Raw genomic sequence first — 72,089 nt, forward strand, 5'->3', positions numbered from 1 at the left:
GCCCACCATAACGGCACTAATTGAGGACTGTTACAGATAGTAAGTGGGAAAGAATAGAACAGAATTGGGAACATAGTGCATTATTGCTACTGTACCCTACATTCAAAAAGTTGAATGAAAAGATTTTGAATGTTCTTGCCAAAAGAAATGATACATGGTTAAGATCATAGTTATGTTTACCTTTATGTAAACATTATACAAGGTGCATACTTATCAAAATATCACTTGGTGCCCATAAATATGTACCATTTATATTTTTATAAATTAGTTAACTTTTCAAAATTTAAATTAGAAAAGAATTGTTTAAGAAAGAAAGGGACAATAATTGAGATGGAAAATAATGCATGTGATATTGGACAGCAGTTATAATCAGGTCTATCTACAAGTTTTGATAATGCATTCGGAGATTTTAATTTGCACATATTCAGGAATACAATTAATGTCCATTCTCTATGTTTCCAAACTGAAAAAAAGAAAATCAAAAAAACAGGACCAAACCAAAAGTAAATAGAAGACAGTGCTAATAGATTTATTTTCTGAATGGTTAGAAAATTGAGTTGATTGTTTATTTTTTCTTTACTTTTGAAATGTTACATTTCCCTGTATTAATAAAACTGTCTTTGTTTCATACAGTTCAATAGGAACAGAAAATAGTATTATCAGAGTATTATGACTGATAGAAGGGTCAATGTACTAACATCACAGGAAAAGAGGGTTAAATTTAAAAAGTACAAATAGAAGAAGCGATAATTAGAACAGGAGCACATAAGGATGGATAATAAGTAGATTTATTGAACTCAGCCTCATCAGTCATTATGAGTTTCATTATTTTTGTTTTAACAATCACCCGAAAAGAAAAAGAATGAGGGGTGGCCAGAACACAGAGGAGAAAAATAAAATTCCCAGGATATTCAAGGTTCAAAATAAAAGGCACTCTTAAACACCGTTGAATTGCACATTGATGATATTTGCAAAAATATAAAATCTCTCTCTAGACTAAAAAGACTAGACTAGCAAAAGAGGAAATATAATATCTAGGTACATTTATGTGATGTATATGTACACAAGGATACATATACATATAGCAAAATATAGAACTGTATAAATCAATACTGAAGGTATTAATCATGTTATAGAACATATCTACAATAAGCTATATGAAGCTATTAAAATCAGTTGCATCATTTTGCATACATGAATATGGAAATATTTTATATTTCAGTGAAAAACCAGAGAATCCATAATGAATTCCCTATGGAAATGAAGGTATGCATTTGAATAAAACAATCTCCAGGAATGCACACCAAATACCACCAGTGGCAAATCCTGAAAAGTAGGATCAATGTGGCTTTCACTTCCAAAGGTCTATATTTCTGTATTATTTAATGTGATGCTAAAACACTATGCATTGCTTTGGATAGAAAAGTTGATTTTTTAAACTACAAAATAAGAGGTTAAAGACAAACAACCCTGCAAATTCAATGTAGGGACATCAGAATCATTCAAAGTAGCATCTACAAATTATAACAAAGTTTATAAATGTATAGAAAACAACTGTTTTCTGATTTAAAAAAAAAGAAAGAAAGAAAGAAAGAAAAATCCTCAGGGTTGCTTCCCAGAGCCTGTTCTCAGCAAGGGATTCATCACCAAGACTAAACCTCACCTTCCTGAGCAGCCTATTGCTGGCTTCTTGTAAATGTGTCTTTCATTTCAGGGAGCAGATGAAAAGCAAATGAAAAAGAGAGGAGAGAGAGGGACCTGGACAAGGAGAGGAAAGAAAGGGAGAATAGAGGCAAGAAGACATAACACAAAGGTGAAAAGGGAGGCAGCTGAACCAGCTTTCCTCAGGAACATTACCTGCCTCTTCCCTGCCTGCTCCCTGTGTAAAACCCCTACTGTCTTCTGCCTTGGAAATATCCTACTGTGGTGATAAAGTTCCTGGAATCTGTCTACTGCCCAGGTTCAGTCAAACATTTAGATATGCACATATGCAATAAAAGGACTCCTTACCTTTTTTATTTAGCTGATTAACTCTCATTGCAAAAATTCTAACCCACGTGTCAATTCCTCAAAGGCAACTTCCCCTCTTGGCCAGTTCATATTTTCATATCTTGTGCATGTATGAATATCTAGTGATGAATCCCAATGATGATACACCAATATGAATAATATTTTAAAAATATGTATAATATTTAAAAATAAATAAGTACAATAACAAAAAAAGTCTTCTCCCTCTCTACCCAGTCTGAATTAGGTATTCCTCCTCTTCGCTCTTGCACCATATTGGCAAACTTTCTATATTGCCTGTTACATAGTATAATTTACAGTGAGGGTTCTCCTTGTCTGCCTTGCTAAATCCATGATTCTTGATAGCAGGGACTGTATCTTATTCACAAATCCTGGCTCACAGTAAGTGTTGTCATTTCGAGAGAAAGATATGTGGTTAGATGAGTACAAGCATGCATGTATCTATAAATGTATGAATGATTGATGATAGTTTCTTGGTAAAGAACGTTTGTACTATTTTCTGATCCTATTGAAAAGTGATGCCAGTAAAATTATTAAGCAATAATTAGATTGTTCAAGTCTAGAAATTATCATAAACCAATGGCAGGTCTGAGAAAATTCATGGTAGAACCGATTTCCAGGCACTTTGGTAGTCCTTGTGGAAACATAATATGGTCTAAATCCAGAAATTGTCCTGCAAATCAAGGCAGAATCTAGGTATATGGAGCAATGAAAACTCTAACTTCCCCTTTGGAAAGACAGCATGAGTGTATGCTTAGTGAGTGCTTTTGAACTGAAGAATAAAAATGGAGATGAGAAAAAGTTTTAATGTTTTGGCATAGGTACCAGACATTATCTATATAAATAAATAACGATCATTCTAGTAAGCTATTAACTTTAATTGCATCATCCCCACTTACCTGGCTAAGGGAAAAAGAAAGATACCAGAAATCAATATTTCTGCCATAACAGGATCTTTTAAGAAATATTTTCTTCTCATGCTGTATGTTTAGTGCTTCTCACAACTGTTCCAGCTCTAACAAGGACCTCACAGCAGCATTTGGTGACCACCTGATGGCTGATGAGCTAATTTCACAATCTGTTTATCATGGGAATTCTACTTTTGAATCCTCATGGTCTCAGAGAAAAAAAAAAAAAAAACCTGAAAATTTCATTAGAAATGTAAATAGAAGGCAAGGGAAACTGCAATAAAATATGATAGGAAGATATTTTCAAAGAAAATTAACATCTTATGTTTGTCTATTAATAAATTAACTATGGTATAGACCAATATCAGTAAAAAGGTAATAAGCATTACTCATTAAACAGACATCATTTAAAATTCTGTTGAAGACATATTTGTAGAATTTTTTGGCATGGGATTTCCAGTTGTTCCAGCACTATTAGTTGAAGAGATGATCCTTTTTCCCTGAACAGTCATGGCACTTTTTTTAAGAATCAATTAACATAATGCATAGATTTATTTATGGAATCCCATTCTATTCCACTGGTCTATTTGTCTATCCTGATATTAGTAATGAAGCAGGAGACAGAAATGGAAATGAGAGAATGAGGGTCCCACACTCCAGATTAAACTAGGCTAAAACTTGTGTTTGGGTTTTGGCTGCTTGACTGGATGGCCCCACTCAAAACTTGGATGCCATACATCTCTGTTGTTGCTCCAGGCTTCCTCAAATACCTATCATTAGTCAACTTCAAAGAGTTGTTTTGAACCCAAGCAATTCTTTTGTTTTCAGGAACAAGTACAGGACAAACTCAGGTTACCAAACACATTAAACCAACCCATCATGGGAATAAGAAATTAACATTGTACATCTTCAATTGAGTCAGAAAAAGAGAACAATCAAAAGAGACTTTCCAATGAAAGTTCAGTTCCTCATGAAAACACTATGAAAACCCTTAGACAGAAAGTACCGATGGTAACCTCTTTTAGATCCCTCCCATGCTGGGGGAGGTTGCCTCACTTGCTTCTAGTAAATCTACTGAACTCTCACCCTCTGACCTCTGGTACTTCATTCTTCAGGTGTGTGAAACAGAACCCTTTGGCACTCACACCCCCTGTGTTACATCACCACACTGTTTAAACTACAGTAGCTGTGTAGCAAATTTTGAAATTAGGAACTATGGTTTCTCCAACTTTGTTTTTTGTTTTGTTTTATGTGAAGTAAATATTATTCATGATGAAATGACTTCAAAAGGGTAACATAAAATGAAAATTAGAACTCTTCTCCTGAGAAGTCCCATGTAATCACTGTTATTTTCTTTAAAGCCTTTTCTATACTTACACTCTTTTTATTTTTATTTTTTCTTAATAGTTTATTTTTAGAAGTTTCAATTTACTGAAAAACTCAGCAGATAGTATAGAGAGTTCACACACATGCTCACCCACACAATACAATTTTTTTTGCTACTAATATCTTACATTAGTATAGTACATTTGCTACAATTAATGAACTGATATTAACACATTATTGCCAATTAGATTCCATGACTTATTCAGGTTTCCTTAATTTTACCTAATGTCTGTTTTGTTGTTATGTCTACTTAGATTTCTCTTATCTGTGATAGTTTCCCAGACTTTCCTTGTTTATCCTAACTTTTACAGCTTTGAAGAAACATGTCTGACATATTATAAGTTTTCCTTTTATTGGAATTTATTCGATAGTTTTCCGAGAGACTATTAGAAGCATATGAATATGAGAGAGGAAGACCACAGGTAAAGAGGAATTAATTTTAATAATTAATTGGTGATTAATAATTAATTTGATCCGCTGATTAAGTCAATCATCTGTGTCAGTGTGAATTTATGAATATTCATTTTATAACTTGGTTCTTCCTGGAACTAATAAGTAACTAAAACAAAGTCATAGTTATAGAATTAATTTAAAATGGATTACAGACCTAAATATTATTTCAAAACTAGGGAAAGCATAGTTTCTCCTCACTATTAAATGTGATTTTAATATTGATTTTTTTACATGTTCTTTACCAAATATAGGACATTCCCCTCTATCTCTAGTTTGCTGAGAAGTTTTTTCATGAGTGGGTGATAGATTTTGCCACAAAATACACAATGTCTTTTCCTGCATCGATTGATGTAATCATCTGACTTTGCTTCTTCAGCCTGTTGTGATGGATTTTCATTGACCGATTTTAAAACTCTCAGCCAGACTTGCATGGCTACAGTAAATATAACAGTTTACATATACCATGATTATAATTTTCAATACATTATTGTGTGTGATTGGGCAATATTTTGTTAAAACTTATTGCATTTGTGTTCAGAAGAGACATTGGCCTTTTTTTCCATTTCTTGTAGTGTTTACATAAATGCTTTGACATAAGGATAATACAGGCTTCATAAAATGAATTAAAAAGTTTCTACTCTAGCTTCTGTTTCTTAGAAGAAATTTTAGAAAACTGGTATTATTATTTTTTCCATAATATTTGGTAGAAATCACCGATGAAACCCATTGGACCAACTGTATTTCTTTGAAAAATTATTATTTATAGAATCACTTTATTGTTTGTAGGTCAACTCATAGTATTTATTTCTTTCAAATGATTTTTTATAATTTTTACCTTTCAAGGAATTGATCCATTTCATCTAAGGAATTAAATATGTAATTTTAAAGGTGTTCATAATATTTCTTTATAATCCTTCAAGTAATTCCATGGGATCATAAGTAATACTCTTTTATTTATGATACTGGTAATTTGTGTTTTCTCCCTCTCTTTCATTTTCTTTTGTTATTATTAAAGATTCATTAATTTTCTTGATCTTTCAAAATAAGTTAGCTTATTTTGCTGTTGTTTGAGTTTATTGATATTCTGTTTTTCAACTTTGTTGATTCCTACAATATTTATTATTTATTTTCTTCTGTTCTAGTTTTACTTTGCTTATCTTTTTTTCAGATTCCTAAATTGGAATGTACCCTTCTCCCTACAGTTTACTATCATACTGAGAGAACTTCAGTAGATAACTGCAGACTGGAGATCACATATTCTCTCTAAAGAGAAATAGGAAAGCCCAAGACAGGAGAGGAAAATAACATAAGGACATTAGAGAAATTGGGTTTTGATAGAGTCATGGAAAGAAGTCATGAACTTGAAGATTCCCAAACTGAAATGCAAAGAGAAAAAGAATAAAAAAGAAGTTAGAAAAAAAAGGCTAAAAGTTGGGAGACAGTATGAAGTAGTATAAGTTATACCAGAGAGAGAAGAAAAAGAGAACAAAGTCTAGGAAATACTTGAAGAAAAAAATGACTGAGAACTATCTGAATGTAATGGAAGCATCAAAACACAGTTCCAGTCATTCTAGAGAACACCAAGTATGTTAAGTAAATAATAACAACAACAACAAAAAAAAACCCTACAGGTAGACACAAAACATACAAACTGCAAACATCCAATGAAAGAAAGTCTTAAAAGAAAACAGAGTGAGAAGTAGAAATATTTATAAAGGAACAGGATAAGAATTGCTCTGAGCTTCTTTTTAGAAACATGCACGCAAGGAAAGAATAGATTGAAATATTTAATTAATTAGAACAAAAAAATTTCATCAATCTAGAATTTTATATCCAATGAAATTATCCTTCAAAAGTGTAGATAAAATAATTTCCACAAACAAAAATTAGAGGAACTCCACCACCAGCAAAAGCTACCCTGAAATAAATGTTAGAAGGACTTCTTCAGGCAGAAAGAAAACGATATTGATCAAAAACCTGGATCTACACAAAGAAATGGGGAGCTTTGGAAATGGAATAAAGGTAAAATTAAAGTCTTCCTCATTCTTTATTGATTTCAAATATAACATGTTAAAGACATGGACATAAGAATGAATAATAATAATTTCACAGGGGACAGAAGAGAGGAACTGAGACTATTCTAAGAAAACTGTCATATGAAATATGAAATGGTTTAGAACTGTTTTAAAATGGACATTAGTTAAAAATGTGTATTGCTAATTTCAGAGCAACAACAAAAATGTTTTAAATTGTAAATGATAAGAGAGGAGATCATTGGAATGCATAATATAAAGAAAATATTCATTTGCAACTTTTAGTTTGAATAAAATGCAATTTAAAATGTCAAGTAGAGATAATAATAATGATGATTATATAGTCATCAGAACATTTACATTGTAGCTAAAATATTGTTCCAGAAAAATTAATATCTCTTAAACTTTTCAAATACCCAATTAAGAATAAATAAAATATTATAATTACTTTCAAGCTTTACTATTTAGGTAATGAACAATACAATACACCCTAGCAAAGTGTCAGAAAGTAATACATAAAAATAAATACTAATGAAGCTGGGCATGGTGGCCCAGGCTTCCAATTCCAGCAATTTGGGAGGCTGAGGCAACAGGATTGCAAGTTCAAGGTCTGCCTTGGCAAATTAAAAAGACCCTGTCTCAAAATAAAAAATAAAAAAAGAGCTGGGATTGTAGCTCAGTAGTAGACCATACCTGAGGTCAACCCCCAGCACTAAAAAATAAATTAATTAATTATTAATTAATACTAACCAGTGAACCACTAGATTTATATAAAAAGCAACAAATAAATCCAAGATAATTTCTTTGAGGAAAATGTGATGATAAAAAAAATAAGGAAAACACAATTTCACAAACAGTTTAGTTGAAAGTGAAAAAAATCATTGGCACAGAATAAATTTCAAAAAGACTCTATACTTTTAAACCAATATGAAATGCAAAATAAATCTGTTCAGTTTCAAGAAACTGACTTGAAACTCAAAACTGACTCCAGAAATTTTGTTTTAATTTAGCCAGACCCATTATTTTAGAATAAAAGAACATGAACAAATCAGTAAATCCAGTGTCTCTGCAATGTCAAACATTCCTGAAATGTGAGATCACCCACACAAGTCAGAACAGAGTCCACAGTTTGGGAGAAAAGTAGATATCTGAAAGACAGGTAGCAATGTATGGTGCAATTTAATTAATGTATGTATCTATTTAATTTTGCAGTGATGAGGAATCAAACCCATGAACTTGCACATGCTAGCTAAGTGCTCTGCCATTGAAATATGTCTCCAGCCTACAACTGTATTTCTGTTTTCCTCCAAAATTCAGATTCCTGATTTTCAAACTCTACAGCTGGATGATTAGTAACTTCTATACCCTCTATTTCTATTGCTGCATTATCAACCTAGAATGCTGTTTTCATAGGCATTTACATCTTCTCTGTACAACCTTTACGATTAAAACTTGTTCATATGCATACCACAGGTTTGAAGACCATTCAAACATGTGTTACAAGAGATTTGAAGACCATTCAAACATGTGTTACAAGGAAAAAAAATTAACTGTACAGGAATTTCTCAGATTATTGCTTTTTAAGATCCCTTTTAAAATATGCTTCATTTGTCTTGTCATGTTTTTAAAGAATCTCAGAGATTATTGTCACACTTCCCTGGTTTCCCAAGTTAACAAGGCTTAGATCTTAGTAAAATTTCTTAAAACAAATTCCACCATATATAGAGAGTAATACTTTTGTGTTTAAAAAAAATGGAGGTCCTATATATACATAGAAATTGTTGGGCTGGGGAGATAGCTCAGCTGGTAGAGTGCTTGCCTCACAAGCACAAGGCCCTGAGTTCAATCCCTAGTACCGCCAAAAAAAAAAAAAAAAAAAATAGTTTCCATAGCTGCAAAAGGAAATAGTCAACAGTTATTGCTTCTAAAGGGCTAGAAAAGAAGAAGCTAAATATTCTTTGAACATCTTGAGATTTTTTTCCCATTTGTGTTATTAAATTATCAATAGATGTGTTAGTCAACATTTTGTCATTTCACTGACAAATTCAATCTAAGAGAGGAAAGAACTGTTTTGGGTGTGTCAGGGGTTTCAGTCTAAGGTCAGTGGCTCCATTGCTTTGGACCTGAGGTCCACAGCATCATGGCAGGGAGGGTAGAGTGGATCAAAGCTGCTCACTTCAGGAAAGTTGGGAAACAGAAAGAGAGGAGTGTGCTAGGGACAAGGTAGTCTCCAAGAGCATGACCCCAAAGACCCACTCCCTTCAGTTAGGTCCCACTTTATACCATTTGCCACTGCTTTCCAGTAGTCTACTAACCTAGGAATCTACCAGTAGATTTGCCCATCCATGATTTTAGAGTTTTCATGATCTGATCCCTTTCCAAAATCACACCGCTGAACATTAATGCATGGGGGAAGAACCAAGCCTTCAACATATGCACCTCTGGGGAACAGACTGGATTGAAACCACAGCAACAAACACATAGAAATATTTTAAAGTAACATATTTCCATCTTAGTTTGGCAATCTGAGCAGAAGAGCACACACAAGCCACTTTTAGGACAGAAATTTCAGACATCATTTTTCAGTTCAATATATATGAAATGCCTTTGGAAATTCTCTATACTATGTCAGTTCTATCAATGATTATCCATTGTTGCTTCAATTTGTTTCAGTGACAGAAAGCTTACTCCTTTATCATGATAATTATTTCTTCAAAGTTAATATAGGTACACCATGTTTTTTTCATTTGTCACAATTTATTTACTTGTTTGTTTGTTTTTAGACATACGTAAATCATTTTAAGGCATCGATTCCTATTGTACTTTTATATTTGTTTAATAATTTTGGATTAGCAAGATTTTTGAAACTTTATATTTTCTGTATGTCTGCTAGGTTTTTAAAAAATTAACCCCAAAAAGTTCTCAGTCACTTTTGAACTTATTAATCTTTAGGAAAATTTTAGCCTAATATTTTACAAACAGGAAATAAATAATAGCAATTACTTTAACATTAATCAGGGTAGAATTTTAATTTCAGCTAACCATGTACCTAATTAGAAATATGATCAAGCTTTGAATGTCCACGATTAGGGTATGTGGGACTAGATTTTTGTATTCATTTAGGCTTGTTTTCTGAGCAGCATGCCAGGCCTTAGCAGGTCTGGCATCAGGACAGAATTCCAGATTTATGGGAGTTCTAGTGTCTATCCTGATACCGACCTTAAATGACTCGTGTTACAATTTCCCATTTTGATCAGTTAGGTCAAAAGAATGTTGTTCTTTTATGTCACAACCTTATTATAAATGACATACTTCTCATATTGATTATGAAATTTAAAAGCTACATAAACTTGTGACTCCCTCTTCATTCACTAGAACAATGACACACCATGCTTATTTAACATACTAATGGCTACTACCTGCCCATTGATATGAAGTTTAAAGGTGTGTAACTTATAGACATTCTTTTGGCTGGGAATATAGATTCTCCTTGAAGGAATTTCTCAGTTGTGATTCATTCCATGGTTGTTTCTTCATTATTCATTAATTTAATCTTACTGTGTATAAAACTTCTAATATTCCTTGATTCAGGCCATGGGGATTCCAAGTCAGAATTCCCAGGATGAAAGGACTGAGGACTATTAGGTAACCAAGAATCAAGTGGTCACTGAGAGCTGGTGTTAGTGCTGCAGAGGTGTAATTTACTCTAGTAATGTCCAAATAATAAGCACAAGATATTACAAGGAAAGGATTTTTTAAACTCTACAGGTATATTTGAAGATACTGCTTTTTAATCACCTTCATTTTTCTGTTCAGGTGAGTGGGTAAGATACAATTGAAGTTGGTAGTTTGTTGACATGCCAAAATTAAAAGGGTTTGTCTCTTTTCAAATTCAGCCAGCATTTGTTGATCGCTTCTTAAGTGCTAAGTTACAACTTTCATTTCAGGCTCCACGGGCTGTTCCATAGGTGTACAGTGCCCCTGATCCAAGGAAATATTTTTTTTCGTGTCTGGATTATAGCATATTATAAGAGGGATTAAAAAGATTTGGATAGTTGCTTACTAAGCCTTTCCTTCCTCTAGACAGTTCCTTCAAGTGTTTGAAAGCTCATTAAGTTTAGAGCTGGGTTTTTTGTTTGTTTGTTTTCCCTTTCCATTGACCATACTGTTGGGTCAGATGAGTTGGTCACACATGTTTGTTCAAGGGATTTCATGGAGCACGTTAGCCTTTACTCCAGGTTTCACATGGTGTTGTCCATAAAACTTCAGGAAAAACTAAGGGTGACTACTACAGAGAAATCCAGGTCCCATGCTTGCTGGATGAGCAGGTATAGGAGTAGGGAAGGAGGGAAGAAAGGCAATATTCTATCAGCCTCATCACATTTAGCAGCACCACTTTTGGAAATAAAAATATAAAATGGTATGAATCTCATTTGATATAAATACACTTTTAGGTTTGTTAATTATGTGCCAGTGCTTCAGAAGCTTCATTTTTCAGTGTAGAGAAAGTTATTTGAAGTTCACAGATCAGGAGATACAAAATAATTATAAAAATACCTGTGCTTTTACAGAGGTTGGTTTGCAGACAGCATTCGACCTTGTCTGGTGGGTCTCAGAATCTTGCTAGACCAGATTACATATTTTAAAGCAAAAAATAACGCAACACGTAAATTTATTACAGTCTTTTCAGAGTGATTATTTTCTTTGTGCATATATTTCAGATACTGACAAATATTTGTTTATTTCATACTTCTTCTAACATTTCTGCAAAGGTATGAACAAAATCTTTGTGTATTAGTGGGTAGAGATCATCAACTTCATAGTGACAGAAAATTCATCTGAAAGGAATCTTTTTATAAGGACTTCTAAAAATATACAAAAATACTTGTCAGATAAAATTTCTAAGAACATATTATATAATGATTAAGTTTGGAGAGGAGAGGAAAATAAGGAGAGGATTTTTTAAAATAACACTAAAAAAACCACTATTTTCCAAGAGACTGATTCAAATGGAGAGATTTCATGAACACTAATTAATATAAGTACTCTAGAGGTAGTTTCAAGAAGGATCAAAAAAAAAAAAAAAGGAATACAGAGTTGGAAAATATCATGTTATTTATTTCAGTAATTTCTGACTTTTTATTGAAAAGTAAGTGAACAATAGTAAAGGTAAGACGCTTCTAAGGAACTAGAGAAAGACGAAAGTTTGTATATACCTTTATAAGCATTTTGATTATTTCGAATTATCCAGGATTAGTAGTTGGATACTGAACATTTTCTGCACTTTCTGACTGTTTCATTTTGAAATAGGGAAAGCTATTTTTGCATGGAGAAATCCTTAATGATATGAATAAATTATAAGAGAAATATACACTGGGAAAATTACATGTATCGATAGGAGGAAATGAAAGATAAACCCATGATTAAGGATAGAGAAAGTAATGAAAATGGTTTGTTGATGATGACTGGATACTACTCACTCATTGTGAACACATCCATAGCTCTGCTGCTGCTGCTGTTTCTAGCTCCCACCTCATTTGATGAGATTCAGAGCATTATTGGAAGAAAGTAAAGTAGCTTTGAGCTTCAGTGAAAGGTGCCTTAGTGTATGAGATCTGGGAATTTCTCTGAACTGACTAAATTTAAAGATGAATGGAAAAAATAGAAATGAAGTTTACTGTGGAGCAATTTGAAACATAATGGAGTCCATTTTTCTAAAGAAAAATTAAGGACATAACAATTTAGTAAAAGAAATACTTAGTAAAGAATAGAAAGGATCTCACTTGAACACAGAGATGCCTGGAGGATACAACAGCATCAGCTTGTGGAAGTGCAGCTACTGCTCACATCCCAACCTCTCCAGGACAGTGAGCAGAGAGTGGACCCCAAGGCAGCCTCCTCAGCAGAGTGGGTTTCTACAGACCTCCACGCTTGTCAAGTCTATCCTACTGCTGCCTATTGTTCTGTGGCATATGTATGATGCCAGCTAAAATCTCCCTGATTGATCTTTTCAATAAAAAAATCATTTTTTGAAAAGAAACTCATCTGTATTTTAAAAGTCAATTTGGGGTTCAGATTATCCTTTGGATGAATCTCCCTTACATTTACTGCATTCAATTTCTTGACTTAGGACATAAAGACAAGCAGATTGTAGGCGATTAATTCATCCTGCCAGAGACTTAAAACAGCCTTTTGGTTGAGATTGTACTTTGCCATTCTGTGGACAGTATCAAAACATAGAGGAAAACGTTATGTGCCAAGATTATTATTTCTATGTGATATTATCAGATCAATCATCCATTCATCCATGTGCCTGTCAACATTTATTGAACACATGTTATGGGCTGTAATTTGTGAATAAGATGTTGTCTCTGTCCTTAGAGATGTGGCAGGACCAACAGACAGGACAGGCAAATGTAATCATGAAGTATCAAAGACCTTATGATGGATACTTGCACAAAGTGGCCTGAGAGTGTGATGGAATAGGCATAACCAAGCTGTGAAGAGAGAGGATGCTGTCATTGAAAAGATGATGCCTGAATTTAACTTATAGATGAGAAACAATCTGCAAAACCAAAGCATGCCAGGCACAGTGGCACACACCTGTGAATCCTAGCTACTCAGAAGATGAGGCAGGAGGATCGTAAGTTCAAGACCAGTCTCAGCAATATAGAAAAGCCCTAAGAAACTTAGCGAGACCTGTCTCAAAATTTAAAAAAATAAAAATAAATAAAGAAGAGGCTAGAGATGTGGCTCAGTGGTTAAGTTCCCCTGGGTTCAATTCTCAGTACTTAAAAAAAAAAAAAGCCTGCACAGTTCAGTTCAGTTTCAACAACCAAATAAGCAACAAAAACCGGGTTATTCAAGTACTTGAAGCAAATCTGAGAATATATTGTCATGATAGGAAAGAATCAAGACGTGAAACCTGAAAACTAGTCAGAGGAAAGATAGTGTGCCTGAGGAGTGTGAACTTCTGTGAAAGAATAAGTCGGAAAGAGATCCGGCAGGATTGTAACTGATCAGGTGACTCAGAGAGACTGCCTTCTCCCTTTTTCATCCCTCTAGTGTTTATTCTGCTCCTACTGACTCTTCTTTAAAATATTTTTTGTCATTTTCCTCCTTTATCTTCACTGTTAATCACCTCCATCCTTTATGTAAATATTTTGTTTTTTAACAGATACATAAAAATTATACATATTGAGTACCATGTAATGTTTCAATGCATATGCATACTTTGTGTCATGTTTAAATTAGGTTTGACATGTCTGTCTCCTCAAACATTTGTCATGTGTTTATGGTAAAAACAGTCAAAATCCTTGATTTCTGTGTTTTGAAACGTTCATGTCATTGTTGTCTATAGCCACCTTCCTGTGCATAGCACAGTAGGACTTCTGGCTCTTTCCCTCTGCAGTACTCTTCTGACTTTTGATAATCACCCTTCCATTCTCACTAGCTGTAAAAGCAACATCTTTAGATTCCAAGTATGAGGGAGATCATTCAGTTATTGTCATTCTATGCCTGGTTTATTTCACTTGACATAATGACTTTCAGTTCTATACATATTACTGCAAATGATGGGATTTTATACAAAAGATACCTGAATGGTAGTCCATGATTTTTATGATTCACATTTTCTTTATCCATTAATCAGTTGATGGGGACTTACCACCTCCAACTTAATCCATCAAGAAATGTGTAAATCAACATATGTATCTCCAGAAAAGATACTACTAAAATATAATGATCATCTCAGGTAGACTCCTCCCTGAGAACTTTTGCTTTACTACTAGTTTTAATTTTTGAAGAGAGAATAGTGTTCCCCTTAATATGCCTCATTTAATTTTCTCAGTGTCTGTGCTGTATTTCTTCATTTAACACACTATGTAATTTGAATTTCACTTCTGTATTTTGAAAAATCCATGTTTATATTAACAAGTTAATTCATTGTGAACATCATCTAAAATGCAAAATTAAGGCTTTTAGGAAATTGAAGTCATGTATTATCACTTTTTGCTAGATCAATCCTTCTTAAAAGTTAGGCATTTGTTCTTTAAGATGTTTCTTATGTATATATAACACCGATACATGCTATTGATTTTATTTTGCAAAATTTGTTTTTTATTTTAACTCTCAGTTTGGTTATATGATCTATAACCAAAGTTTTTAATAGAAGCACAATATTCATTGCAAACATGTATTCTAATTTGATTTTAAAACTCTTATCTATTTGTTTTGTTTCTTTACAATTATTTGTTATTACTAGTGAAATAACAGTGCAATTAATATGTGAACATATGTATCAGCCTTGTGCTCGTAAGCTGTGGCATTTCCTTTTGATTATGATATATCCTCCACAAGTTTAACCTTTGTTTAGTGTTAGGAACATTAGAGATCTTTGCTATGACTTAATTTAAATATTTTAAATTCTATAAATTTAATTCCCACTCCCACTTATTACCCATAAGAAATTCATATGGACTCTTTCATACTCACTGAATTTAATCTCTGAAAATCTGTTAGAAAAAACAAAATTTTTAAAAGTTGTATTTTCTTAATGATTGGTAGATTTCAACATATTTAAATGAATTTAGTTGTTCTTGTATTTTTATAATTATGGGTCACTTGTGCCTTTTTTATTTTTCCATATGTAACTGGAATTCCCCAATTTGTAGTTAATACATTTACATATATTCTGCATGAGTCACTCATACTCCTACTTGATGAAAATATTTCTTATTTTTCTCTAATTGAATTATATTTATTGATATTAAATTAACAAATTCTGAATTGTATGAAGTAATTAAAAGTAGAAGGATGCAGTAACATCAGGCATTTTCCATTACTCACAAAATATATCGACAATTTCTTTTTACTGTTATCTCTGTTTTTTTTTTCAAAGAATGCTTTTTAAAGCATGATGATATAAATTATACAGAATATTGCTACTGCCCTAAAGTTCACCTGTACACCTACTTGTCCCTCCCTCTGTCTGAACCCTGGCAATTGCTGGTCTTTTACTGTTATCATAGTTGTTTTCTTTTCCAGAATGTCATAAAATTGGAGCACAAAGTCATCACTTTTTTAAAATTGTTTTTTTTCTTTCACTTAGTCATTTAAAAGAGTCTTTATGTTTAATCCTGGCTTGATAGCTCACTTCTTTTTGTTGCAGAATAACTTTCCATTGGATGTACCACAGTTTACCTATTCATGCACTGAAGGACACATTGGTCACTTCCAAGTTATGACAATTTTGAAAATGCTGCTATAAACACTTGTGTGCTGATTCAGTTCAATTGGATGCACTATTGCTCTACCCTATGGTAAGAGTATATTTAGTTTTTTAGTAGCCAAATTGTCTTTCAAGGTGGCTGTAGTTTTTTTGTATTTCCCACAAGCAATGAATTCCTGTTACTGTATGTCCTCACCGGTATTTGGTGGTGTTCTAGATTTTGGCCATTCTAACAGATGAGTACTAGTAGTGTGTCATTGTTTTAATTTGCATTTCTCTGATACTATTTGATGCAAAACATCTTCTGGTTAGCATATTGCCATCTTTATATCTGTTCAATTTTGATGTGCCTGTTAAGGTCTTTGACCCTTTTTAAATTGAGTTGTTTGAAGAATATTTATTTCATCATCATCTATGATTGTGATGATATTAATTATACATTTTGCTTTTCAGAATATGTGTCTTTTAAAACACATACATAAAATGGTTGAAATGTAAAAATAACTGGAGTTTTTTGCAAATCACACCTGTTGCCTTTCACCTCAATGGTTGTTCCATTCTCTCTCATTCAGTCCTGCTCTTTTTTTAATCCCAGCTATTTTCCATAAAAATTTCCACCCTCTGTCCTTGTGTCAGGGCCTCCTGGAATCACCCTGGTTACAGTACCCTGCTCCATGTCCATAACCCTCAGGATGGGCAGTCCTGTATGGCCTACCTGCCCTCAGTCATTTTTATTAATTTTTTTTAATTGTAGACACACAATACCTTTATTTTATTTATTTTTATGTGGTGCTGAGGATCGAACCCAGAGCCTCAGATGTGCTAGGCAAGTACTTTACAACTGAGCTACAACCCCAGCCCAAGTTATTTCTTGACTCTAATATACTAATGGTCTCCCACCAGCTCATGCTGCTCTCCTGCTGAGGAAATGTCACAGGAAGGAGAGATGACATGACATCACCAGCAGTGTGGGGTCTGGAGTAGAGCCAGGTAGGGCTGTACAAGGGAAAGCCCAGGGATTCAGTTTAGGTGTGGAATAGGGGTTCATGATTCTCCAATTCTTAGGAATTAGAGTCTTTAATGCTAGCATGGAACCAGATGGAGTCTTTTCTTTAAGCAGAATGAGTACAAAAAATTATTTGAGTTCCCTTGCAGTGTTTCAAGCTGTGTAATACCGTACCCACTTTGGGGCATCTCCGCGGAGCACGCCCATGTTGGAACGCTTCGTCTTCCAGCAGCAACATTCCGTTCTCATGGATGGTAAATCTAAAGTCAAATGCAAGAATTGACCTGGGCATTGCCTTTTGAATATGTGGATTTCTGATAAGTTGTTAAAAAATCAGTGTGCTCACTATTTCTAGACAACTCGGCTTTTAATCAGCTTATGATACCTAAGCATTCTATTACACACAAAAGTACCTGGAAAATACCGTTTTGTGTATAGCCCTTTACATATTTTACTTCCTCGTTATTATGATTTGTTACCAAGTGTTTCCTTATCTTTTCATCTTCAGTGGTGTCATAGAAAACAGTAGCTATCACTTGTTCATTTTGCTGGGAAAAAAGGGAAAGTAAAGTTCCCTTTCTACTTTTAAAAGGGAAAGTAACTTAGAATATCTCAGAAAGAAATCTTATAAGCAAATGTTGCAGGAAAAAAACAAATCAATACTTTAGATGGAACCTTAGGAAACTGATATTTGACTATATATATATATATTAAAATCACAATTTCATACAGTTCAAACTAATAGTATATGTAATCTCAGGGATCAATGATGGTTGCTTATGCTTTTTTCAATATTCTAGAGTTAATTTTTAAATGATTTTATTTTATTGTATATGGCGATTATTTTTTAAATTGAAGCACATTAATTTTTTAATGATATTCTACATATAGGGTTGAGAGTTTTTTCTACCCAGATATGTTATCAATAATGTAATTTCCCATGTGAGGGATTTAGATTATTTTGTATATTTTAGTTTTATTAATAATTATATAATATTTGCCCAAAAGCACATGATACTAAATTAACCTTGAGAACAAATTTTTGTACTAGAATATATTTTTTTTCTGAAAAATACTCTTTAGTTTGATAATAAGAGAAAAGTACATTTACCAAATCATTAGATTTCTCTAAAAAAATGTTAACCTGTATTGTCATTTTTATTAGTTCATTTCAGTTATATATAATATTGGGGTTCATTTTGACATGATTATATAAGTATGGAATACAAACTGCTCCATTTCAGTCCCCAGGGCTTCCTCTTTGCCTCCGGCCTTGTTCCTCCTGCTCCCCTTTCTTCACTGGTCTTCCTTCTATTTATTGCATGTCTGCTTTACCGATATACATAAAGATGGAATTCACGATGGTATGTTCATATACATACATAGCACAATTTGGTAAAGTTCATTCCACTCTTCCTCTCCTTTCCTGTCCCTCCTGCTTCCCCATCAATCCCCTTTCTTTGTTTCACTAATTCCTTCTATTTTCATGGGATTCCTACCCCCCAACATTTTTGGAATGTGAAAGTGTCAAGATCTTTCCTCTATAAAATATGTAAGCAGGTCTACCCTTAGAAAGAGCTTTTCTCCTACAATTTTCTCATACAATTATCTTAAAAATTGTATATTTTACTCTTATCTGTTTTTCTAAAAAAATTATTGAAATATTCAAATCCATTTTAGTTACTCTTTTAAGGTAAGTCGTTTTTTTTCCCTCCAAGTTTGGTAAGTTGGATCAACACCACTTATTGACAAATCATCCTTACCAGACCTGTTTGATGTGGTCCATTGATAGGATTCTCCTTCAATCAGACCCTTACTAATATTTATTTCAGATTGTTCTGTTTCTTTAGGCTTCAGAGTATTTTCTATTATTTCCTCTGGATAGATCATCTTTGCTTCTTTCCCTTTCTTGTTCAATCCCACAATCCTTCAGATGTTACTACAAACTCTTCCAAATCAGATGCCACTGTTATGAGGTTTAAAAGTTCTCCTAACCCTGGGTTCTTTTCTCCACAGAACTTATTTCCATTAAACATACCCAGTTACTTGATTGCTTACTTAATGTCTAGCTTCACAACTAGACAAAACACAACGTAAACACAGGGTCTGGTTTATTTCAGAATGTGATGCAGAGCCTGGTATATGCCCTGGAATGTATAGTTTTTCACAGAATAGCTACTTTCTTTGGTCGTTTCAGATAACATAAAGGAAACCAATGAATAAAACAAATTATTCTCCGGTGTCTGAATTTATATTCTTGGGACTTTCTACCTACAGACAAGTGCAGCATTTCCTCCTTGCCTTCTCTACAGTGTTCTACCTCACCATTGTTCTGGGAAACACCCTCGTAATGATTACAGTGACTCTTGATACTCATTTACATTCCCCCATGTACTTCCTTTTAGGAAACCTCTCATTTATTGATTTATGTCTTTCTACCTTAACGGTTCCCAAGATGATGTCTGACCTGTACTCTGGACACAATACCATATCATTCCAGGGGTGTGTCATGCAGATTTTTGTCCTTCATGTCCTGGGTGGATCTGAGATGGTACTCCTGGTAGCCATGGCCTTGGACAGATATGTGGCCATCTGCAAGCCCCTCCACTACCTGACCATCATGAGCCCACGGATGTGCAGTTTGCTTCTGTCTGGCGCTTGGCTTATTGGTATCATTCACTCGGTGATTCAGTTAGCTTTTGTTGTCCATTTGCCTTTCTGTGGTCCTAATGAAATAGATAGCTTTTACTGTGATCTTCCCTGGTTTATCAAACTGGCCTGCTCAGACACCTACAGCATGGAGTTCATGGTGACTGCCAACAGTGGGTTCATTTCCTTAGGCACCTTCTTCTTGCTGATCATCTCCTATATCCTCATCCTGTTCAGTGTATGGAAACGCCCTTCAGGTGGCTTGTCCAAGGCCCTCTCTACCCTTTCAGCTCACATCTCTGTGGTGGTTTTGTTTTTCGGACCGTGCATCTTTGTTTATATGTGGCCATTTCCCACAGTGCCAGTGGATAAGTTTCTTGCCATTGTGGACTTTCTGATCACACCCATCCTGAATCCTGCCATTTACACCATGAGGAACAAAGACATGAAGCTGGCAATGAGGAGACTGATTAGTCAGCTCCTGGGTCTGAGGAAAATCTCCAAATAACTCATGAGAACACAAGTTACTTATATCTTCAAACCACCCAAGTAATATGAATACTTATGCAGTTATACATAATTTGAGGATATCTGACAGATATTCAGAGTGTTATACTTACTATCCTACTAGGCCATATATGTCAATTATTCTAAATTGAAAAGTCAGAAAATCTTGGATTGTTTTTTTCAAAGTAAACAGTGATTCATGTGATCAATTATTTAATTTCTCATTTGTGGAGTTTTTTTTTTTTTTTCCTTTGGTACTTTAAGATTTTCAAATACACGCAGTTCATACTTTTGTGTGGTTTTTGTTTCTAATAGTCCATAAAAAACACCTTGAGAACTTTACAAAATTCACACCCCAAAATAGTCTAGTCATAGAATCATAATAGAAGCTGGCATGGTCTTCTATTTATGGATCAAAATACTTTCTCATAAAAAGACAAATTACATTTACTTTTTTAAAAACTAAAGAGCCACACACTCCATGTTTAATTTTGGGTTCATCACCTTATAATTTATAATGAAAAATGCTTCTCATTCTTCACTGCAAAAGATATGTCTTTCTAGAATTAAATATTTTTCTAAATTAGTTATTTTGAAATATTCAGAATAGATTATTGATTATGAGGTTTCTTTGATGTAGCACATCAACTTTCCATTTAGCATGTTATTTTCAACTAAGTTATATTCCTGACATCCTTTTATGGAAAACTATTGAAAAAAGTCTATGAAAAATTGCAAACTATAAACTTACAATCTGATGAAAATATGGTCTCAAAAACCAGTCCAGTTACATTAAAATTTATTAGAGGCAATGCACTCTGAAGGTTGAAGAAATTATGAAATACAGAACTCTACTTTTATTTAAACCTAGGATGTGAACTATTAAGTTTAAACTTTGAAAGTCAAAAAGTACATGAAATATAAGGATTTAAAACTCTGAGGGATAAAAAATGATGTGGGACAAACAAAAAAAAATGATGGATGGGAGTGTATAAGGGGGAACTGACAGATGAAAGAGGAGGATGAAAGGGAGAGCTCACAGACGCAGTGCCTCATGGATTAGGACGAAAGCCACTGAACTTATTCATCCTACATCTAAAAATTTATACTCTTTGGCCAACATTTCTCTTTATCCCACCTGTTCTCCTCTCTGCTTCTGAAACAAGTTTGATCTTTTAGATTCCAGATATAAATGAGATCATCAGTATATCTTTCTCTTTCTGATTTATTTAACTTAGCATAATTCCTTTGAGGTTCATCTGTGTTGTTGCCAATGGCAGGATTTTCTTATTTTTATGGATGTATAGTATTCCATTGTATATATCATCCAAAATTTATGTGTTTATCCATCATGTGAACTTAGGTTATTTCCACTTCTTTATTATTGTGAACAATGCTGCTAAAAACATGGGAATCCAGATGTTTTTGTGTGGTGCTGATCATTTCCTTTGGGTATATACCCAGAAGGAGGGTGTATTTTTACATTCTTTCTTTGAGCTTTTTGAGGAACCCAGAGAGTACTTTCTGTAAGGGCTGTACCCATTCACACTTCTACCAACAGCATAGCAACCTTCTCTTTTCCTTTATTTCACCAAGAGTTGTTGCTTCCTGACTTTTTGATAATAGCCATCCTCTCAATTGTGTGCTGATATTTCACTATGGCTTTTATTTACACTTCTAAGCTTTTGGAGAATTCTAAGTTGTGGATATCTCTGATCCAAAATTATTTCTGGATCATATAATCAGTCACATTTATATTTTTCCAGATCATGATTATTATTTTGCTGCTTAATATTTTTATTTTAATGGATTTAATGAATTCTTATTAGTCACATTAAACTAGAAAGGACACACAAAGTTAATTTTCTTCCAGATGAATTCACCCCATTTGCAGAGCTAATAGGAAAGAGGAGAAGAAAGCAAAAGTTCTAAGAGAAATATTTCCAAAGAACAAACTGATTCTTATAAAATCATCCTGTGGACAAAAAAGATAACCATCAGAGTTATAATCAAAGTCTGAAAAGAATATATCTAAGAAGCAGATATAAACCAGAAGTGTCCTGAGTCTTACGATAACTCCAAAGCAGACTCAAATCCTTTCAGTGCTGAACAGATTGAAATGATCAAATCTAAAACCTCTATGGCTTATACAGATAGAGTGGTTTCTGTTGTGTACAGCAAGTCAGATCTAGTGTCTAAGTTACATAAAATAACTGTATGGAAGAAGCAGGGATGTGTGGCTCAAAAATTAAGCAGAAGCTAGTGAACAGGAGCACAGTGATGGCTCAATTGTTGAAGTTAGCAGAGTCAGAATTTGAGGCAAATTTTATACATTTTAAGAGGAATTTAAAAGCTGAAAAATAGTCTGTCACGGTTTTGCAGACCTGTAATCCTAGCAGCTCAGGTGACTGAGGCAGGAGGATTGTGAGTTCAAAGCCAGCCTCAGCAACTTAGTGAGGCCCTAAGCAAACTAGAGAGACCCTGGCTCAAAATAAAAAATATAGAAAGGGTTGAGGATGTGCCTCAGTGGTTAAGGGTCCCTGGGTTCAATCCTTGGTGCCAAAAAAAAAAGAAGAAGAAGAAAAAGAAAAACATAAAAAGATGTCAAATTTCAATAGAGAAACAATATCTATATAACAGCCAAGTGATATTTTAGAACAGAAAAATGTGAATTATGAATTTTTAAGCTTGTGAGAATAGAAAAAAATCAGTGTAATAAAATACTGATCAAAAGAAATTATACAAACTATAGTACAGAAATACTAAAAAATAAATAAATCAGAACAAAATGAGAGTTGGTTGTAATAACATGAAATGCTCTATAAATAAATGCAAGAATGAAATGTAAAGAAAGAGAAGCAATGTTTGAAGAACTGATGAAAGGTACAGCTCACAGATTCAAGAAAAACAGTGATCAGGAGAGAGAATCACGATTTTGCAAGGTGGCAGTGGCAGTGGTTGGAGACTCTGCTTGGGTTTCAGGATCTGGTAATGGAGCCAATCAGTGCAGGCAGTAGTAAGCTGAGGGAGTGAGCACAGAGAGTACCACCTCACAGTCTTCTAAGCTCTCCAGAGTGAAGCTCACCGCGGACAGGATTCCGTCTGAGAGGGGCCATGGAGTAGTACATGGCAAAAAGCAATAGTTCAACAGTTGTGCAGGCTGGACAGATTCAGCAGCAGGTCCAGGGCCAACCATTAAGGGTACAAGTCAGTGAAGGCCAGTTAATCTCATCAACTGGCCAGCCTATCATGACCCAGGCTGTCCCCAGTGGACAAGGTCAAACCATCATGCAAATACCTGTATCTGGGACATAGGGTTTGCAACAGATACAACTGGCTCCACCTGAACAGATTCAGAGCTAGTGTGGGCAGACTGTGCAGGTCCAGGCCCAGCAGGGTCAGACCGAGCAGATCATCATTCAGCAGTCCCAAACAGCCTTCATCGCTGGCCAGACTCAGTTACAGCAGCAGATTTCTGTCCAAGAGCAGCAAGTGGCACAGATTGCTGAAAAGCAAACCATTGTCTATCAGCCAGTTAATGCAGATGGCACCATTCTCCAGCAAGACATGACCACCATCCCAGAAGGCAGTTTGGCAGGAACACAGATTGTTCAGACAGGAGCCAACACCAACACAACCAGCAGTGGACAAGGGACCATCATTGTTACACTACCAGTAACAGGCAATGTGGTCAATTCAGGAGGAATGGTCATGAGGGTACCTGGAGCCGGCTCTGTGTCTGCTATCCAGTGACTCCCCCTACCTAAAGCAGAGGTATCAAAGAAGAGCCCCTCTGTGTAAACGCCAAGTAGTACCACCATGTTCTCAAAAGAAGGCATGCTCACCAAACTACACATAGAAGGGAAAATTCCAAAGGAAAGAAGGAAATACCTGCATGAGTCTCAGCACTGTTATGCCTTGGCTGGGAAGCTGGTGAAGGTGGACAATTTTTCTCTCCCAAAGAAAAGGATAGTCCCCATATGCAGGATTCAAAATAAGTTGATGAAGAAGCAATGATACACATAATCCAAGTGTCCTAACCCAGGCCGTATGATGAAGCTGATCAAGGTCATGTTCCTTGCAGATGTTTCACACTGTTCCAGGAAATGAATCTGCCCTTCCAATGCAACACTGATGATCACATTCTGCCCCTTTCTACAGGACAGAAACCACTTAGTTTTTAATAAATGACTCAGCATTATAGTTGCAGCAATGTCTGGAAAATTGAAATTGCAAGCCTTTGTCTCACCCTTTTAGTGAGAACCTATTTCAGACTGTTGGTGACATTGACATTTCATGAATTAGGATGATACAAGGAGACACTTGTCAGTCCAGCAGTACATAAGCATTCACGTTGACTGGTGAAGCCAGCCAGCCATCTCATCAGGGAAGAACATCCTTCTCAACCTGAATTGCAATCAGGGAAGCGGCAGCTCACTCCTTCCCTTGGAATCTGGAGAGCATCCATCCCTCTGGTGGGGGATCTCAGGTTGACCAACCGAATAGGCACTTTGTATTCAGATGGTCTCTGAGCACAGAAGTTCCATAGTGTAATATGGAAACAATAAATTATCTAAGACACAACCATCTCATCTGTGGTAATAAGAATCTCTGTCTGCCCAGATGCTATGTTTGTATTTTGGTACTCTAGCCAAGAAAAGTCCAAAAGGATATTTTGGTCTCTGGGGATAAAAATGATAAAATTTTCAAGAACCTAAAACATACATTGCTGAATCTCTTTTTTGAGCTTTCACAAGTTGTGGTCTGCTTGTCTCTGTTGACAGGTCACTGGGACTATAGTTCTTACTGTGGCTACTTTTCAGACAATATAGAGGGTCCTGGAACTTAAAACTGCCTTTTCTTAATAGAAAACGTACTGTTCAAAAACTTCTCTGCTGAAGCACTATAAACATTTGTAGCAATTCCTAAACAAAGAGGCAAACTAAAGATTTTCAAGTATGGGCTTCTTGACAATATCTGGAGACTAAAAGAGTGATTCAGTCTAGGAAGAAAGAACAAAGTGGTCTACCTACCCAGGTGTTGGCATAGAGCACAATTCTCCTCCTGTGGATGAATACCTGGAATGGATCATTAAGATGAAGACTGATTCACATTTATACTGGAACCTTTTAACCAGCACTGAAAAGGAGAATTCTGAGACTGAGTCCTTGACAAAGGACCAGGAAAGCCCTGTTCAAGCATACTGTCCTGGACATTGTCCAGGTTACCTGCTAGAGCTTGATGTGGATGCTGGCTTCACCCCAGCAGCGTTTTGTGCTGGCCCCAGAGAGCAAACATTCTCCTTCTTCCCGTGGCAGCTGATTCTTTGGTGCCAATTTCCATTTGTTTCCCCTTTCTCCACAGGCCTCGTGCAGGAAGGTTTTGCCACTGCATCCATGTTACAGGAATAAACTATAGTCTGGAAGAAAGTAGAGATGCCAGCAGGTCAGGAACTGGGCCACACTTGCCAGAATGAGTTGGAATTCAGAAATCTATTTTGCAGGTGTTGAACTCTGGGAGACAGAACCAAGATGGTATTTCAGAAGAGTTGATGGCCTTCTCTGGAAACAAAGAAGGAAAATCCAACAATTCTGAAGAACAGTTGGGGTTGACTTAAATACCAACAGTAAAGATTGCTTCTTTGACATCACTCTAACTGCATTAGGACAAGAAAAGTAAACCCTTGGAAGAGAAAATCACAAAGGAGAGACCTTAGTAATGGTAGAAATATACGTATAGAGCTATGCAAAGAAAACTGGGAGTGAAATATCTTCCTAGACCCGGGAAACTAGTAATTTTTCTTGCTTTCCAAGTGTCAGAAGGGTTGACTCTTTGGTGAGCTCACTAGAAACTTCTGGTTCTTGTATGTTTCAGATATGAAAATACCCCAGTCTTTTCAGATAATATTAAAAATAATGAGGAATTCTATCTTGTGGTTAGTTGAGGAGTCTAAGATGGAGAGTTTAAAGAGAATTCCTCAGACCTAATGCCAAGTGTTTCTAAAATACTATTTATTTGTGTCTATAAGTTTGTACATAGTAATACCAAACTTGTTGCTAAATTTTTCATGGTTTGCATTTTGTTTTATTTGAAATGAAATGTATCACTTGTTATTTTGTCAATGCATTTCAAGATAATTCATGACCCTTTTATTATGGTCATTTTAGCATACCATAATAGTCCACAAAGTGGGAGTTGACTTTTGGATTTTTTTTCTTTATTACTAGTTCTTTTACTCATTTGTCTGTAACTATAGTGACGACTTCAAAGATACAGAGTGAATGGATGGATGAATGAATAATTGATTTGATACAAATTTATGTTAACTTCTTGAGTCCTTTTTTTCTTTGCAGGATAATTGTAAATATATATATTTTAATTGCACTGGTACATTGAACATGTCAGATGCCACTGGACCAACTGCATTTTCTGACTACAGGGTGCCTGATGATAATGTCTTGAGTTTCTCTTGGGGCTCAACTATATAGATTCCCCCCCAGCAGTAGGTGGAGTCCAAGTGATCAATCATTGATGTAATTTCAATTATTTTTTAAATAAATTCATAAAAATACTAAAAAACGGAGATAATTACAAAGAAAACCATCATAGGCATATTCATTATTTGACTGAAGATCAAGATAAGAACATATTTAATGTGGTCAGAAAACAAGAAACAATACCTTCACAACAACAGCAAGATAATGATGACTCTTCACCAGACAACATAAATGCCAGAAGATATTAGAAAAACATTTAAAAATATCAAAATGATCTTTCAGTCTGGGATTCTATAGTCTGTGAAAACTTTCAAATATGAAGAAAATATAAAGACACATTCAGTTAAACAATAATAAGAAATCTTACCAAAGGAAATCCAGAGAGAGTTTTCTAGCTGGAAAAGTTTTCTCGGATGCAGTAGAAAGGGAATAACCAGGAAGGAAAAATATTATAGAAAATTGTGTGTTAAGACCACAGTCACAGAAGAAATAAAAAGGCAATGTTTTCTGATGTTACAATATTTATAGAAATTATTTAATAAGATTATTAAACTTTTAAAAATTTTGCTGTATGGAGTGGCAAGGAATACTGCAATGATCTACTACAAATTTGACGCATATGTCTTACCTTGTCTAAAGCTCACACGTATTCATTAGTGCTTTGTCACCAAAACCAAAATAATACTCCTCCTGTGCAATTACATATGTCTATAAGGTCAGCAAAGTCACATAGGACAACACTTTCAATGCAGAAGCAGATTAAAAAACTTGGATTTTATTAAACCACATGCTAAAGAAATCTGCAAATATGTTAAAGAAATCCACTCTTCTTACTGAATTTTTCATTACACTTTGAAATATATTGTTATTTATGTTAAAATGTCTTTTTATTAGATTATTTTAAATGAACTAATATACATTTAAATTTTTTGTTTTAATTTCTAGAATGGTAACTATTAATAGATGTAATCTATGTAAACAGAAAGTCTTTGGTGGCCTCAATCATTTTTAATATCAAAATGAATCATGACGGCAGGTATTTTGGGAATCAGTGATCTAGAGTTCCTCTGAATTGCTGATTTCATAACCTGAGATTTACATTCATTATGATGAATGTGAGAATATGATGAGCAGATTATCTGAAAATTTTCAGGCTTTTCAAGAAATTTTGGAAGCTCCATACTTATTTATTCATTTTAAGAAAAATATCTTACTAATACCATAAAGATAATAACTGACTTTTTTTAGTAGGGCAAATTTATGGATCCTCACCCATGGAAGTAACAAAGAAATTCAGACACTATACAGGTATAGCACTGAAGCTTTATTTGATGCTTTATTTATGTGGCTTATAGAACAGCTTACTGTAAAGCTGTGCATGTCACTTCACATCTCAAGACCCACACAGGGCTGAGAACCTTCCTGTACCCAATTGTGGCAAGCCAACTGTGTCCTCAGATGGAATACTTCTTCCCATGGTGCCATACCTTGTTTGATCCAGAATCTTGTGCTTCTGCAGTTCTGAAATTCAAACAGCTCTGAAAATTTTAAGTTCTTTTAGTTTTTGAAGCCTATTTGTTACACAATCTAACCTGGCCTAACTCCTTAATACTCTAATCTAAACTCATGCAAATCTATTTTATTTGTGTTCTTTATTATATCCAAACACACACACACACACACACACACACACACACACACACACACACGAAGAGGAGCTAATATTTCTAACACTATTGGAAATGTTTAAAGGTACCTATAGGATCATAGTATTACCAAAAAACAATTATGAAATTTGAAGTATATCTCACTCCATAGATTTCAGATAAAGGAACATAACTTTGTATAACTTTTCAAAGCACGAGTAGGAATAATTCTTAAGAAGGAAGAATTCTTAAGAATGTTTTGTGAAGACAGGGGAAGTGTAAGGAAGTGACAATGACCAATTGTATTTTTATATTGTACTTTGTGTTCATGTATGAATATACAACAATAAACACTATCAGTATGTACAACTATAATGCATCAATAAAAAGTGTGGGGAAAAAAGAATGTTTTATGAAATGCAGTAATGAACAGTTTACAAACTTTGTACATAATTTACTTGCTTGCTGACCATCTGAACACTTCAGTAAACTGAGCCATTTCTCCTAAAACTAGACATTTTAATCTTACTTTCATAATATTTTCCTCTGCTTTTATCTGGGATAGAAAATAAACTTCTTTAACCCATTTACTAATGGGTTAACTTTGGTAAACACGCCTTCCCACCATAAATTGGGAAATGTATCCCAGTACAGAGTGTAAAAGGTCAGGAGTGGATAATTTAGGAACCTTACAATGAACATTCAAATAATGTAAGATCCTGAGGTGCCCACTGAAACACATATGCTAACATTGTAGTCTCTTCATAGCATTTTTAATCTCTTTGTTTCTTAAGGTATAAATGGCTGGATTTAGGAGAGGTGTGATGACTGCATAAAACACAGCAAGAAACTTGTCCACCCAGGTGATGCTGACTGGCCACAGATAGATGAAGATGCAGGGTCCAAAGAAGAGCACCACCACTGTGATGTGGGCAGTGCACGTGGAAAGAGCCTTTGACGCCCCATCTGTAGAGTGGCAGACAGTAAACAGAATGTGCGAATAAGAGATCAGCAACAGAATGAAGCAGATGGTTGCCAGCACCCCACTGTCAGCATTTACCAAAATTTCTAGAATAGAGGTGTCCATGCAGGCTAGCTCGATCACCAATGGTATATCACAGAAAAAACTATCCAGTTCTCTGGGTCCACAGAAAGGCAGCTTTACAATCAGAACTAGCTGGCTCACTGAATGTAAACATCCAATGATCCATGATGTCATCACTAACCCAATGCACACGTGTCTGTCCATGATGCTGGAGTAATGGAGGGGCTTGCAGATGGCCACGTAACGATCATAGGCCATTGACACAAGCAGTACCATCTCAGCCCCACCAAAGAAGTGTCCAAAGAAAATCTGACACATACACCCTCCAAAGGAGATGGTCTTCTTTTCCTTTAGAAAGTCTGTGATCATTTTAGGGGTAGTGACTGACGAAAGGCAGAAGTCAATGAATGAGAGATTGGCTAGCAAAAAGTACATAGGGGAATGAAGGTGGAGATCAGTAATAATTAGGACCACAATGAAGATGTTGCCTAAAACAGTGATCAAATAAAGGGAAGAAAATGTCACCAGGAAGAAGGCCTGGAGGTCCCATGAATCACAAAGCCCAAGAATAATGAATTCAGACACCACAGACTGGTTTGCTTCTTCCATTTAGTTCAGTACTAAATGCATCTAAAGAAAAAGACAAAGCATTTGTTTTTCTGAATAAATAAGTGTGTGAATCAAGAAGATTTCTTATATATTACCTTTGGAAGTGGATGCTAACATAATCATTTTGGAACAAAGTTTGACATGATCTTGTAACAGCCACACATTTCCACATTCTGTGGCCTAACAATTACATTCTCATTTACATCCCAAAATTCATCCTCACATATGTATACAAGGAGTAATTTATAACAATACCCACTGACATTAGAGACCATGTTCTGAATCATGGCAAAATAAGTATAAACATATAAAATGATACAGAAATATCATTGTAAAATACAATAATGAAAGAAAAAGCATTCAAACTGGATTCATTTGGCATAGCTTTTACAAGGTAGATGGGAATAGAAAAATAGCTGTATACTTTGTATGGATTTGATAAACCTATATGTGAAATAAAAAAGAGAACATATACAATATAAGTAACTTCAAGTGAAGAAAGGCCACGAAACTGATCACAGAAGCATATAAAGGCATTATAAATCGTTATTTGTCACACTGCCATATTTTCTTAGGTGTAATTTGATTAGCAAATTATTAATTGTTATTGAATAAACACTCATGGGTAGTCATTGAAAAATGATAATAGTATGGATCAATAATCATGATCAATGCTTGGGCCTGAGATAAAATATCATTTTTAAAGAGCATTTTATTGTTTAGGGTCTATATTTCAGAAAAAATACTTCTTGTATATAACTTTGAAATGTTTGAAAGAAAATTTAGCATGTTATTAAAGGTCAATTCATTCAAAAATGAATAAGTGAATGAATACTTGTCATGTGAAAAGTGATCTAAGAAAACCTGAAATTGGCCAAATAGTTATATGAAAAATATTCTACACATTGGTAATGGTTCTGTTATTATTGCTCTTGGTACTAATTACACTACATTTCTGTCCACGCAGTTGGTGCATGCCCTCACTGTTAGGTATAATCGAAGTTGTTGATGTTGTTTGAATTAAGCATTGTTGTCAGATACCAGGGATGACAAAAAGAACAGAATTAGAAAGTACCAGATGTGGAAAGGTCTTTCATATTTTCTAGTCAAGACAACAAGAGATCATCAACTATTATCTTAGTTGTAGCTCAGTGGTAGAGTGCTTGCCTAGCACTTTGTGAGGTCCTGGGTTCTATCCTCAGCACCACATAAAGATAAATAAATAAATAAAACTAAGGTATTAAAATATTATCTTAGTGCATTAAAGTTTTTTGGAAACTTCAGATAAAAAAGAAATAGACTCTAGATGCTGTAAGTTACACCCAAAAAGTAGTCCTATCCCTGCTTTTCCACCTTCCTTAAACAATTTTTAGTATGAGCTGAATTACAAAAGACAAAGTATTGATACTAATAATTAATGTAGCAATATTAATAATACCATTACAACTTAGCTTGTAAGCATTCCCAGGTGGTTGAAGTTAATCTCCAGATTCCAAAAACATATATTTATAAAGCCAAAACAGGACTCACCAAAGAGAATGAAACAGGAAAATAAAAACAAAGAAAATAAAATGAACACATTTCTGTTTTTCTTTTTAAAGGTGCTAATTTCAGAGTTATATGAAAACTAACTCCACTTCTCCCATCTGCCTCTCTGGACACCTTCCATATGCCAGAAACTTTCATCCCATTGTCTAACTTACTCTTCATAATAACTCCATGAAGTGGGTCTTATTCTGAGCTGGACTTGGTGTAGCCTGTGAGAAGTCTCAGAGGTGAAGAGTGAGACCGGGTACAAAGCTGTGATTCCCTGACTCTAGCACTTCTGTGGTATTGTACTCCTTAATCTCCGTCAGTTAATTCCAAAAGCATAATTCTATTTCCACGGTAAACACTCACTGTCATCTCTTTTGAGAGATTACCCTCCATAGCCTGCCACGTATTTTCCTGACCTAAATTATCAACAACATTTTTTCCCTGTAGGGAAATTTCTGTTAATTACAGCCACTTATCTGTACCTGGAAATGTCCCACAATCCAGAAACCTGATGGTTCTCAGTCTATGAGAACAATTTTTAGAAATCATGAGACCTTGAAGAAAACATTCATTTTGTTGCTTGAGAGAGTGCAAACATCCTAAGATCTCGCTGGACAAAGAAACCCTTGATATTTCTGGAAGCTCTGTAGCACTTCCAAACCACCCCTATTCGTATGTGGTAAAATGGTCTAAAAACACTGGGAAATTGTGCTACAGGAAAGGAATTAAAGAATGTTAAGAAATGTATAGACTACATCTTACCAGAGAAACAGTGAATCTAACAAGCTTTTTCATGAATAATGCATTGCCTGTATTCTAACTAAAGTTTGAAATAAAAACATATTACAACAAAACAATCTATCTTCTGCGGTGGTCAGTGTTTATAGGAGACATCAAGGCACCTATTTATTGCAGAGAGTAGCCTCTGGGGTAGGGAACTTTCAGTTTACCTATGCTCTGTTCCATTGAGACCTCACAGTTTCTTAGTTTTTCATAATTAAGAGTATCGCCTGATGATGTGTCTGATGTTCAGGTCAAAGATAGAAAGACCTGGTGAACATTAAAACAAAGCTTCTGATGATGAGCACAGTTTGATTTTTTTTATTTTAAAAATTTTATTTATTTTAAAATAATAATAAATTTTATTTATTTTAAAAATAAAAATAAAAGCATTACTTATTTCAGAGCTGGGCTGCCGTGTCTCCTTCCAGATGATCTAGGCTCTCATGAAGACATCATGCCTGTGACAGCACAGCTTGCCTTGAACTGCTACCGGGGTTCAGTGGAGAACAGAGAAATGTGAAGGCCCCCAAATTTTCTGTGCTAACTCAATCAACATTCCAGGTTGAGCATATTCAATAAAAAACTGTTTTACTAATGTACTTCTACATATCAAAACAAAAAGGAAGATCTACCTTTTATTTTCATTTAAAAAGTATTCAGTTTAATTGCTGCAGAGTCTAACAATTTATAGAATTGGAGAAACAAACATAATAATCTGTCACTTTCTCCATTTTCCTATTAACTTTTCACCAGAAATAGCATCTGTCCCTATTTTGACATTTCCTTTCCATTTTGTTGCATTACTATATGTGCACATATCAACCTACATACTTGGAGGACTCCTCTTTCTTTTGTAATGTACGAGACATGCAATGATAACTTAAAAATCCAAGTTACTTAAAGTCAGTTTATGCTTAAATATCTTTCATTCAGTGTTAAAGCTGCTTTGACACTCTAGGACTGGATACTTTGGGTTTTAGAAAACTATGGAGAGAGCAGATTTTCATACCTTGATCTCAACTCCACATAAGCTTATCAAGGAAAGATGCCTGCCAATGTCATATATATGCAGAATGACTTCCTATTGTTCCATTGTTCATTTTACTCTCTCCTAATCATTAGAGAACATTTTCTTTATCTAAACAAACATTTCACTAGTCCTGGGTGATGGGGACACTGGGCAGGTTTCAAGCATTACTAAACTTCATGGTCATTGTCCTATCTGGAACAATGTATGCACATATCCCAGGGAGTAAGTAAATCTTGTTTTTCAACTTCATCAAGTAAAGAGAAACAAGAGCAAAAGAGAGATCCATCTATTAGATTATGGGGAATATTAGTACTATTACTCCCTATAGGGGTGAAGGGGATGGATAAGTTGATTAAACTTGCTCACCTCTCCTCAGGTTAAAGATGGAAGCATGGGAAGTCTTAGAAAACTTGACCTAGATAAACAAGCATTTATGTAAACCCACAAGTTTTGCATTTTGTCTAGAGTGGGTTCAATCAAGTAGATGAAGTTATTTCAAAGGTCTAGACAATATAGAATTATGATAGAGGATGAAGCAATACCTCCTCATATCAATAAATTCACTTACTTGTTACCAAATACTACCAGTTGTTGACTTAAAAGACTTGGTCTTATTAGAACTGAATGATTATTCTGCTCACCTTGGTCCAGAGCAGACTCCCCCTCAGACAGTACTGTAATAGTCCACCATCATTCAGAGACACATATCAACATCCACTGGTGACTGGGAAGGCACTGGATTGCTTTCTGGCCAGATGGTCAGTGGTGGGCGATGATGAAAACTTAAGTAACTAGTAGGTGAAAAACACACAACCACAGCAATAAGCTGAGGCATGAGAGGTGAATCATATGAACACACTAAGACTTGAAAATTTCCCTGGTGATTTTTATTATTCCTTAGATGTTTAGGATGGAAGAAAGAGACAAGTTGTAAATAATTAGTTATGCAAATAAGTTATTGTTGATTTAAAAGGGCTGTTGAAGAAGAGAGATTGGCATCCATATCTCAAACTAGGATGCAAGGTTATGTCATAAAAACCCCTCAGAGAACATCTGTGAATAAGAACTAGAATTTGGCATTAAATACTGCATAAAAAGGAATTTCCTTATATGGTAATAGGTAGACCTCTTAATAGTAGAACTGAATCTTTTCCCAAACGAATGATGTAAATAGGTTAAATTGCACACACACACACACACACACACACACACACACAAACACACACATACACATACACACACACACGGATGTGGGGAGAGAGAAAGAAAGAAGAGTGGGGTAAATAGCTTAGGCTAATGGTACATAAGGTCCCTTGTTCATTAGATGGCTTATAACTCATAGCTTGTGTTGACCACCTAAATGTAGATGGCCCTCCATAAGGTAATAAGAAGGTAATTAAAAACTATGTTCTTTTCTTTATTTTTTAAACTTTGAAGAAAACTAGATGTTATTTATCAAGGCAATTTAATCTAGATACAGGTTGTTTTTCCCAATGACATTTAAGAACAGACCATTTTTTTGTTTTGCTTAGCTTTGACTCTTGATTAATTCACATGTCCCTCTACATTAATAATCTCAATGACTTTAAAATAGTATTTATATGTCACACAGCCTCTAAACAATGGAGTTCCCACACAATTATAATGATAAGGAAACAGAAAACCTCAACCTGGTTAACACAGTTCTAAATAAGGCCAAAACACCTGTGACTTGAATATGGTTGCACAAGTAATAAGACAGTAAGGATTAAGCAGTGTGTCAAAGGATGGGCTCTTAACCCCACAATGATATTTTTTAAACTTTGAAGAGATGACAGTTCCCATGTTTCCCAAAATGATTTTCTCCCTCACTTTGACTTTTTTCTTGACTATCTATGGAACCCTGGGATGCATACAATTGTGATTTCTTATATACAGTTTTCTGAGATTCTTTGATGGAGTACCATCTGCTTGGTGTCAATCATCTTTCTTCTGGCAGTTTGTCCCAAAAGAGACTCTGTATTAGGAGAACTGCTAGGCATAAATATATAGAACACGGACACTTGCTGTACATACTATTCAGTTGATGAGTCAATATTGAACAGCATGGTAGTATACTAATAAGGACTATAAAATTTATAGGATTGAAAGAGCAAAATGGTCAAGACCAAGTAGTGAAAGTGTTATGGAGCATACCAGAACTGATTGAATGATAATATTTTACAAAGATATGTATGGAAAAGAAAGTAATTTCTGACATGGCATCCTATTAGCACAGTTCATTAAAGAAGACAATGAGTGTTATAAACTACAGAACCTGTCTTTGAAGTTAGGGAGACATAGTCTGATGTTAAAAGAATAATAAGGAAATATTATGAACAATTTTAAACCCACAAATTTCACAATAGACACAAACTACCAAATGTCAGATCAGGTACAAAGAGATAATAAATTAAATCAAAAATTAATTGTAATAAATTAAATCAATAATTAGCAATTTTTGAAAGAAATGCAATTGTTTAGTGGGTTTTAGTGGTGAACTCTACCAAATATTTATGGAAGAAATGATACCAATAGTCTTAAATTTCTTCCACAAGCAGGACTACTAGAAACTATTCATTGTACAAAACCAGCATTGTTCTTATACCAAAACCAGATATAGACTCTCCAAAAAAAGGAAAAGTACAGACCAATACTTTTCATGGAACTAGATACAAAAATACTTAACAAGATACTTGCTAATCAAATCCAACAATGTACAAAAAAAAACTCCACTGTACTATTTTCAAAGAGTATATTAATTCTAGTTATATTAGGCTAACTTAGCATTTGAAAATCAATGCAATTGAAAACATCAATGGGCTAAAGAAGGAAAATCACATGATATTATCAATTGATACATCAATAATGTTGTGTTTGACAAAATCCAATACCCATTTGTGATAAAAATTCTCAGCAAATTAGAAATAGGGAGGAAATTCCCTCAACTTGAAAAAAATACATGAAAAAACACCAATAAACATCCCAATGAAGATGAAAATAAATGGGATGCTTTTCTTAGCTTTGTATTTAGTTTTATGTCACATTTTCAGTTAACCTATGATATTACTATAATTGTTTATTAGTTCCAGGAGTAACCCATATTATAAAGTAAATAAATTAAGTGTAGAAGGGCTATACCTAAACTAACAAAGGTTGTATATGATAAATTCATAGTCAACATCACAAGGAAAAGGAAAAAACTGAAAGTAATTTCTCTAAAATCAGGAACAAGACAGGGGTTTTCATTATCACCACTCTTATTCAATATAGTACTGGAAACTTCAGCCAGAGTAATGAGACAAGAGAAAGAAATGAAAGAGATACAAATAGAAATGGAGGATGTCAAATTATCCCTGTTTTCATATAATATGATTCTATACCTAGAAAATCCTTAAAAGTACATCAAAGTTCTCTTGAAACTGATAAACACATTCAGCAAAGTAGTAAGATACAAAATCAGCATTAAAAAGTTAATAGTTTGCCCTTATACCAATAATGAACTTGCTGAGGAAGAAAACTAAAATAATTCCATTCACAAGAGCCTCAAAAAAGCATCTAGGAATAATCTGACCAATGTGGTAAAAAGACCTACAGTGAAAATTATAAAACGCTAAATGAAGAAATTGAAGAAGACCCTAGAAGATGGAGAGATCCCAAATGTGTGATCCCATGGATTGGGAAAATTAACGTTGTTGATATAACCATAACCAAGAGCAATTCACAAATTCAGATATCAGTGACATTCTTAAAAAAAAAAAAAACAAAAAAAAACAAAAAACAGTCCTAAAACTTACATTGAAGAACAGAAGACCCAGATCAGACAAAGCAAGTCCAAGTAATAAGAACGAGACTGGAGGCATCACAATACCCAATTTCAAATTATACTACAGAGCTACAGTAACAAAAATGACACAGTATTAGCATAAAAACAGACATGAAGATCAATAAAATAGAAGAGAAGACAGACAAACCAGCACAGATACAGTAATTTGAACATTGACGATATTGCCATAAACATTGGAGAAAAGACAGCCTTTATAACAAATGGTGCTGGGAAAGCTGAATTGCCATATATAAAAGAATAAAATTAGACCCCGATCTCTCACCCTGCACAAAAGCCAACCAAGTGGATGAAAGACCTAGGAATTAGACCAGAAACTTTGCAACTTCTAAATGAAAGCATAGGGTCAACACTCTAACATAGACCCAAATACCAGCTTCATTAATAAAACTACTAAAGCTCAAGAAACAAAACCAAAAATCAGTAAGTGGAATGATATCAAATTTAAACTCTTCTGCACAGCAAAGAAAACAATAGTGTAAAAAGAAAGCATACAGAATGGGGAAAAACCTTTGCTGGCTACTCTTCTGACAGAGAATTAATATCCAGGCTAAATATATAAAGAATTCAAAAAGTTTTATACCAAAATTCTTTTAAAACCCACTAAATAAATGGGCAAATGAACTAAACAGACATTTCTAAAAAGAACAAATAAAAATAGCCAACAGATATACAAAAAAAATGTTCAACATCCTTAGCAATCAAGGAAATGCAAATCAAAACTACACTAAGATTTTATCTCACCCAAGTGAAAATATCAAGCATCAAGAATATAAGTAACAATACATTTAAGCAAAGATGTGGAGGAAAAGGTACTTTTTTTACACTTTGTTGGTAGCATTGAAAATTAGTACAACTGCTATGGAAATCAGTATATAGAGTTTTCAAAACACTAGAAATGGAAAAATTGTATGACCTAGATGTTCTACTCTTTGGTATTTAAACAAAAGAACTAAAATCAGCATACTATAGTCATATATGCATTTCAATGTTTATAGCAGCACAATTTACAACAGCTGTTATGAAACTGGCCTAGGTGTCCACCAACAGATGAATGTATAAAGAAAATGTATTACACACAATGGAGTTCTACTCAGGAATAAAGAAGAATAAAATTATGCCATTTACTGGTAAATGGATGGAACTGGAAAATATCATTCTAAGTGAACTAAACCAGACTGAGAAAATTCAAGGGTCAAATGTTTTATTTCATATGCAAATACTAAAGAGAAAAAAGAATCTCACAAAATTAGAAGGAAGAACAAAAGGGTGCAGAAAGGAGATCAAGGAAGGCAGAGAAAGAAAATATACTAGGAATTGAAATTGATCAAATTATGCTACATACTTGTAATAATATAGGACAATAAATCCTAATGGTATGTATAATTATAATTTACTAATAATAACAATTAAATTAGGACTCCAATAGCTCAGGAAACAAATTCAAATATTGGCAAATGGGATTATATCAAATACAGCCTCTGAATGGGAAAAAAAATCCTTACCAGATATTCACCTGACAGAAGATTAATATTCAGAATATATAAAGAACTCAAAGAATTCAACAATTTGAAACAACATGTAATCCATTCAATAAATCATCTGAGTAAATCATCTGAACAGACACTTCTCAAAAGAATATAATGGCCAATAAATACGTAATAAGTTCAATACCTTTAGTAATCAGAGTAATGCAAATCAAAACTAAGTTAAAATTCCATCTTATCCCAAGCAGAACAGCTTTTATAAAGAAAACAAAAAATAACAAATGCTAGTGAGAATGTGTGAAATAAAGAACCCTGTACACTATCAGTTAGAATGCAAATTATCACAGTCACTATGGAAAACAGTATGGAGATTCCTCAAAAAATCTAAAAACAGAAATACTATATAATCCAATACACCACTCTTTGTTATATACCCAAAGGAAATGAAGTCAGCATACAAAAAAGATACCTGTATGCCCATGTTTATCATGGCACTAGTCCAAATAGCCAACTTAGGAATCACCCTAGACACTCATCAACAAATGAATGGATAAGGAAAATGTAGTATATATCCATAATGGAGTATTATTCCACCATAAAGAAGAATGAAATCACGTCAGTTGCAGGAAAATGGATGGTGCTGCAGGACATCATGTTAAGTGAAATAAGAGAGATTCAGAATCATAAGTATTGCACGTTTTCTCTCACCTGTGGAGGGGAGAAAAATATACCAAGAAAGTAGTAAGGGGACTATTAGAGAAGGGGAAGGTATTGGGGCAGAAGGGGTAAGACAGGGTGAGAGGGAGGGTAGATGTAATTAAATCACATTGTATGTCTACATGGAAATTTCACAAGGAAACCCATTATTTTGTATAATGAATAAGTTCTAATTATTATTATTAAAATGTTTTAAAGAACACACTTAATAGTAGTTACTTGGGATGGATGGCTGAGAGAAGGGTTATAAATTTTACTTCTCACTGAATGAAACAAAGAGGAACAAAGTCATTTCAAAACGTACCATACAGCTACAGCAATACACGCATCGTGGCACTGGCATGAGTATACACATATACGAGCCAGCTTATGACTCCAGAAAAAAACCTATATATGCATGGTAGCTGATTCTTGACAAGAGTGCTGAGACTGTTCAAGGGAGAAAGGATGGTCTCTTCAAATAATGTTGCTGGGACTATTATATGTTCATATGCAAAATAAAAAAGTTGAATCTATACCTCACATCATATGTAAATATTAACTCAAAGAATCAAGTATCTAAATAGAAGAGCTAAAACTACAAAGGTATTAAAGAAAATGGAGATGAATCCTTGTGAACATCAGTTTAGCACTAAATTAGATTTGACATCAAAAGTAAAGCAAAAAAAGAAAATATAGATAAATTGGATTTCATCAAAATAAAACAAATCATCAAAAGATTCTATCAAGAAAGTTAAATGATCACAGCAAAGGAGAAAATGTTCAATCATATATCTGATAAGGGTCTTGTATTCAGAAAATTTCAAGAATTCTTACAACTTAAGATAAAACTACAAAACTTTCAATTAAAAATGGATAAAGGACCTGAGTAGAGATTTCTTCAAACTTATATGAATGGTCAATAATCACATGAAAATATGCTCAACATTAGTCATTAGGAAAATGAAATAAAAAACAAAATATAACATCATTTCAAATCTATCAAGAAGTCTACTGTAAAAAAGTAAAGAAACAAAATAAATTCTGATGAGGATGTGAAGAAGACAGAACACTTTTACATTACTAGTAGGAATGTAAAATGGTAAAGCCACTGTAGAAATCTGTATGGCAGTTCCTCTGTATGTTAAACAGGTATTCACCAAAATGTGTATGTATGTTCATAGTAGTAAAAGTCACAATAGTAAAGGGTAGAAAGAATCCAGATGTTTACCCCTGGAGGAGTGAATAAATAAATATGGTACATCCACTCAACGGAATATTACTTAGTCACACAAAAAGAATGATGTGCTGATATGTGTTTCAACATACATGAACCTTGAAAACATTATGCCAAGTGACAGAAGTCAGACACTAAATATCAATACTATTTTGATTTCATTCATATAAAATATTCAGGACAAAGAAATCCTTAGAGACAGAAAGCAGATTGGTAGTTGCAAGGAAGTAGGGAGAGAGGAAACTTGAGAGTGATTGCCCAGTGAATATGAAATTTCTGTTTAAGGTGACACAAATATTTTAGAATTTTGTGGAGGTAAAAATCATAAAATATTGTGAATGTGCTCAATACAACTTAATTTTATCCTTGACATAATTAATTTTACTTTATGTGCATTTTGGCTCAAAAAAGAGAAATAAAATTAAAGCTGAAAAAGGATAAATGAAAAAATATGATTTAACATTCTGAGACAATATTTTTACCACTCAATTTGATTTAGCACAGTTATTTCAAAATCATACTTAGGTTCGTCTTTCCTTTTGCTTGATATTAGGTAAAAATATATTTTTTAATTTTTTTTAATTATTATTTTTTGTTTTTTACAGACCGCATTTTGATTCATTGTACACAAATGGGGTTTCTATGGTTGTACATGATGTAGATTCATATCATTCAAATTATCATACATGTACATAGGGTAATGAAGTCTGTCTCTTTCCACCATTTTTCATACTCCCCCCTCATTTCCCTCTACATAATCTACAGTTCCTCCATTCTTCTCCATTTTTTTAACTTAAAATAATGTTATTGTTAACACACTAATTCTGTCATTTTAAAACCTCCAGGTTTGGTGTTGTATAAAACATAAACTAAAATATAGTAAGATGGTGATTACTAACAATAATTGAATTAACAAAAATCATGTTTGTTAAGACAACATGTTGAAGTGGAGTTCCTATAATCCATAATATCAAAAGCTGTGACTAAGGACATGTGGCATTTGGTCTCATACCTGTGCATTTCATTTTCTGGATTAGCATTTCAGGCATTCATTCAATAGACCTGGCAGCAGACTGAGTGAAAACACCACAGCACTGAATTCACAAGTGAGAGCAAGAATTCTAGCTCCCTTTCTGTCTTCAACTGCAGAGGAGACACAGCCTCATTTGTTAAAGAGAAGTATTGCTTTTTCACCTCACAGTCTTGTTAGAAAGAATGAATAAAAATATATGTAAAAAGGCAAAGAAAAGGTAAAAGCTATATAGGTCTGTAAATTCCTACTTGTATGTTATAACAATAATAAAAAAAAAGGAAGCCATATTTCTAGTAGTTATGATCATTGACTTTGAAATCAGAAAATATTGGGTTTGAATATTAGATGACACCAGCGTGGTGAACTTTGCCAATATATTTAACCATGTTACTTAATATCAATATATCTAAATAGGGATGTTAATTGCATACCTAAATGGGATAAAAAGCTGATATAGTTGTTTCAGAGCATACTGCATGAATATGCTCCCAAGAGAATTTTAAATGATGCTTATTTAGTGAGTTTGTTAATAGTTACTTTTTACTATTATTGTTCTAAATCATATCTAATATAAATAGACAATAAAGTGTCAGATTTTAATTTTCTTTAAAGATATTTTACTCTCATATTGTATTAGATAGAGTTTCCATTGCTTTCTATTTACATTCTTAATGGAATGGCTAATAATATATTTTCCATTAAGTCCTTGAACATTCAAAAGTAGAATTCCCATGATAAATGGCTTGGGGACTCAGATCACCAGCCATCAGGTGGTCACCAAATGCCGTTGTTAGGTGGTTGTAAGAGCTGGAGCAGTTGTGAGAGACACCAAACACAGTACCAAAGAGAGAGAGATTTCTTGAAAGATCCAGTAATAGTGGAAATATTATTCTCCAGCATCATTTTTTTTCTTTTGGGGGGCAAGGTAGGTTGGAACAATACAATGAAAGTTAACAACCTGTGAAAATTGTCCGTATTTTCTTTATATAGTTTGTACTTACTGTACCTATGCCAAAACATTGAAACTCATTCTCAACTCCATTTCTGTTTTTCAATTTAAAAGCACTTACTGAACATCTACTTAAGCTATCTTTCTAAAGAGAAGTTAGAACTTTTATTGCTTCATGTGCCAGGATTATGTCTCCATTTGTGGGGAAATTTCTGGGTCTAGATTATGTTTCCATAGGGACTACCAAAGATCTTAGATAATGAGTTTACAGTGAATTCTCTTAGACCAGCTAAATGTGCATGATAATTTTAGGAGTAAAAATTATTTTCAATAATTCCATCAGCATCATTTTTCACAGGGATGGAGATGCAGACAGAACATTCTTTACCAAGACATTTTTAATTCTCCTAACATTCATATACATATTTATGCTTGTTCCCACCTAACCACACATCTCAAACTCACAGCTCTATGGGCCAGGATTTATGAATAAGATACAGTCCCTGCTCTCAAGAAACTCATGAACCGGAGACAGGTAACCACTCATTGCAAATTACACTGTGAAACAAGTAATACAGGAGGTTTGCCAATACGATGCGAGAGCAAGAGAAGTAATATCTAATCCAGGCTGGGTAAAGAGCGGGATGTCTTTGATAAATTGTCACATGGGATGGAATTTTTATAATGAGAATTGATCAGCTAAATAAAAAAGACTTTAAAAAATATTGTGAACTTGAGCAATCATGAAAGAACAAAGAGTGGTCATGTCATTCATCAGGTTTGTGAGGGGGGCAGGCAGGATGAGAGGCAGGCTGGATGGGCATAGACAGAGTCCAGGAGCTTTATCACCACACTAGGATGTTTCCAAAGCAGAGGACAGTAGGGATTCTATGCACAGAGCAGGCAGGGAAGAGGCAGGAAATGCTCCTTTGGTAAGCTGGTTCCTTCTTGCATCTGGTCTTTATTTCTTCCCTTTCCTTGTCCAGGTCCCTCTTTCTCCTCTCTTCTCCCTTTGCTTTTCATCTCCTCACTGGAATGACAGACATACTTACAGCAAAAGACCTCTCAGGAAGCTGAGGTTTTATGTTGGTTATGAATCACTTACTGAGAACAGGCTCTGTGAAATGACTACTTATGATTTTTTTTTTAAATCAGAAAACAGTTGTTCTCATAACAAAACTTTGTTGTAATTTATAAATGCTTATTTCAATGCTTCTAACATCCCTACATTAAATTTGCAGGGACCTTTGCCTTTAACCTCTTATTTTGTACTTAAACTTTTAAATCAAAAGCAATTAAATGTTGTTGTAAGTAAATGCAGACATAGAAGTGAAAGTCACATACACCCCTGCTTTTCAGGATTCTTCACTGGTAATGTTTGGTGTGTGTTTCTAGAAAATCTTGTTATTCAAAGTATTTTATTATTTTTATTGGGCATTTTCTTGTGTTTTGGTTAAATGGAAATCTTCCTAGATTTATATACATGGAACTATTTTAGGTGATTTTATAGCATCATATTACTCCATTGTAGAGATGTACTACAACGATAAATACCTTCCTTCATTGCTGATTCACTTTTCATTCACATTGTATTCTGTTTGTGTACATAAATATATTCACATATATATTCACATATATGTCATTTGCTTTTGTGCTAGAATGTCCAGAAATTTATGTGTACATTTTAAATCCTAACAAATATTGTCATTTATAATATCTTAACCAATAAGACTGGCTTTTATATTGAAACCTTGAAAATTCAGTCATCTCTTTTTCTTTCTCTCAACCCTCTCATCCCTCTATATCTCTATTTCTCCTTTTCTTCCTCCCTACCAATTGGTAATATAAAACCAGCGAAGGTCTTACTATCTTCTGAGGCTGCACCTCAAGAAATGTTTATTGGCTAGTCATACTTGTTGTTGCTCCTTTTGTGAATTCCTGTGCCTGCCTCCCCATTTCTCCAAATTAAACCTGCCCTTTATGGAGGTAATATACTGACCTTCCTTCCTATGAAGATAGTTTTATTAATAAGGAATTTTAAACATTTAGAAAATAAAAAAGGGAAAAAGAGACAAATAAATCTTCCAGTTTTTTATCACACAGAAAAAAAAAATCTAATCGTACTGCCTTTTTTTTTAACTGAATTTTTTTTAATCTTTACAAAAGAATTTTACTCATTTTGCAGAATTGGAAATAGACTGAATGTATGTGTATGTATATATGCATGTATATGCATATAAGTATGTGTATATATACACACACATTTTCTATTCCAGAATATGATATATATATATATATTCATATATATGTATATATATTCCAGAATATGCATATTTTAAATCTTTGCATTGCATTGTTAAAACCTTTAGACACAGATCTGACTTCAGGTTGCAAGTCACACCTGTTGCCATTCCCTTGGTGATCGTCCCTTTCCCTATTGTTCAGTTCTGCTCTATTTCATCCCAACTATTTTCTACAAAATTGCCAGCCCAGCTCCCTTGGGGCACAGCCTCCTCGCATCACTCTGTGGCTACAGTACCTGCTCCTTGTCCATGACCCTCAGGATGTGTGCTATGTGTGGCCTGCCTGTCCCTAGGTCATTCTTGACTCTAATGTGCTCGTGGTCTCCCACCAGCTCAGCTGCTTCCTTGTTGAAGAGGTGTCACAGGGAGGAGTGACAACACGACAGTGCCAGGGATGCGATGCCTGGAGGGGAGCATGGTGGCGGCTGCACAAGGGGGAGCCCGGGGTATTTGGTTCAGGTGGTTCTTACTGATAAAGTGGTTTAGAAAGTTGGGTAAGGAAAAAAATAAGTAAATCTATCAGACTGAATTCTGTAAAGTTGATAATACTTAACCATCTTTTTATCTACTGGAACAGTTTTCTATAGTTCTTACTAATAAGTACATATAAACCCAATGATTAATAATTTATTGACAACCATTAAAGATAAACAACTTTCAGATTCTTCCTAGACAAACTGCTAAAAAACAGGCTTCCCATGGATTTTTATCTTGCTTCTTGCCTTTCTATTCAAATGTATATAATATCTTTTTTATGTACTGATTTTTATTTTATAAATGAAATTTAATGCCTTCCCCTGTTAGAAGTACCATGTATGTCTTAATTCTTTATCGTGGACATTTAGGTTATTTCTAATTTTTCTTTTTATAAACAACATGTAGCAGGTGAGCTTATATCTTAAGTTTTAACTTATTTTTGTTAAGATGCTAATTTAACTAATTTAACACTAATTTAATTCTTAAGACTAAGTCATAAGTCATGTCAAGGAAATTTTAATGTCTACATTGTGCCTTCTAGAGACAATGTATCAATTTACAGTCTCATTATTGGTAGAGGACAGTGTCTATATCCTCATAGCTTCATCCATAGACATCAATGTTTTAAGACCAACAGTTTATTATGTACAACATAGCACCTCATGATATCCTATTTATATTTCTAGTGTGAATTTCACTTTTAATATGATTATTGTCTATCTGCATTTAACCTTTTGACAAGGTCTTTATATGTCTATTCACATTTATATGATTTACCATACTCCTTTATCAATATGGAAGATATAATCTTATATTAAATATGTTAGTGATTGGTCTGATATTTTGCAACTGTTTTCTACAATTTGTTCGTACTTAAACCACGCATCTTTGTTTATAAGTCCAGAACATCTTACCCATCAGTTGTAATGACACTGTTCTAGAGTCTTAGCAAGCACCACTATGACAGATCACCTTGTTATAATACTATTCTTTTCCTTATGTTATCAGAACACATCCGCAGTGTAGCTGTTTATGTAGCTCCACCTGAAATCAGGATCTGTGTCCTACCTGGGAGCAGGACATAGTTCCTGAGACATAGTAGATGATTAGAAGTATTTAGTCCAGTGGATGAATGATGGCACAAGTTTTCAAAACACATTCTAGTCACGACAAATGATATTTCTTTAATTCAGACTTTGAAAACAACTAAAATCTGCTATTTTCAATATAATATTTGTTCCTGAGAAATTCTTTTTATAATTATTTTGCTTTTGGTCTTTTAGGTAATGCCAGAGGAAGTCAATGTATGAAACAAATTACACTGAGGTATATGAATTTGTGTTTCTTCAACTAGACAAAACACAACGTAAACACAGGGTCTGGTTTATTTCAGAATGTGATGCAGAGCCTGGTATATGCCCTGGAATGTATAGTTTTTCACAGAATAGCTACTTTCTTTGGTCGTTTCAGATAACATAAAGGAAACCAATGAATAAAACAAATTATTCTCCGGTGTCTGAATTTATATTCTTGGGACTTTCTACCTACAGACAAGTGCAGCATTTCCTCCTTGCCTTCTCTACAGTGTTCTACCTCACCATTGTTCTGGGAAACACCCTTGTAATGATTACAGTGACTCTTGATACTCATTTACATTCCCCCATGTACTTCCTTTTAGGAAACCTCTCATTTATTGATTTATGTCTTTCTACCTTAACGGTTCCCAAGATGATGTCTGACCTGTACTCTGGACACAATACCATATCATTCCAGGGGTGTGTCGTGCAGATTTTTGTCCTTCATGTCCTGGGTAGATCTGAGATGGTGCTCCTGGTAGCCATGGCCTTGGACAGATATGTGGCCATCTGCAAGCCCCTCCACTACCTGACCATCATGAGCCCACGGATGTGCAGTTTGCTTCTGTCTGGCGCTTGGCTTATTGGTATCATTCACTCGGTGATTCAGTTAGCTTTTGTTGTCCATTTGCCTTTCTGTGGTCCTAATGAAATAGATAGCTTTTACTGTGATCTTCCTCAATTTATTAAACTGGCCTGCTCAGACACTTACAGCATGGAGTTCATGGTGACTGCCAACAGTGGGTTCATTTCCTTAGGCACCTTCTTCTTGCTGATCATCTCCTATATCCTCATCCTGTTCAGTGTATGGAAACATCCTTCAGGTGGCTTGTCCAAGGCCCTCTCTACCCTTTCAGCTCACATCTCTGTGGTGGTTTTGTTTTTTGGACCGTGCATCTTTGTTTATATGTGGCCATTTCCCACAGTGCCAGTGGATAAGTTTCTTGCCATTGTGGACTTTCTGATCACACCCATCCTGAATCCTGCCATTTACACCATGAGGAACAAAGACATGAAGCTGGCAATGAGGAGACTGATTGGTCAGCTCCTGGGTCTGAGGAAAATCTCCAAATAACTTACAAGAACTCAAGTGGTACCTTCTATAAACTCTACTGTAAACATAAGTGTTTAAAGGACTGCTGTCTTGAGACAATTTATTTTCCTTTACTCAGAAGTTCAAATACTTTATTTAAGTGAATCAGCAATAATATGATGATATTTAATGGTTGTCTATGGGTAATTTTACATATCTTAAGAATTAAAACTAAATTTTGTGTGTGGATGATATTTTTATTATTCCTTGGAAAATCAAATTTTTACATAAATTCCAATTCACAGTTTATATTTGCAAAGCTACTGGTTTGAGATTTTTCCACTCTCATTGGGTTGAATAATATTCTCATCTAAAAAGATTGACTATTTTTCATCATGTTATTTTTTAGAAAACAAGTAGGTTGACATTCTATATTGATTAATTTTTTTATTCCTTCTTTTCCTTCCCCTATTCTATTACTTGTATTAATAAATGCACTATTACTTATGTTTTGAAATAAATTTAACTTCTTTAATAAAACAGATATTGTTTAATATTCACATACACAAAAAAATTAAAGTCAGTAAAATTGAGAAAGGAACATCAATAGGACCTTGAGTGCCATTTTGTTATCTGCTCACTAAGAAGACAACGTTAGTCGTCTTCTCTCATCCTTGAGTTTATGCCCTTTAAGTGTGCACTGGCATAACAAGCTATGAATTAGAAGCAACATTCAGCCAATGAAAAAATACTATTTGGGGATTGAAAAACTACTAAAGACAGGGGCCTCGGATGTAATCTTGCTTAACATGGATCCAGTACAGGAATGAATACCACTGTAAGTGCCACCATGAAGTCTGGCTTTTAGACTCTTTGGCCTGGAAACTGACCAGCACACAGAATAGCACAATTCCTTTTGTAAGATTTAGTTATGAACATTGTATTATTATATTGAGATGGAATTTACTTCTTTCTAACTTCATATTATATTGCTCATTTTATAATCTGAAATTTCACATAATAAAATATCTTTCATAGTGCCTGTTTTTTTTTCATATTTGAAAATGAAAATGATCCTGTTAAGCAGGTTAAATATTCATCTTAAGCTGAATCTTAAAAGTCTTTTAGACAAAATTCCCTATTTTGAAATTTTCATCATTTTTTATAAGATGACCTAGAATATCAACTTAACATCAAACACCCAATAAATTATTCATGGATTATTTCACAATATTATTAATTTTTCAGAAGTTATAAGAGGAGCACTTATAAATTAGAGTAGTTTCTTATTCATGTAGCACCAAAATCAGACAACCTCCATTTAAATTAATTAACTGGAAGCTTTTAAGCAGAATAACTTGTAAACATGCTAGACTATATTATAATTTGTTGAGATTTTTCAATATATTCTCCAAAATTGTTCCAGGGATTTCATCAAAGTGGTCATCAATATCTTCAAGAAGCACACTAGCCAGGCATGGTGGCACATGCCTATAATCCCAGCGGCTCAGGAGACTAAAACAGGAGGAGGGGAGTTCAAAGCCAGCATCAGCAACACAAGGCATTAAGCAACTCAGTGAGACCCTATCTCTAAATAGAATACAAAAAAGGGTCAGTGGTCGAGTGCCCCTGAGTTCAATATCTGGTACAAAAAAAAAAAAAAGAAAAAGAAAAAGAAGCACACTAATGGTGGTCTTCTGTACACAGGGGACAAAATAATCAGAAATTCAGCTATGGCACTTGGTTTTCTAGTGCCAGAAGGTTATTAAATCTATTCCTAAGTATCTTATTTTATTATTTGTATCTGTTATACATGGGCTTATTTTCTTGATTTCTTTTTCAGATAGTTGCTATCATGTATAGGCATGCCACTGATTTTTCTATCTTGATTTGATATCCTGCAATTTTACTGAATTTGTTTATTATTTCTATTAGTGTTTATTGGAATCTGTAGGGGTTTCTGCATATTCAATTGGCTCATCTACAAAAAGGAATATTTTAACTTCTTCCTTTCTTTCCTTTCTCTTGTCTGATTTCTCTGATTCAGACTTCCAGTACTATGTAAAATACAAGTAGTGAGAATGGGAGACCCTGTCTTATTACAGTCTCACAGGAAAAGCTTCCAGCTTCTCTGTTCAGTATGTTAGCTTTGTTTGCTTGTATGGTATCCAATAGGTTTTGGATTGTTGTGTTTCCATTTTCATTCATCTCATTTAAAAAAATGTCATTGCTCTTTTAATTTTATGCTTGATGCATTCATTGTTCAGGAGCATATTTTTAAATTTCCATCTATGTTTTTTATTTTTTCTGTTGTATCCTGTTATAGATTTCTATCTTCATACTATCAGGATCAGAAAAATGCTTGACAAAATGGTAATCTTAAATTTGTTGAGAATTGTTTCATAGCCCAATATATGGTCAGTTCTAGAAAGTGTTCCACCTGTATTTGGAAAGAATTGTATGTTCTGCTTTGTTGGATGGGATGGTCTGTGTATGCTGGTTACACCCAATTTATCTAAAGTCCAGTGTTTCCCTATTAATTTTCTGTAGGGATAAACTTTAGAAAGTGGGATATTAAAATCCCCTACTCCTATGTTCCTGATATTTATTTCTTCTTTCAGTTGTTAGTATTTGTTTTATACATTAAAGTGTTCCAGTGTTGGGTACATAAATAATTTTATAGAATTGACCACTCTGGTATTATGTAATGACCTCCTTTTCTCCTGTGACCATTTTTGGCCTAAAGTCTATTTGGTCTCATATATCTTCTTACACCTCTTCATTTTTAGCTTTTGGGTGTCCCTAATGCTAAAGTTAATCACTTTCAAGTAGAAAATTATTGAATCTTGTATTTTTATCTATTCATCCTCCACATATCTTTTGATAAGAAAATTTAACCTACATGTTTAAATTTATTTCTGATGATGAAGAACTTATTATTGCCATTTTAAAAAATATATTAAGATTGGTTTTTTTGTTCCCTTGTTTTGTTTACATCTATATTCCTTCATGACTTGATTACTTTTTTGTGGTAATACTCTTCGATTCATTTATCTTAATCTTTTCTATATTCAACTATTATGGGGCAGGATTAACATCAGACTGCTCTCTCTTTGCTTGCCATATTTCTGCGGAGAAATCTTCTTACAGTATTATTTAAGCTGCCTTATATATGATATGCTGCTTTTATCTTGCTGCTTTCAAAATTCTTTATCCTTTAACAATATAATAATAATTTCTTTTGGATATTTTGAGGTTTGACTTTTCTGAATTCCTATAGGCATGTGACTTATGTTCTTATTTCTCTCCAAATTTGGGGAGTTTTCAACCATTTTTTGTTTAAATAGACATTCCACCCATTAATCTCTCTTCTGCTGGATTTTCCATATGTGCATGTCCTCTGTGCTTCTTGGTGTCTCCTAACTTCCGTAGTGTTTGTTCACTCTATATCCTTTGGTTCTTTGCTTCTCTTACCATATTTCCAAATAATCGCTCTTCAAATTCACCTGTCCTTTCTTCTGCTTGATTAACTCTGCTATCGAAATTTGCTATTAAATTTTCAGTGAAGCTATTGTTTTCTTCAACTATTGAACTTCTGGTGTCTTTTTTTTAATGGTTGTGTACTTTTTTGAATGTCTCATTTTGTGATTTTTTTTTCCAAATATCATTTAGTTATCAAAATATGCCCTCTTGTTGTTCAGTTAAACTCTGCTTTTGTTTTTGCTTTTGTTTTTTGGTATCAGGTATTGTGCTTAAACACATAGCCACATTCCAAGTCCCCCCTTTTTATTTTTTTATTTGCTCTAATTAGTTACACCTGACAGTAGAATGCATTTTGACACATCATACATAAAGAATATAACTACTCATTCTTTTGGTTGTACATGATGTAGCATCACAGGGTTGTGTAGTCATGTACATACATAGGGTATTAATGTCCAATTCATTCTACTATCTTCTTATCCCCATACCCCCCTTTCACTCCCCTCTGCCTAATCCAAAATACCTCTATTCTTCCCTAGCCCTCCAGTCCCTACTCCTTTATTGTGAATTAGCATGTGCCTATCAGAGAAAACATTTGGCCTTTGGTTTGGGGGGCTTTGTTTATTTCACTTAGCATGATATTCTCCAGCTCTAGCCATTTACCTGCAAAGGCCTTAATTTTATTCTTCTTTATGGCTGAGTAATATTCCATTGTGTATATATACACCACATTTTCTTTATCCATTCATCTGTTGAAGGGCACTTAGGTTGGTTCCATAGTTTGGCTATTGTGAATTGAGCTGCGATAAACTTTGATATGGTTGTGTCACTGTAGTATACTAATTTTAAGTCCTTTGGGTATAAACAGAGGAGTGAGATAACTGGGTCAAATGATGGTCCCATTCCAAGTTTTCTGAATCTCCATACTGCTTTCCATAGTTGTTGCACCAATTTGCAGTCCCACCAGCAATATATGAGTGTGCCTTTTCCCTACATCCGCAAAAACACTTATTGTTGCTTATATTCTTGATCATTACCATTCTGGCTGGAGTGAGATGAAATCTCAGTGTAGTTTTAATTTGTATTTCTCTAATTGCTAGTGATGTTGAACATTTTTTCAAGAGAGCCTGGGAGAAAATAAAATTTAGTTACAACTTAATGATAAAAGTCAGAAAGTCAGAATGGGAAAAACTCTTTACCACAGGCACCTCAGATAGAGCATTAATATCCAGGATATATAAAGAACTCAAAAAACTAAATGCTCAAAAAACCAAATAACCCAATCACTAAATGTGCAAAGGAACTAAACAGACACTTCACCGAACAAGAAATACAAATCATAAACAAATATATTTTTTAAATTTTGAGACAGGGTCTCACTAAGGTGATTAGGACCTTGCTAAGTTGCTGAGGCTGATCTTGAACTTGCAATCCTCCTGCCTCTGCCTCCCAAATTGCTGGGATTATGAGTATGTGCCATTGCACCCAGCTTTAATTAAATTCTTAAGAGAAAAATTACTCTGAGTTTTCAGTCAGACAGTTCATAAATTTCCTCTTCTTTAGAGTCAGTTATTAGAGCTTTATTTATTTATTTATTTTGGCAGAGTGATGTTTTTCTGATTCTTTTGAATCCTGTATCCTTGGATTGATAAAGTACATACCTTCACTTTAGCAGGTGAACACCTTCACCAATCAATACAACCTGGGGTTCTAGACAGGTCAGTGCTAGTGTCCTTGATGAATCAAGGCTTGCTGTTTGGTGACTAGGTCACAGCATGTGCTCTGAGATTTGGCGGGACCACTGGCTGGCTTTAATTCAGAAGGAGCTGCTGGTTCAGCTTATCAGGTTGGGGTTTTGGCTTGGCATCAAGGCCAGGCCAGGTCATGGGTTGATCTCTGTTTTCCCTTGGTCTGGTGGTACCCCAGGCAGTAGTAGTAGTGGGTAGTGCCACCAGCGAGCCTCCATGTTCAGGCAGGACCATGGCTAGCCTACAGGCTACTTGACTGTAGGCTTTGCTCCAGGCTTTGCTCTGGAGTTGGTGGGGTATGTGCTGTGCTCCACGTTTGAGAGAAACTGCAGACTGGGCTACACACCTGGATGGGTGCCACTGGTTGGGTTCCTTGATTGAGCAAGGTCACAGGTCATGCTCAGGAACTGGGCAGTGCCAACACTGAAAAAATAAAATTTAGTTACAACTTAATGATAAAAGGGTCAGAAAGTCAGAAACAAATAACAATCCCAAATTTATATGCAGTTAAGAATAAAATTCCAAAATACAAAAAAGTCAAAAGAATAGACACACTTAAAATTACCACAGAATTCCAACATATCACTCTTGGTAACAAAGAAAACAAGAATATGAAAACATCCGCAAGATTTTGTGGGCATTAAACAACACGATTAACTATTTTCAATTGACATATTTTTAAAACAAAATTACACTTGGTCATTAACTCCAAAATGTACATAGGTTTGCAAGAACACCTAGAACATTTGCAAAAATAGCCACTATTGTAATCTTAATGAAGGAGTAGACCATACAGTGTACATTCCTAAACCATGCTGAATTAATTTTGAAACTCATAGCATGGTTCATTAGGTTATATCCATATATTTGGGGATATATACTCCATCTATAAAAAAAGTCAAATGGTAAAGGAAGAAATCACTTAAAAAATTAAGTATTATTATTTTATATTAAATATAATAAATATTAAATTATATTAATTATATTATTATATTATATTAAATATAATAAATATTATATTTATTATAGAAGGACCTATTTCTAGGGTTGGTTCCTGTAGGTAAGTACATCACAACTAACAGATTTGGGACCTTTTGCTTTACATCCCATCCATTAATTTAAGAATATTTTTCTGTAGCATCTTTGCATAACCACATATGGATTATTATAAATATTATATTTAATAATTAAATATGTTGATTTATGAATATATTTTAAAATATGATATATTTATTTGATATATTATATTGATATTAATTAATATATTATTTTAATATACTAATCATGTGTACTTGAAGTAAAAATTATGAAAAATTCCTGGAACATAAGCTATATGACAAGGTTTCAGGAAAAAAGGTTCATGTTTACAAAAGTCCATTGCTTTTCCACATGTCAGCAATGAACAGAAAGAATTTGAAATAAAAAGCAATACCTTTTATAAGAACTTTTATAATAGTTTTCTCAAAATTAAATATTTTGTTATAATCTAACAAAACAGGCACAAGATCTTTATGATAATAACTCCAAAACTCTGATAAAAGAAATGAAAGAATAACTCAATAAATGGAGAGAATTTTTTCCATGTTCATGGATAGAAACACTCAATGTTGTCAAGATGTCCATTCTTCTCAGCTTAATCTACATATCCAATGCAACCTAAATTAAAGTCACAATATGACTATTGAACAACTGATTCTGAAGTTTAAATTAAGAGGCAGTATCACCTTGTCTCAATTGCTATAGATTTATACTGTCTTGAACTCTGGTCATGTCAGTCCTCTGACACTTTCCCCTTAAATATTTTGCTCAATATTCCATGTATACTTCTTAGTACTTATAGGAAGTGTATAGAAAGCTGCACCCCAAACTTGGTATTGATTACCCCAACAATCAGTGAAGTTGGGAGAAGACATTTAAAGGGAACATTCAAGATTTGCTACAAATACATCTAGTGAATTATTTTATTCTCATTAAATTATGCTTTATTTTAATGCTATTTCTTTAATATCAAAATACACTAGAAAGTATACTTCTGTTATCTATCACTCAGAAATGTGCCAAAATGTGGTTGCAAAAAACGAATTTTCAGAACTCCATCAAAAGAAACACTGAAAACAATGAGACTCAAATGTTCTTTTGAGTCATAGAAAGCAGAAGAACAAGTGGGCCAGCCCCTGAGTCATTTGCACAATGACAACATGACAATGCTGAGCTGACTGCCATTGCCCACCTATGTAACTTCAGCCAGGACTGAACGCCACAGCTTGGTTCAATTGTGTGATACAGTAGACTCAAAACAAATAGAAGAGATTTATATCTTCCTTAAAAAAAAAAGAAAAAAAAAGAAAAACAGAATAAAAACCCTTGGAGCATCATAGCATCTTTTTGTTATTTTTAATAACATCCTTTATTATAATTTATTAGACTAGCTCAAATATAGGTTTATTAAAGGTTATTATCACTTGAGGATATCATTTCATCTTAAGATCATTCAGAAAATGTAGGTGGCTAAGGGATCCCCCAGAGAATGAGAGGGAGAGGCTTTCCAATCTTGACTCTAAATAAAACACCCAGCTGAAAAGTTTCTCCACCCAGAGGCCCCTTCACACAGAGTGCCCCAAAGAGGAGGACACATTCCTACTGAAATCCTCACTGTAAAAAACAAACTGAACTTCATTTCAGACATAAGGTTGAATCTAAAGTAACATCATCAGCCAAGAAGGACCTGTTTCTAGGGTTGGTTCCTGTGGGTAAGTACATCACAACTAACAGATTTGGGACCTTTTGCTTTACATTCCATCCATTAATTTAAGAATATTTTTCTGTAGCATCTTTGCATAACCACATATGGATTTTAGGACTCTTAAAGTGTTATTTAGTTGGTGTACTTACCATAAATAGTATAGATTTTTCTCTTCAAATGAATTGCTGAGACTTCTAAACTCCACACAGTGAAGTTTTACACACTAACAAAAAGCAATGTCCTATAAACTTGTAAATCCACAAACCCTGATTTGGAGAACAATGGTTCTCATAGGTTATTTGACTTATCCTAACATTTTCTAGTTCTTTTCAGAATTTTCCTGATCTACCTTCTGATCAAAGTAACAATTACAGAAAAACTCAGTTATTGATATTAATAAAGTGCACTTCAATTCAATGTCGAGAGGGACATTGAAATGGGTTTAATAATAGAATGAATTTCGATCTAAGCATTTTTGGTCACTTAAAATTTTTTTCTGGATGTTCTATGTAAAGTGAAGTGTCTTATTTCAGAAAACTTGTCTTTTTGTATTCTTTCATCAGCAAAATTCCTGCCAGAAACCATCTCTAGTATGAAATTATACTGAAGAATTTGGAGTCAGAAAGACCTCAAATTTTATTATAGGTCTGCCACTTTCTATTTGTATGACTAGGAAAATCAAGCATTCACATCTGCCAAATAAAAATAAGCATTGCGATATTAAAATGTTTATAAAGTGCTTAACACTTACCTCATACATAACATGTGCTAACTAGTGAAACTTACCTTGTTCTAGTTTCTTACCTAAAAAAAGTAAAGAAAAATAGGGACATGGGATGAAGGACACAAAGGAAGAAAGAAGAAAAATGCAAAAAGAAAGGAAGGAGGGAGGGAATGAGGAAGGAGATATACAAAAAAATAAAGAATAAATGATTTGAAAACAGCCTGTACAGGTAGTAAAATTCCCACTTTTTCAGCATCTCTTCCATAATTGCCCTCCCACTTGTTTTTTCTCCCCAGAAGCATAGTCTCCCTTCTGCCTCACTTTTTCCTTTGTGACTTCTTTTTCATGATTTCCAGTCATGCCAACATCCTGAAAGTTTTATTCTCATAGCTGAAATCACAGTACGATATGAACATAAAGTGTTCTTCATAATGCTGTTCTCTTTGTTAAAATACCATGTGAAGGATTTTGAGTCTTCCAGCCCCTTGCTCTCTGAAGATGAAGATCATGAAGTCAAAACTAACGCCAATGTCCTGATCCCACCATGCCTACTGACACATGAGAAAGTGCTACCTTTACTGATGCTGGGGGAATTTCACCACTGTTCGTAGCTTGAAAAATTCTCTCTCTCTTTCCTGATGATCATCAAAGCTATCATAACAAACAGAATTTCTTTAGTAGTTACTAGAGGCCAGATCCCTTTCTGGTGTTTGTCTTCTGTCAACTCCTTTAACCCTTGAAACATTCGAGGTAGTGACCCTTAATGTCTGTCTTTGTTGAAGAAACTGTGGCACCAGGCATTTCAGTAACTCACCCTAGAACACACAGCTAGTAAACAGAGGATCCAGGGATACAAGCAGTTTGGCCTGTATGGTGTATACATCACCCATTTAATCAATCCTTTATTCTTGAATAGGTAGTATATTTCTAGATTAGTTCATATTATCAGAAATGCAAAGTACAGCAAAACAATGCTACAAATGCATTTTGTCTCTTGACAATTTATTATTTTTCAAATGAATTCCATGAGACCATTGGTGTTACAGCTGAAAGAACTCTTGTGTGTGATCCCCATCACCTCTGGAGTGACTGCACACTTCATAGTCCCCTCAGCTGGGACTCAGAACTCTGCCCCCAGGTCTCAGCAACCACTGGTGTGGTCCTTCTGCTCAGGAAATAATTTAAAACTGAAATCCACCTTCTCATTTTGGAGTGAATCTAGAAAAGACTTCTTAACTGCGAGTTCAAAAAATTAATTCTTATCTATTTTATTAAATTTTTATCATTCATATTTACTTTTAAGAAACTAATCAGCCAGAACTACTTTGGCATAAGGAGTATGGTAACATACAATTTTATGATTTCAATGTAGATCTACATGTTTAGCAACTGAATGTTATGATTTTTTTATTAATTTTTTCAGTTTCCCCAATAATTAGAACCCCTTCTTTATCATATTTTAAATTCCCTGATACATTTCTAACTCTTAGTGATTTTGTTCGATTTTTCTCACCAGTTTTAATCAAATTAATTTCTTTAATTATTTTAACTTAATGATATTTTTCAATACCTTTAACAGGAAAAAAATAGTTTCAACTCCCCTAATTCCCATTGTGTTTTCTTTTCAAAACTTTCCTGTGTTTTGAAAGGGATGTTTGTATCTCCTAGTAGCAACTCAGCCACTGGACAATTAATGAGCACTGCAGTTGTTGAATACACTATCAGAGAGAATTTTCATTTTCATAAATTTGATTTTTTTAACCTGTTAGCATAGCTTTGTTTGAGGTTTCGAATGCAACAGAAAAGTTTATATTTTTTCAGCAGAATATATATTGCACATTTCATTTATAAATGACATCTCAACCATATTTTAAAATAATATTTTGCATATTGATTTAAATCATTGTATTAGACTTAATATTTTATATTTAATTGACTTTAGTTTTTGAGGCAGATAATTTTATGAGTTGTGAATGATTATTGCTTTGCTACCTTCTCTCAAAGAGTATTGCTTTATTTAATCTTCTTTTCTAGTCATAACACACTGTTGGACCACAGTGCTATAGGCTTCCTTTTTTAAGGTTGCATGTATAAGTAGATGCTGATACTGGTTTTAAAATTATATATAACAAGAATACTGTTACAATATTTCCTAATTCTTTCTAACTTTTGAATTATTTGTCAATAATCAGCATTTAAATTTATTCAGGAATAGTTTGATAAATTTGTTTATTAAAATATCTATGGGAGGGCTAGTGTGTAGATCAATAATGTGCTTGCTTAGCATGCCCAAAACCCTGGGTTTGATCCCCATCACAAAAAAAAAAAAAAAAAAAAAATTATTTAAGAATATATATCTGCTTGGGGGGTGCTGGTGGGCAGGATTTTGTTTAAGGATATATTCTCTGAAGTCAGATGTGCCTATGTCTTTTCAGGTCTTATGTGATATGCTCTGGGACTTCAAGCATATTCCTGATGGTATTTGATGTAGATAAAAAGATCTAGAGACAGTATAGAATGGGCAGGACTTGTGGATGAATGGAAGGAGTGGGCTTTTCAATTTCAAGATGGAAAAATATGTAGACTGATAGTTAAAAAAAAATGACAATGGGAATGAGGAGAAGTATTTAGAAATTTTGAAAGTAAAACTTCACCCAAAGAAGGAACATGAAGGACAGACAAGATCACCATCAGTGTCTACACTGGGTACCTTGGAGAATGATAAAAATGTTCATCAAGGCATTGGATTAAATTATAAGACTGAGAGTTCAGATTTAACAGGTTAATTTGAGGGCCAAGGTGTATCTATGTGTATACCACAAAAAATTTTAGACATTTTACTCTGGATTCCAAGGTTAAAGCTAAGGATCTAGAATTCGATGTACAGGTATTATTTTAAATGAATTAACCTGATATCTAATAAAACAAATAGAACAGATCTGAGTCACACCCAAAATTAAGGGAAAAGAGAGGAAAAACATTACTGTGTGTTAGTGAAAAGTATAGAGAAGTCAGAAATGAAGGAGAAAATTTGAGGGGATCTGTCATAGAAATAGGTTATATTGAGCTACAATTAACAGAAAATCTGGATTACCGTGGATCAAACTACTGCCTAGATTTTTTCACATTACTAGAAGAAATCTAAAAACAGGTTATTGCTCTTTGGGCAAGCAGTTCAACTTGCCCTTTGAGGGCTGAGTTCTTTTGAAGTTTTCACTGTTTCGTTTGTTTATAGCGTACGAACATCATAGTTGTTGCAGCTTTAGAAATAACAATAACTTTAAATCAATGAAATGATGAACCAAACTGATGCCTTCACCACATGAACGCTTTTCCGTTAATTCAAGAACGTCCCCCAGGAAAGATCTTGGTTTACATCTCATTGGTCATTTTTAATCCCAGGCCAATAATTCAGAGAATGAAGGGTCAAGGAAATGAAACCACAATCAAGACAGCATACAAAATCATGTGTCCTGACATACGTCTGCTCTCTTCAAAAATTGAGAACAAAGGGAAGTTATGCTAACAGGAGGAGAGAAGGGAAATATCTTTATAAAATCAAGAAGTCAAGGGCTAAAGGAAATACAGAAACGAGGCATGAAAAGCAGCATTAAATTCTGAAGTGAAATAAAGAAAATGATGACTGAAAATTAACTATTGTATAAAATATCCAGAATCACAGTTTCAGTTTATAAACAACAAATCTATGGAAACTGGGTCATGTGACTATTTTAATACACAAAACCTTAAGATTGCTTAAAAGAAAAGGTTGTATAGAGCAAGAGATAATTAGAAGAGACACATGATTGAGAGATTTTATTATTTAAAATGAAAGTTTTGTATGTTGCTAGTTAAAAGGACACAGAAAGTTGAAGTTTAACAGCAAGATATTTGGTGAAGTTTCAAGGTATATCCTTAATAGCACAGTACCTGTGGTCAGGAGCAGCATTATGGTGTCCTGCACCTCTGGGCACTATTCTTGGCCCTGAAACGTTATCCCTCCAAGACTCAGGTTCTACATTTATCCTGTGGGTCCCATTCAACAGTGTCTATATGTGGAATTTTGTAAGGTTTAAAAGAGATGGTGTGCTTAGGACTAAGCTCTGCATGGAGGAGACATATAATAAATATTATCTATTAACATTATCATTTAAATAAAAGATTTTTTTTTACTTACTTACAGGTATTCAGTTTCACAGCCATAAGTTACTGAATGTTGATGTCAATGCATGAATTATGATGATAATGTGTCATGAAATAAATGTGAATAATCTCAGCCCAAGCACCTGACCCTCAAGGTGAATTGTACCATCAAAAACAGAATATGTACACATGTCATGTAAGACACAAAGTATGAAACTACCAAAAGAAAACACAGAGGAAACTCTCAGTACATTTGAATAAGCAATGATGTTTTGGTTATGACATCCAAAGCACAGGAATCAAAAGTAAATATAGACAAATGGGATGATATAGCAAAGTGAAAAATCTCCTGCACAGCAAAGGAAAAAACAGTGACGTGACAACCTACAGAATAAGAGCAAATATTTGCCAATTATACATTTGACAAAGAATTAATATATCTAATTTTAAGGAACTCAAAAACTTAACACCAAAAAAAGCACAAGCATTCCAATTTGAAAATGGGCAAATGATACGAATAGACATTTTCAAAGGAAGAAATACAAATGCCCAACAAATAGTGAAAATGTTCAATGTCATTAGCCATCAGAAAAATACAAATCAAAACTACAGTGAGACATTTCACCACAATTAGAATAGCTATTATCATAAATATAAATAATAAAATAACGAATGCAGGCCAGGATGTGGAGAAAAAGGAATTCTCATAGGTTGTTGGTGGGAATGTAAATTAACATAACAATTCTGGAGAACGGTATGGAGGTTCCTCCAAAAACTAAAATTAGAACTACAATATGATCCAGTTATCCCACTTCTGGGTGTATATCTAAATGCAATGAAATCAGTATACCAAGAAAATACCTTCATGCACATATTTATTGCTGTACTATTTACAATAACTTAGAAATGGAATCAATCAAGGTTTCTGTGTTCAAATACTAAAGATAAACACAACAGAATACTATTTGGACATAAAAAAATAAAATCTTGTCATTTTCATCAAAGTGGATGAAACAGAGGACATTATGTTAAGTGAAGTAAGTCAGAAACAGGAAGAAAAGTACATATTATCCCTCATAAGTGGAAAATAAAATTTTTAAGTTGATCTGAATGTTATTAGTAGAGGTTAGGAAGGGGTTAAAAGTGAGGGTAGGTAAAAGAAGGCTGACTTAGATCAGCACACAAATTATTCATATATTGAAATATCACATCATGTACCAATAATATGTACAATTAATAGAGGTTTATCAGGTTTATCAAAATTAACATTTTAAGTTATATAGAAGCAAAATGGGTGAAATGTTTTAAACATATTTAGCCTAAGAATCTCTATTTTATTAGTGAGATGTGAAATTCAGTATAGGAAAATTTGCAAATTAGTCCAAAAACATAAAAGTGTGAATATTTTTTGTCACTTTACACTATTTAGGCTAGGACAACACGTAGGAAAGAGTTCAAAGAAAATATGCATTTCATTGAGAGATTGTAAAAAAAAAGTCTGCTCAGAGCATAAAATGCAAAACACCCATTTGCATTCATCTAATATATTGATAATTGTGTCTCATTTGTGTAATTACTCTGCTCATCACTTAACTACTTCAATTTATTTTATTTTAGGGAGGTCAATTAAATGCTTTCTTACTCTAGGTTTTGCAACTCACAGGAAAAAATAGCAGCATAAATGGACAATACCTGTTAGTATCACGGATTCTGACTCTTCATCATGTTCTATCCAAAGGTGGTTCAAAACCAGCTCTTATAATCAAAGCAATGGATGGACTGAATGGCTCTGTGGTTTCTGAGTTTGTGCTGCTGGGACTCTCAGGTTCTTGGGAAACTAAAGTTACTCTCACACTGACATTCTCCTTGCTCTACTTAGGGATCATCCTAGGAAATCTCTTCATTGTCTTTTTGGTAATTGCTGATTCTCACTTACATTCTCCTATGTACTTCCTGCTGGCCAATCTGTCCTTCAATGATGTGTGGGTTTCCTCTACCACAGTTCCCAAGATGATCTTCGATCTTTTAAGTGAACACAAAGTAATTTCCTTCCAAGGTTGTATGATACAGATCTGTTTCATCCACATCATGGGAGGAGTGGAGATGGTGCTGCTCATGGCCATGGCATTTGACAGGTATGCAGCCATCTGTAAGCCTCTCCACTACTTGACCATTATGAACTCCAAAAGATGTATTTTATTTGTAGTCATCGGCTGGGTAACAGGAGTAATCCATGCGATGTCTCAGTTTTCTTTTGTTATGAACTTGCCTTTTTGTGGTCCTAATACAATAGACAGCTTTTACTGTGACTTCCCCAGAGTCATACAGCTTGCCTGCTCAGATGCAGCCAAGTTTGAGTATGTCGTTGCTGCCAACAGTGGCTTCATGAGCATGGGCACCTTCTTCCTGCTCCTCCTTTCCTATGTCTTCATTCTGGTCACTGTCTGGAAACGTTCCTCAGGGGACTTATCCAAGGCTCTTGTCACGTTATCTGCTCACATCACTGTGGTGGTTCTTTTTTTCACTCCATGCATGTTTCTCTACGTGTGGCCTTTCCCCAGATCATCAGTTGACAAATACCTGTTCATTGCTGACTTTGCTATCACTCCTGCCTTGAATCCTGTCATCTATACATTGAGAAACAAAGATATAAAGATATCAATACAAAGACTGAACAAAAAAGGTCATTACAACAGATTTTGCTGACCAAGTCTATTTTTAGAGCTCTAAAACCCACCTGAACATCTGGCATTTAATATGGCCAGCTGAACCTGGCATCTACCTCACTGAACATATGTCTCCTCCTCCACAGAAGTTTTACTCATTGCTTTTACTACCATTGGAAATGTGAATCCACCATGATATGGTGTTCTTTAGGGACAGATGTAATAGATACAAGCCAGTTGTATGATTTAACTTGTGATTACTTGATCACTAGAAAGGATGTAATGACATTTCTTCTGTTTCCCATAAGGTTCACAAGTAAAATTGCTTTTTTGAATAAGGAATTATCAATCAAATGTTTACATACTTAGGATTAGTAGCTCTACTTAATTATTAGGGTTGGGTTCCTTCAGAAGAATACCTAAATATGAACTGGAACACTAATATTTGGAAGAATCAGTGGGGAGGTGATTCCAAGAAAGCTACTTGACCCTCTAAGAGATTATACAAACCCTGTGATTTAAGATTGTCTCAATGGAAGGGAACAGCATCTGAAATATTGTTTCACTTTTAATGATACTTTCATTCCTTGGCATTCCCAGTCTGTGTTACTGATAATATTCTGGGCATTTTAGGAAGCCAGTACAAGCTGTCAGGTACACTTTCTGGTACTTATACTAAGAACCATCAATAATTTAAGAATAAAAAAATTTTTTTTATTTTAAAAAACCTTCATAATATTGATTTGTTACTTACAAAAGTGCCAAACATTTTCATCTTAACTTTGTAATATTAACTGATATGTAGCATAGAAAATTATACTCCCTAAAAGCTTCTCTGTTTCTCTACTTTGCACATGTCTCACAAAAACCAGCCCCTATGAGAGGCCATTCACCCACAGGCAAGTTCAGCAAGTCAAAGAACTGTATATGACTTCAGCTACCATAAATGGCCATCATCTACCATCAAAATAAGTCATGTGACTTCTTCTGTGACAGCAATTAGCATCTTAGTTATACACCAAGATAGAGCTTGATTGTTTTTACTCACACACAAAAGATCAAATAACCCATAGATTATTTTTAAATTTTGAAAAGCCTCCAATTCTAGACATCATAAGGAACTCCCTTTGCATGTTTGCTTCTGAATTTGAGAAAAGACATGAAATCAGATAAGTGATGTCAACCTAGGGAAGTTATAAAGTTTGGGAAAACTCTGTGCCAAGGGACACAGTATGAATTGCTCATCTAGGCAACATGTTCACCCACAACCCAGAACTCTAGAAGTTCCCACCCCAGAGGCTACTCTCTGCAGTACACATACTCCACACTGTTGATAATGCTCTCAATGAACATGGCGCAAACAGAAGCTGTTGCTTTCTTCACTGGTTCACAAATGTATTTCAGACCCAGACTAGAACTTATAGTCAGCATTATCCATGGAAAATAATCTGATCATATATAATGATGCTACTATGTATTTTACAGGCTATAATAATATCTTAATGTCTCCCTTAATTTCCTTCTCTCTCACATTTAAACCAAATCTCAAATGAGTTTGATGTCATCTTTTCAAATACACCCCCTGGGAGACACTGGAAGTTCTACAGAATTTTCAGAATCATTGAAGTTTTCCTCTAAAATAATTACTGGTCTTCCTGGACCTCTACAGCCAAACAATATCTGCACCAAATGAGATGCTTACTCCTACACAATTCCAGAGAAACCTTGAGGACAAAATTCTGCTCAGTCTATTCTCAAATCATGACCCACAGTTCCAGATTAAGGGATGTCTCTGGAAAGAGACATACAATGATAAATAAAAGATATTTCTAAAAAGTATATGGTTGATAACATCATTGGTTCCAAAGTATTTTTGTCAAGAATCTGAAAGATACTGAAGGAGGAAAGTCTCTAAAATGCTACAAAAACCAGTTATTTGCCCTGAAAAGAAAAAGATCACTAGAACAGACTCAGGGTGGCACCTTAGCAGTAGGAGTCATAGCCCCTTAGATGTGCACCTCAGTCAAGTTCAACTCTGATACTTCCAACAAGTTACGCTCCCAGAAATGCAACCTATCTACAATGACATCCATTCTATGGGGTTATTGTGAATATTAGGTCACACAACGTGAGTGGAAGCTCCTTGCCTGTGAAGTATATTCAGGTTCTTTGGTTTTTCATTTTAAGCTTCACATGTTTACATTCTGTCCTTAAGGAGAGTTCTTCCTTGAAGTATTTGATAATAAAAAAATAACACTACAAACATGAAAATTTAACTTTTCTATCTTCAGCATCTCTTTTTAATAGAGGAATCATGATAGAACCTTTCTCCTGGCCGTTAATATGAATTAAATTTTATAGCATCATAAATATTCAGCCAATTATAAATCAACATAAAGTATGAGTGACACCTCTCAGAGGGGTGAAGGTGAGAAAACAGGCCTGGGCAGTGGGATTATCCACAGTGCTCAGGGTCTCTGTCACCTGATGTGTCCTGTTGGGAGTAGGCTGTGTTGCATGACCATGCTTATTAAATTCCTTTTTCTTCTCTCAAACAAACAAATAAACAAACAAAAAAGATTCTCTAAAGAACAATTCTTCAACATGTAATATTATCTAATTCTGGTCTCATGGTGTAAACTTTGCCAAATCTCAGTTGTTTCTGACAGAAGGATTCTAGTTTGGTGTTATGGTTAATCTAGGGCAATTAAGAAAAATCTTTTAAAGAATGGTGCCCTTCAACAGATTAATGGATGAAGAGTATTACACAGCCATTAAGAAGAATGACTTTATGACATTTGCAAGTCAATGAATGAATCTGGAGACTATCATGATAAGTGAAATAAGCCAGTCCACAAAAGCCAAAGGCCAAATGTTTTCACTGATATGTGGAAGCATACCCACAATAATTGAGGAGAGAGGAAGAATAAAAGTTCAGAGGATTAAACAAAGGGGATTGAAAGGAAGGGGTGGGGATAATGAAGCAGGCCAGAGACCCCCATCTACGAAAGATATTATCTCTGTTTTCTTGGTAAAGACTTATAAGATCCCTGTAGAGTCTCAAAAAGCACTTTCTGAGAACTCGAAGAAAGAAAAAAAATATTTTTTTCCCACTGAGTATAAAGTTCAAAGAAAGAAAAAAATATTTCCTCCCACTAAGTATAAAGTTCAAAGAATTTCTAGACTCTTGGTCCAGAGGAGAATTTCAGGCACGAACCACACTCTGGACCTGACTGCAGCCAATAATCCTGCTTCCTGCTAATTCCTCAGCTGTCCAGGCTCTTCTGTCCTACATCAATAGGAACAGGAAAGACAATAGAATGAATCCAAATAATTTTCCTATGTACTTATATGAATACACCGTAGTGACTCCCACAATTGTGCACATCACAAGAATGGGATCCTAATTAGAATAAGATATATTCCATTCTTATATAATTTTATTAAAATAAATTCTACCTCACATGTAACTAAAAAGGACCAATAAAATAAAAAGAATATTTGTGTCCATTGTTCACTGTAGCAATATTCAAAATAGCTATGATATAGAATCAACCTAAGTGTCCATCAATGGATCAAGAAGTAAAGAAAATGTGCTGTGCATATAATATAGAATATTATGCATCTTTAGAAGAAGGCATTATGTTTTGAATCTAAAAAGTCCCCCAAACTCTTTTGTGTTAAGGGCTTGGTCCTCAATGCAACAAGGTTCAGAGGTGGGGCTGGAGGTAAATAATTAGATCAAGAGAGCTTGGGCCTCATAAGTGGATTAATCCATTGTGGCTGAATGGACTACCAGGAGGTTATGGAAAACTGCAGGCAGGAGGAGTATGATGAGAGGAAGCCAGTCTCTGGGAGTGTGCCAGTGGGGACTATATCTTCTCCCTGACCCCTTATTCCTTCTCTCTTAGTTTCCTGGTTGCCAACAAATGAGCAGCTTTCCTCTGCCACACCCTTCTGCCTTGATGTTCTATCTCACCTCATGCCTAAAGCAATGGAGGCAGCTGACCATGGACTGGAATCACAGTGACAAACAGCTGACTAACACAGAAGATATAATGTCTTTTAATACCATATGGATGAAACTGAAGGACATTAGGATAAATGAAATGAACCAGACTTGGACTTAAAAATATTGTATGATCTTACTCATGTGCTAAAACTTAATAAAAATTAATAAATAGAAACAGGAGAACTACAGTAAACAGGGCAGAGTGGGGGAAGAACTAGGGAAATGTGGGTAGGTCAGAATTCAAATAAGAAAAATTAGAGAGCATGAGTAAATCAGGACATGTACTAAAGTAAATAATGTTAATGAATGTAGAAAATTTGAAAAGATTGTAGGTGCTCTGATCAGAAATACACAAACACACACAAAGTGTCTATGCGAAGTAATGGATATGCTTATTTCCTTGACAATAAAACATTTACTATGTATATGTACATCAAAACATCATATTGTATATCTCAAGCATATACCACAAAAATGCATTTATTTTTAAAAGGCACAATTTAGAGAACAAAGATCAGATCCTCGTTTGAGTCAAGACTGTGGTGTTTGGTTCACTGAAGGTACCACAGTCAGGACTCTGGTGTTCGATCCGCTAAAGGTACCACAGGTGCATTTGGACTGTGATAAGACTGTGGCATATTTGGATTGTGTTATGGTATCAAATTGTAAATGTGTAACAGCTGTAGAGCTTCAGATTTTAAAACTTTTAATTTCATTAAAAAAACTATTTCATAATTAAAAATTTTAAAGTATAATACAAAGCATTCATAGAATGAAAGGACTTACTTTATGGATCACTCAGTTTGTATTGCTTTTTCAAGATTTGTAGAAATCATATATGTCCTGCAACTCCTCAAAACCAACAACCTTCCCCAGATGCTAACTCTCATGGGTCTTCTACTTCACAGCTGTGTAACATGGACCAGGCGCATAGTCTCTTTTATGTTGTTTTCTTATCTGTAAATGAATCTAAGTAGCCATGATTAAGTTAGGTAGGGCCAGAAAGGTGTTTGAAGTTACCTAGGTAAACAAACCTTGGAATTTTAAGTTCTGAGACTGAGATGTATGGACTCTATACCTTTGTCACGATAATGGATGTTAGAGCAAACCAGTTCATGTAACTTATTGGATACATGAAAATGAAAGAGGTAAAGAAAACCTCTAATGGAGACTAAGAAACTTGTAAAGAGGTAGGAGATGCACAAAGGACAGAAAGGGATGTGAGGAAAGAAGCAAATAAGGACACTACAATCATAGCCACATCTTATTAATTAAAAATAAAACATCAATCAGGCGTGCTGGCACACGTCTGTAATCCCAGCAGCTAGAGAGACTGAGGCAGGGGGCAAGTTGAAAACCAGCCTCAGCAATTTAGTGAGGCCCTAAGCAATTTAGTGAGATCCTGCCTCAAAATAATTTTTTTTAAAAAAGTGGGACTGGGGATGTGGCTCTGTGGTTAAGCACTGGGTTCAATTCCCAGTATCAAAATAAAAAAATAAAATAAAATAAAAATAAAAATGTCAAACAAGAAAAATACAAAGAAATGAAAAAAAATCTCCTAAGATATATATGTGTATAGTAGTTCCACTTGAACCACATGGGATAAGATCCTGAAGCACAGTGATGTCTGAAAGTGCACATTGAACCAAATCCCATACATACCTTTTTTCCTATGCATACATACTATTGCTATAGTTGGAACTTAAGTGTCCCCACAAAACTCTATTTGATAAAAACTTCCTCCAGCCCCATGACATTGTACAGAAGTGGAACATTTCAGAAGCACATCCTCAACAGTTGGAGAGGTCTTCCAGTCACTGGGGGTGTGCCCTTGAAGGGATTACTGTGAACCCAGAGCCTCCTTTCTCTCTTTAACTTTCCAGTCATGAGGTGAGCAGTTTTGCTGAGTCATCCATTACGTTCATCCACTATGAAATTAAATTCATAGTAGGCACACAGTAGTAAAAGTTATAATAATAAAATGAAATAGTAAAAATAAGATACTATAATAAAGAGTTTTAAAAATGTGATCTCTCTCTTTTTCAAAGTGTCTTATTTCATTCAGCTCACTGTTCTTCTTTCAAAATGAGGTTGACATTGGGTAACTGACTGTGATTGTGAAATCACAGAAGGGGGAAATCCTTATACAGGGGAATACTGCACGTGCATCCCTCACTGTGTGTATATGAACACCAATGGAAGTGTGCCCTCCATGCTTGGTAGATACGCATCCAAGAGTGAATAAAAGTGGAAGAGGAGAAATGAAGTGGAACTTTAATATTGACTACAAATGTCTCTAATGAATTGTATGAACCTTATAAAATTATAATGAATCCATATTATTTTTAATATTATAATACAGTAGAGGGTGACCTTCCATTTCCTTTCATCATTGAGAGAAATGCACAGAGTATGGTTTCTCAATCAAACTGTGAATTTCAGACCTCTGAGAATGATGAGACCCAATTCCTCCTCTGACTCACAGGTAGCCCAAGTCCAGGTGAGCCCTCAGGTCATGAGCACAAAGACAGCATGATGATGCTGAGCTGGCCAGCACTGCTCTCTGCAGAACTCTAACCTTCAGCTGCTTCCAGAACACACACCTAGGTTCAAACATGTCACACCACAGACACACAACAAAGAGATGAGTGTCACATCCTCCTACATACACCAGAGAATTAGATTCTAAACACATTTTGCTGTCTGAACAAACTTTTGATTTTGTTTGACTAGAGTAACTCAGATCTAGCACAGATGGTTTCATATCCCTTGAGGACCATCCTGAGAGAAAGTAGGTGGCAAAGGATCCCCATGAGAAAGAGAGGGAGAGTCTTTCTGATCATGGGTCTACTTAAAACACGCAGCTGAAGTTTCCTCAGAGAGTCCCCTCTACATGGAGTGCCACAGTGAGGAAGAGACGTTTTCACCGAAATTTCTCACTGCAGAAAACAAACTGGACTTCATGTCAGACTTAAGGCAGAATCCAAAGTAATTCATCAACAAGAAGGACCCGATTTCAGAGGTGATTCCTGTAGATAAGAACATCACAAACTTCTGATCTTGGCCCATTCACTTTTCATCCCATCCATGCTTTTATGAAGCATTTTTTCAAGATACTAACGGATTTTAGCATTCTTGATGTGTTATTTACCTGTAGTTGCTGAAAGTGCTACTCCTAAAATAATTTCTTCTGAATTCAAGTCGTGCTGATGGCCTCTTAGGATTTTAGTGATATGCTCAGGTATTTGCAGAATATTCTTGTGATAGACCCACGAAAGGCTTTCAGCAGGAAAACCTAGTGATGAGATTTGACTTTACATAGACAAATCTGAAAACAGAATAGAATGGGCAGAACATGTGGATGAAAGAGGTAGGAGCCTTTTCAATTCTCAAGATTGGGAAAATGGGTAAACTTAAAGCCAAAAAAATATATATATATATAACAGTGGAAATGAAAGGGAGACAACAAATTGAGAGATATTAAAAATAATTGTGCACCTATAAAAAGTACACATCTGGAAGAATGGTAAATAAATTTATGAGACCCTGGGATTAGATTCTAAGACTGCAAATTCAGATTTCTTGAGTTTCAGTTAACTTGATGGTTGAAGTGGAACTTGCGTGTGGGCATCCTGCATACATCTTTAAATATATTACTCTGGTTTCCAAAGATAAAGTTATAAATCTAAAATTTTATACATAAGTACTATTGAAAGATAAAGCTATAGATCAAAAATTGGATACATGAGTACTATTGAAAATGGGTAATCCAATAAATAAAACAAATTGGATGTGCTTGAGTCACACCAAAATTAAGGGTGAGTGGAGGAAAATGACTGAAAATGGATTATTATATAAAATATTCAGAATTCAAGATTTCCTCTCAACCAATAATTCATAAGTGAAATATGGATCATTGTGTTTTATTGAATTAATAAAAATTGAGGATTACCAAAGAAGGGCTAGGTAGAAAAAGTAATGAATAGAGAGGACCCAAATTTCAGATTCTTTGAATAACGGTTTACTATATTTGAAAGCAAAAGGACACAAAGCTCAAGGAATTTTAATGCAAGTATATTTGGGCAAGTTCCAGGTGTACCTGAAGGGGCTATCCTTACCTGCACAGTCATGGTCCAGAGCATGGATTATGGAGTTCCACTACTGGGGATATAAGTCCACATTCTGACACTTCAATGCTCTGTGTCTAAGTTTATTCATTTGTATAATGAGCCTAACTCAAAGCATGAATTGTGAATTTTGGGTGATTTTAAAAGAAAAAGTAAGTGATTGGTAAAAATCTCTGCATGCGGGAACTTCATAAATTATGTTATCTGTAAAGACCATTGTTTAAACATATTTTTTATTTACTATGAGGTGTAAATACAAATTTATTTACAAATTCTTATATATAAATAAAAATTTGCAAGGTTTTATTTACAAATAAGTAGTTGAATGTTGATGGCCATGCACAACTGTGATTAAAATGTTTCATGTGAATAATATTCATTCTGAACACCTGACCTCCATGGTAATGAGCAAACAAAACTGACACAGAAGCTGAAATAAAGTGAAATGAGATTACAATCTCAGTCTAAATCTGTCTTTTCACTGGAGAAAATAGAAATCCATCAAAAAAATTACAATACTCAACCAATTATAACATACAAATACTTTCTGTCAACTGATGTATTAGGCTAGATAAACACTACGAAAGATGTCACAGTAAATATCCAGAAATTCTTGAGAGGGAAAAGAAAGTGTAAAAAAGACAAAACAAATGTGGGTTTGTGGAA

The 72,089-nt window shown here is 34.5% G+C and overlaps 4 protein-coding genes and 1 pseudogene across 5 annotated transcripts; 4 read left to right on the forward strand and 1 right to left on the reverse strand.

Moving 5' to 3' along the window:
• The first annotated feature begins 16,985 nt into the window (after positions 1 to 16,985).
• LOC306653382 (olfactory receptor 4F15-like) lies at positions 16,986 to 20,319 on the forward strand. Its single transcript, XM_079126386.1, has 2 exons — positions 16,986 to 17,027; positions 19,241 to 20,319. The coding sequence occupies exon 2, from the start codon at positions 19,259 to 19,261 to the stop codon at positions 20,198 to 20,200; it is 942 nt and encodes a 313-aa protein (XP_078982512.1). The 5' UTR covers positions 16,986 to 17,027; positions 19,241 to 19,258; the 3' UTR covers positions 20,201 to 20,319.
• A 3,006-nt stretch (positions 20,320 to 23,325) lies between these two features.
• LOC306653672 (nuclear transcription factor Y subunit alpha-like) lies at positions 23,326 to 24,239 on the forward strand (annotated as a pseudogene). The gene is made up of 2 exons: positions 23,326 to 23,916; positions 24,088 to 24,239. The product of its transcript is annotated as a nuclear transcription factor Y subunit alpha-like (transcript).
• A 4,848-nt stretch (positions 24,240 to 29,087) lies between these two features.
• On the reverse strand, positions 29,088 to 29,996 carry LOC306653414 (olfactory receptor 4K1-like; the record flags this gene model as incomplete). Its single annotated transcript, XM_079126418.1, has 1 exon — positions 29,088 to 29,996. The coding sequence occupies one exon, from the start codon at positions 29,994 to 29,996 to the stop codon at positions 29,088 to 29,090; it is 909 nt and encodes a 302-aa protein (XP_078982544.1).
• A 16,881-nt stretch (positions 29,997 to 46,877) lies between these two features.
• On the forward strand, positions 46,878 to 47,819 carry LOC306653673 (olfactory receptor 4F15-like; the record flags this gene model as incomplete). Its single annotated transcript, XM_079126675.1, has 1 exon — positions 46,878 to 47,819. One exon carries the CDS (start codon positions 46,878 to 46,880, stop codon positions 47,817 to 47,819), a length of 942 nt encoding a protein of 313 aa, XP_078982801.1.
• A 14,483-nt stretch (positions 47,820 to 62,302) lies between these two features.
• Positions 62,303 to 63,324, forward strand: LOC306653402 (olfactory receptor 4F21-like; the record flags this gene model as incomplete). Its single annotated transcript, XM_079126408.1, has 1 exon — positions 62,303 to 63,324. Exon 1 carries the CDS (start codon positions 62,389 to 62,391, stop codon positions 63,322 to 63,324), a length of 936 nt encoding a protein of 311 aa, XP_078982534.1. The 5' UTR covers positions 62,303 to 62,388.
• Between the last annotated feature and the right edge of the window lie 8,765 nt (positions 63,325 to 72,089).

Source organism: Sciurus vulgaris (assembly GCF_902686455.1).
Source record: "Sciurus vulgaris genome assembly, chromosome: 2".
Classification (NCBI taxonomy): Eukaryota; Metazoa; Chordata; class Mammalia; order Rodentia; family Sciuridae; genus Sciurus; species Sciurus vulgaris.

Bases quoted from the DNA above. Each gene is read 5' to 3' on its own strand.
- LOC306653382 (XM_079126386.1), top strand. From the start codon at position 19,259: ATGAATAAAACAAATTATTCTCCGGTGTCTGAATTTATATTCTTGGGA.